This window comes from Convolutriloba macropyga, chromosome 14 (genome assembly GCF_964194025.1).
Source record: "Convolutriloba macropyga chromosome 14, txConMacr16.3, whole genome shotgun sequence".
Classification (NCBI taxonomy): domain Eukaryota; kingdom Metazoa; phylum Xenacoelomorpha; order Acoela; family Convolutidae; genus Convolutriloba; species Convolutriloba macropyga.
The window spans coordinates 46,126,714-46,198,802 of NC_134481.1; the positions used below are offsets into that span (position 1 = coordinate 46,126,714).

The 72,089-nt window shown below is 35.5% G+C and overlaps 2 protein-coding genes across 2 annotated transcripts in view; both read left to right on the top strand.

Moving 5' to 3' along the window:
* The window catches only part of LOC142353530 (uncharacterized), a 26,128-nt gene extending 17,846 nt beyond the window's left edge, over window positions 1-8,282 (top strand). The window contains exons 4-6 of the mRNA XM_075405789.1: window positions 178-440; window positions 6,714-6,921; window positions 7,110-8,282. Of these exons, the coding sequence (XP_075261904.1) occupies window positions 178-440; window positions 6,714-6,921; window positions 7,110-7,917 (1,279 nt within the window). The 3' untranslated portion in view covers window positions 7,918-8,282. The remainder of the gene's footprint in view (window positions 1-177; window positions 441-6,713; window positions 6,922-7,109) is intronic.
* A 6,310-nt stretch (window positions 8,283-14,592) lies between these two features.
* On the top strand, window positions 14,593-59,589 carry LOC142352952 (transcription initiation factor TFIID subunit 2-like). Its single transcript, XM_075405112.1, has 13 exons — window positions 14,593-14,989; window positions 20,881-21,591; window positions 21,670-21,676; window positions 21,978-22,149; window positions 31,744-31,947; window positions 32,394-32,627; window positions 33,120-33,436; window positions 43,975-44,477; window positions 55,219-55,494; window positions 56,030-56,170; window positions 57,755-58,070; window positions 58,718-58,915; window positions 59,352-59,589. The coding sequence occupies exons 1-13, from the start codon at window positions 14,671-14,673 to the stop codon at window positions 59,557-59,559; spliced, it is 3,606 nt and encodes a 1,201-aa protein (XP_075261227.1). The 5' UTR covers window positions 14,593-14,670; the 3' UTR covers window positions 59,560-59,589.
* Window positions 59,590-72,089: the final 12,500 nt, after the last annotated feature.

Sequence of the window (72,089 nt, forward strand, 5' to 3'; positions counted from 1 at the left end):
ATCGATGTATGATTTTAAAGCACCCTTATTTCTCGGTGTTAATTGATATTTTTGAAGAAGCGGAGATTTTCATCTTCCGTTTTCCACTTGGAGCATGAAAATGCTATTTACACCCACGAATGGTAAATGTCATTTCTTTAAGAATGGATGAACTAATTTCTGTTTCTTATGATTTAGGTCTGCCGGTGGCAACTCAATGCAGGGAGGCCAGGGAACTTCAAATGGAAATGCGAGCGGAGGAGAAGGAGCGATGGGAAACAACGGAAGCATAGGAGGGATGGGAGGAGGAGGGGGAGTGGGTGGACCTGGGTCTACCTCTGGATTGTCTTATCACCACCATCCACAGAGTAGCCACCATCACCACCACAACCAACACCACCACAATCCTTACTATCACAGACAGCAACCCTCGCAGCCACATCATCAAATGCTCGATATTGGTCAGTGTTCAAATTTAGGCAATTGAAACATCTTGTAACCAGATTTAAAGGATGAAGCTGGCCAATATTCTTGTTAATAGCCGCAAAGCGATAGCCGACGTTATTTTTGGCCTTCTCTTGGCCTTTTTGGCCTTTTTTACGACTCGAAAAGGAGTATTGGTTTTCTTAAGGTTTTTTTTACCGGAAGTACTATTCGTTCAGACGGCGTTTTGACGTAAATGCGAAAGCGTAAAATTACCGCGTGAGAAAAAACGGCAAAAATGGTTATGTAAAAGCGGCATTCTGTCAAAAAAAACACAATTCAAAGTCGAAAAGTCATTCACTGATCGAAGCGCATGATCAAAAACTTCTGTCTTTGCGTATTTTTTCGGAGCGAGAGAAGCTTTTTGATCATGCGCTTCGATCATTGAATGACAATTCGACTTTGATTTGTGTTTTTTTTTGACAGAATGCCGCTTTTAGATAAACATTTTAGCCGTTTTTTCGTCCCTTTGGCGCACTGTTTTTTGCTTATAATTTAGTTTTTTGTAGAGATAAATTTTAATAGAAGCTATATTAATATGTGAAACTCTGAAATTGATAGCACAGTGTTTTTGAGATTCTAATAGTGCGTTTTATATTCTAAAGAAGCACATGTTTCCCATTTTTAAATTTTTTTGGCTTTTTAAAATCAATTTCTTTATTTTTTTTTTTCAAAGATCACTGCATATGGCAATTTACTTTAGATATTTCATTCATTTAATGCATCTTTATAACATGAGGTATTTTTGTTTTACAGAATTGTACACATGCTTGCCCGATTTGAGCAGTTTTGTTGTCGTATTTTTCTAAGTATCTTTGGATTTAAATACTAGAAAGTCTTTTTGTGCACTGTTAGGGATGCTTATTTTCTTTTTTTTCTAATAATTGAATGATTTTATGACTTTCAGTATTTGAATTCGGCAAATTTTTTCATATGTGCAATTTTGAAAAAAAAACTTATTTGCAAATTTTTTTCTTTGAACTTGATTTCATTTGATATAGTGCATTTTTGAAAATATTATTGCAAGTTTTATTGCAATTTATTTTATTGTTTCCAATCTTTGAACTATGTTTTGTGTTTCACGTGTTTTTGTTTCTGTCCTTATTCTCCGCATTTTAGCATGTATCAATCTATCTTTTTACAGAGAACTAAAAATCTAGTCAGATCTGCTTTTATCAGATGTTAAAAATGTTGATTATTTGTTATTTTGTTTTTTTTTTCATTCTATTTGCAATTGATTTCATTTGATATGGTGCAATTTTGCAAATTTTATTGCAACAGTTTTATTATAGCTGCGAAGCTGTAAGCTGAGCGTAGCTATATTGCGGTGCTCTTGGTTTTTTTTTGTTTCGTCGTCTGACGCTCTTTTTTCGTTTTACATTTGTTCACACAGCAAAGCTGAAAAAGTCAAATTTTCTTCCTCTCACTAGCGGCATTTGCGCGCGTGACGTCATTTCTCACTCTCTTTAGCAAAAGTTTTTTGCGTGATTAGATTTTGATCACAAGTGACTTACCTCACTCAATAAAATGACTTTTGCACTTTAAAACTTAAGTTTAATTTGAATTTGTTTAAGGTCAAAGGAACTCATATGTGTAATAACGGGCCCTAATAAGAGGCTTCTGCGGACTGAATTTTAACAAACTTTATTAATTTATCGCTGAATGTTTTTTTACCTAGTTTTTTGAGCGCCGTCGATTTTTTTTTTCAATTTAGATCTGTATCTGTTTCTATCTCTATTATATGGCACGCAGGTCTATTCTTTCGCAGCTATTCCGGCAATCTGCCGGCTATGTTTCCAATTTATTTTATCGTTTCCAATCTTTGAACTATGTTTTGTGTTTCACGTGTTTTTGTTTCCTTATTCTCCGCTTTTTAGCATGTATCAGTCTATCTTCTCACAGAGAACTAAAAACTAGTCAGCTCTGCTTTTATCAGTTGTTAAAAATATTGATTGTATGTTATATGTTATTTTTATCTTATTTGCAATTGATTTCATTTGATATAGTGCGCACTGAGAATTTGCTTGAAATGCCGTTTAAACCTTTTGACTGATAATTTTTGGTTACGAATATTGTCGGGGTCTCGATTTTGGTTTTAAACGACTTTTTATCCCTTTGAATTATATTCTGTTTCTATTGTCTTTTTGTTGATTAATTTGAAGGTTTTTCAATTGTTGCTGATTTTTTGTCATTTTGCAATCTTTGACCCTTTGTATCGTTTTTTTGTATTAATTGATATATTAACTAAAGCCTCTTACCAGTAGGCTCTGTTTACTAGATGCAGGTTTCTTTTGCTACCATGTTGTTTCTTTCTATGCAATTTCACAGAAAGTTTGACGAAATTTTACATTTCTCATTTTTTCTCCTTTTTTCGCAAACATAGATGTTTGTTAGTTCATTAAGGCTTGGCTTATATATGTTAGATAGCTAGTTCTCTTTGCATGAAAAATCGATTTTCGTTTGTTTGTGTACTTGTACTACATGAAAAATTAATTGATTTTCCCTAATTTTCCATGTTATTTTGTATGGCTTATATTCTTTTGCTCCTCGACTTCATTTTTTGTTTACTCTGCCTTGATGCGGTCTGCAAAGAGATGTTAGCTATACGAAAAGCCGCATCTTTCGGTGGCTACGACTTCGAGTCGCTTACGGAGTTTTTTCCGGCTACTTTTATTTCGTCGAAGTTTTTTGTTACGATTATATAACGTCACAATAACTTCAAATCTGCTTTTTTGTATATTCGTTCATGCATTTTAACTGAAAAGTGTGCGTGACCTCAATTTTCATTTCACGTGATTAAATGTTTGGTCACACGTGACTTACCTCACTAACAAAAATGACTTTCTCACGCTGAAATTGCCTTTTCTTTACTTTAATTGAACCCGATCAGATCAAGTGAGCGTCTGTCACCCAAGAGATTGTTCTAATTGAAGGTTATTTGAGAGCAGCTAATAGAAGCAGCAAAAAGTTCCTCATCGAGATTCCTCATCGATGTAAAAAATCTCCTCTAATGAAAATGATAATTTTTTGGGCTGTCTTTTTTGCTGTTTTGTTTTTGAGGCTGCAGATCTTCGAAGCCATCGCGGCTATTATTCTGAAATCTGCCAGCGATGTTTGAAAATTGTCACGCCATAATTTGAGGCAATTAATGATCAAATCATACTTTTTTGCAATCCAAACAATTTGGATTGATATTCGCTTTTTTTTCTGCGAGAACTATATAGGAGTATCATTTTTGCTTCGGAAACTTCGTCGGAGCGTATTTGATACACGAAAAAGTGTACGTGAAAGGAAAACCCTTTGGGCAATCTGCTCAACAAAGGCGAGGAAGCAATAATTTTTCTATTCCTCTTTCTCAGCGAGAAGAGAATGGTTTTCTAAGCGATCGTATTTTTTTGTTCGCGTGCGGCTTTTTGTTTTTAAATGTCCTAGTTCATTTTGTCTTAATTCAGGTATACAATTGACCCCACGCTTTTTGTATGCTATCTAAATAAAAATAATTCGATCTTAGCTCTTTCTATATGTAGTTATAGATAACATTTGAAAATTGAGCCCAACAATTTACGTAGCAAAATTTTTTTTTCTTAGGAAAAATTAATTCTATTGGTGAGAATAGCTGATTGCGTTCTTATGCGTACACAATCAGAATGTTGCCTATGAAATATCAAATGTGAAATTTAATGGACTTCATTGAAAAGGCTTTCAATATTTTGTGAAAATAAATTTTTTAGTAGTTACATGCTTTCAGTTGCATTTGTTGTAATAAATAAATAATATATCCGAGATTAAAGGGAGCTGTTGGATTTCTATTAATTAAAAGTTCCTTGCTTTTATCTTTTCTTTTTCCTTGACCCCATTTTTTGCTCTAACAGAAATATGTGTAATAAATTTACAATAAGAAAAGAGATCCCGCTGTCTTTTTTAATACTTTTATTGCAGGAAAGGAATTGAGATTAGTTGAGCAGCTTAATGTTACTTAAGGCTACGTTTTTTGATCTAATTGTTTGGGGCTAGTCTAATTGTTTGAGGCTAGCTTTACGGTACATAGGTATAAATCAATTGAAAGAACAGATAGAGATTTTTCTTTAGTTATTTTAGGTCTCATTCTTTTCTTTGGAATTTTGAGGTCAGAGTTGCAGAAAGCTATAGGAGATTTGGTTTCACAGTCTGTGAGATATGTTGTTTGCCAGCTTTATTCAGTGTGTCTGTTTTTTTTTGTAAATAAAGTCATCCAATGCTTTTTGCTCTAAATCTTTTTTTTTTGCGAAGATCTCATTACTACAATTTTACTAAAGTAAAATAGTTTTTGATCTTACAGTATTTAAGATTATTGATATCAGAAAGATAATTAATTGCTCTCAAACAAAATTTCTAGCATTTATAATAGTCCAGTAGTGTTTTCTATGCGTTTTGTCGCCTGACCGATTTTTCGTTTGACGCTTTTGACTTTTCGTCCTCAAAAGCGGAATTAACAGGTAAAGCCCAGAGTGTATCAAATGGCTGATCAGCTCTCTTAGAAACTTAGTTCTCACTAGTCTCTAAGTTTGCGATTCATGGAAACAGTTTTGAGGAAACAATTTCATGGTGTGTTGGCAGTTCTTTATCTGAGAAGTTTGACCCCCGCACTCTTTCTCTTATCACCCCGTCTCCTAACGTTAGCGTCCCTGAGTCCAAGCTGGCTACTACATAAGCCAACCGCTCGCCGGCTGTTTGAGAGCAATCGAGGCTGACGTTAGTTATTTATGTTCTTATTTTCGTTCCTGTGTCAATTCCAATAGAATATGATGTGATCATCGGTAATGTAATCATTTGAATGAACTGGTGGCGTGTCAGATACCAAAACCTAGATTATAAATTGTTCAGTTGCAATTGATTCATATCAAGTCCAACAGGCCGCTGAGACATAGATGTCATGCCACCATGCTTGGCTAATAGAACTTATAATTAGTAAGAAAAACATTTGAAGGACATTTAAATTCAATGCAGTTTGGTTGGGCCTTTATTATTTCAAGCGGCAATCATTCGTTATCTTACTAGCGGCCATCTGTTGATACTTCATAGTTAATCTATGACCCGCTAATCCAGTACCCGGTTGAAACAGGTGGCAATAATAATCGATTGCCGGTCGGTTATGTTTAATAGTGGCCGTTAGCCTCTCGACGGCTATTATTTAGACTTTTTATTCGCTTTACCTTGTTTCGTTTTTCATAGCGTTTGGATTTTGTTTCACATCACTCGCTGTTTCAACTGAATGGCATTTAGAATTTGAGCTTCAAGTTTCCGCAAATACGGTCAAGATCAGAAAGAAAATCAAAAGAAACGTGGTGAACCAATACAGCCGGGCACTAAAAATTAATTTTAAATGCCAGAGTTAGATACCATCAAGATTCTATCAAAGTTCATAAGAGTGTTTTCCTCATTTGTTTTAATATTATGCTTATTTTTCTCAATTATAGAGGCTGACTTCGCCATCTTTATGGATTTAATGATATGGCGGACCAATTAGAACCCTTTTGGCACTTAGAAATGACAATCGTCAGTTTTTCGTTGTTCTCTGTTTCATTCCAAACGTCCATCAGTGGGGTCAACCGCGGCTATGTTCCGGCAATCTGCCGGCAATGTTTTCTTTATTGGGAGCAAAAGCGAACTGCTAGAGCTGTTTTAACATAAGAAAGAAATAAAGAATTAATTTCTCCGCTTCAAACAATATCATCAAATTAATTATAATTACAATTACTACATTTAGGGAGAGGGTAGACTAACGGGACCGTATAGACTCACCTAGTATCTGCCCCGTGTTAAGAGATGACAATTTTTGTTAATTTTATTCTGAAATAAAGAAATAATAATTAAAGAAAATAAAAATCCCCTTTCTCCCCTTTTTTCATTCCGATGTTACGAATGAATGTCAAAATGTTTCGTTTAGAAGGCTGTTAATCTAAGTTTGGTTCCTCTTTGTTCCACCCCGGTGATGAGAAAAAAATTTCACACTTAAACTAGAAGAGCTAGAGGGGTCAGTTTTTCTGACTGGAATCAGGGCTTAGAATTGGGTTACATTAGCATGTAAGAAAGGATCAGAAGAAAAGGAAAATCTACAGATCAAATATGTTTTACCAATTCCTCATTTTGTATCAAAAAGGCTTCCTTAAAGTTGTGAGAAAACATGAAATTAATGATTACTGATAACTGTTAATGGTTATGCATTTGAACTTTCGAGTTTTCCCCCGAAAACAAATCAAGTATTTGAACAGGTACGTGGCAATATGGGGACGAAATCAACTCTTCCAATAAGACCCTGACTCGCTCGGGCAAAATAGTGCCTACTCCGGGTGAGAAGGAGAACGAAGTACTGCGCAAGCTCAAGCAGCAGAACGACTACAATCCCAACGAGTTCGACTGCAACCCCAAAGAGGCCAAGTTCTTCGTCATCAAGAGCTACAGCGAAGATGATATCCACAGGTACTTAATAATTTAATAATTGTTACAAAATGTTACTGACTTATCTTGGGGGGGGGGGGGTGCATAAAGTAGTGGGGGGAGTCAGTGACGATAGGGAAATATCCATAAGAATACATTCATTATTCTGCAGTTGATTTCCTCCTTATCAGTTAGTTTGTTGTCTGAAGTTATTTTTTATGTTTGTTCAGGTCCATAAAATACAACATCTGGTGCTCCACAGAAAGAGGGAACCGCAAGTTGAACGAGGCCTACAATCGGATACAGGGTAAAGGTCCTCTGTATCTCATGTTCAGTGTCAATGGATCTGGACATTTTTGCGGAGTGGCAGAGATGAAGTCTTACGTTGATCTAGAGACACATCAGAAGGTCTGGGCTCAGAGCAAGTGGAAAGGGTCCTTCGATGTCAAGTGGATTTTTGTGAAAGATATCCCTAACTCGAGTTTAAGACACATAAGGTTAGAGAACAATGAAAACAAGCCAGTTACAAATTCTCGAGACGCACAAGAGATCCCGTTTGAAAAAGGGAAACTAATATTGAAAGTGTTCCTCAAATATGAGCATGCAACTAGCCTGTTCGATGACTTCTCTCATTATGAAAGCCGCGAACAAGAGGCTGAAGTTCATGGATCTCTTCCCGATTCCACAAATGAAATGCTTGGAAGGGGTTCGAATAGTGGGTACTACCACCACCATCACCAGTACAACCACCACAACCCTTACAGTTCTGGTACAACTCGACAGTTCACCTCCGCCGCCATGAGCAGTCAAAGCTCCACTGCCCCGACAGTATTGCGTGACGATTCGTCGGCTAACCGGACGTCAGCCAAGAGTGGCAGGGCGGGTCCAGCGGCAGGGATCAACGCCGGCTATATGAATACAGCGCCATCTTCCACAACGTCCACTTCACACAGTAACGGGGTTTCACAACTGAGTGACTCCTCGACTGTGGCGGAGGCGACACCGTCTCTGGTCAATGCTGATCAAGAGAGCTCTTGAGAGTGTAACGTGAACCCTTGCTTGTACTCGAGACAACCCGGTTCTCGAATTTCCCTGATTTGATTTTAGCCCAATGTCGCTTATGGATCTAAGGATTTTTTGTTGTTCTATTAGTCGTTAATATATTGTCAAGAAGCCATTTTGGCAAGGATTGTCCTTTGTAGCTATGAGTTTACAATGGCACTTAAACTGAGGCGCTTTGTCATTGGTAGCTCGTTGCCTTCAAAATAAAACAGGACCCGGAATTTGGATAACCTCCTGGATCTCACTGCAGTCCCTCTACAGCTCTAAATTGGCTTTAATTTATTCCGATTAAAAATCTAAATCGTTTTTGCTGGACTTATTGATGGGACAGGGTATCTGTTTTAACAGCCAAGTTTGACCTGGAGAAAGTCTATGATGGTTATCTAGGCTCCATACAGTGCTATTCTTGACGCTCCCTTTTTCCACCCACCATGAAATTTAGAACCAAAGCCAGGCACTTGACCTAAAAATAATGTTTGAGATTTGTCTAAAAATGTAATCAATTTCACATTTTCTCAAACGAATAATCATGGGGGGGCAGTTGTGCTGAAATTTCGTTTGTTGGTTTTTTTGAAAGGAAGTTTGAAGGCACCTTATTCATATAATTTCTTTGTTGGATTTGATTTAATGTTGGTGCGAAGAATTGGATTCATACAAATATATGCACTATAAACAAACATGAAAATATTTACACTCCAATGGCTTCCTTGACTTGATATTGCCAGAAAAATTATTGCGTGTAAGATGGAAAATTACGTCGTACTTTTGTAGACATACATCACTCATTGTTGTAATCAACTCAGTAACAAACTAACAAAACAATTGTGCATTTAGTTATTTACTAAAATTGATTATTTTTGCCTTTCCTAAACAAATAGTTGCAGATTGTTGCAAAAAAGGAACCAGAACAATTCTGAGCTGTTTTTATTTTTGATGCTTACTTACGGTAGATTTTTTGTTCATTTCAATATTGTCTAATTTTGTTCGGTAGTAATGAGTACATCAAAACATATCGAAGTTGTACTTTTTTTACTGTTTTTTAAAACATTGATGGTAGATAAACTGCGTTTGACCATGTATCAAACACATCAGACTGAGTATCGTTGAAATCTTTTACAAAGGCTGTTTTTTTGCGTAAATATTTTGAATAAACGATTACCCAAACGTTTATTATGAATTTACCTACTAATTTTGATGTGCTCATTATTAAAACGAATTGATGCGCTCATTATCAAAATGTTGCTATGTACTTTTCGTACATATGCGGTAAATCAAAATTGTACTTTCGCTTAAACAAAAACAGCCTATAGTAGCTTTTGCAGTAGACTTAATACTAATTATTGCGTGGTTCGTTTTAATCATCCTTTCGGATGATATTGATAACTGATAATTACGCGATCTACAGTATATCTTCGTGCTCACCCCAAATACTCGCCTTCGCTTTCTCTCATTTCTCTCCGCTCCATTTTAATTGTTCAGTTGCTCCAAACTGGATAATCATACCTCGGATTATGATACAAATTTCAAGAGTAGGTTACGGGACTGATGCTCGGAACACGAACTTTGCACGTTTTAAAATCTGGCGCTGCAGAGATCTGGCATTTTAAAACTTACACAAGAATAGTTCAAACAAATGTTTTAACAGCGTCAACTTCAGCTATGCCATTTATTTCCCTTGATTTTGATCAGTCAGATTGTGAAAACATACAACCTCACTGCAAAAATTCTTGATCTGCTAAACAGAAATTTCAAGGAAATTGCTCATACGGAACTTTCAAGCTCGAAGTAATCGACGGTTGTGGATAGCAAGATGCAAAGTTGGAGCAACTTTCGCCATATTTGTTGAATATACCTTAAAAAACAAGCCGATAAGTGGGTAAAAATCTCGACATCTCATAACTCTGCTATCTTAGTCGTATAATCTCGCCAATAACGAGCTCCTCTTTGTATTGTCGGCATTTTCAGTTCGTTTTTAGCAACCTCGAACCTTGGAACCTCAAGCCCCATAACCTACAGACTTTGTTGCCTTACCCTTTCTTGGCCAGAACTATTTCAGAATCGAAAACAATTTTAGTCAAAATATTTGCAATGATCCATGGATCGATTGAATGGATTCACAATTTTTTTTAGTGAACTTGACTGTTATGAAGATTTGACCTTAGAGTTGATATGCAACAATATTGCTAGTATTTATATTTTCCTGATTATGATAACTTATGGAAATACAATTTCAATGTTCTGGACCAGAATTTGAGCCCTCTTTTGTCGTGTTAAAGCATCACTCATTTATTGATTAGCTGGTTTATTGGCGCTGTTGTAGTGTTGGTTTGTTTGTTGCTTTTCTTGACTTCTCAACGATCAAATCGAACCAAATCAGTGATATAGTTCTTTTCTTATCTCAACATCTATTTTCCTATGTTAAGATTACAAACAGCAGCGGACATAAATATATTACATTTACTTTGTTTATAGAAACACACTTGAGCTGCTTTTGTTGGTTTCTCAAATTATTTTTCAAAATTATTACTACCAAACACTGTATGTTGATATTGATTATTAATTAATAAATGATTAATTCTAAAGCAAGAATTCATTCTTGTTAACCACACTTTTTTTACTTCTAGATCGATTAGACTGCAGCCGGATAATATATTGAAAAGTAAAAGTTTGACAGGTCATCGAAAATTAAATGATATTTCCATGCTTGCATGAGATTAGCGCACCTGGCCTTGCCTCGAGAGGTATGCCCACGCCTCAGGGACCCGTGGGACTTAATATGAAACTACCACAACCAAAAATGGGACCAAGTCAACCCTTAAGTATGACAAAAACATGCTTGAAATAAAACTAGCCTCACTAAGCTAGCCTCTCTAAGCTGTAAGGTGGTACTGACGAATGCAACCAATCACCAGTCGTTTTAGAATGGTTCGCTGGATGTTCGTCGTTTGTTTATAAGGGTTGATCATATCCGCAAGAGCATTTGCGTATGTTATTTGGAAAATCATAAATGATCTGAGAGTTTCTTCCGATCGCAGTTTTTTTCTGAGCACTTGAGTCAAAGTAGTTCAAATGTAATCTTCAACAGATGTAATGTTTAGTCAAAGTTCTTAAAATAAATTGTATTAGTCCCTGAAAGCTCAGCGAACTGTCAACGCGTGCCAAGTCTTAAGTAAATCATGTAATGCGGCTGTAACCTGAGTGCTATTGGATAATAACTCCGATAATTGGTCCAAGAGGTTGCGAGTCAAATTTATTGTTTGAAACAAGATAAACCGGTATTGCACTTGCGAAATAAGTCGCTAGGAATCTTGCAATACCTAAAAGGAACCTCATTTCACCGAAACTGCTGAGGAGACTTAAATTTATTGTATGAAGGGTGTTTTTTAACCCCCCGACAACCCATATTGAGTTCGTTTTATAGTGGCGTGCATCAGTTCTCTTTAAACAATTTGTTTTCAACAATTTTTAGTGTTATTTTATGTTTCGGTGCGATTTTTTTTGGTTTTTACTTACTTGGTACTTTGAAAGTTTGTTGCGTACTTTCAAGAATATATTGCGTACTTTCAAGGATTGATTTGATTGTTAGAGCATATAGCAATTTTATCCTCAACATTCTTTACTCTCAACTGTCCGTAATTTTTGTGTCTTGCTTGCTGTTCTGAAAATTTTAAAGCCATTTTAACGGCGTGATTAACTGAATGCGTTCGAACTCCAATTTATGGCGAAACTTTATGCCAGGGCAATGATTTTGTTAAGCCATTTTGTCTGTAGCTTATTTTTCGCTTGAAGAATTGGAGGTGCTATTATTCAAAAGTTTTTTTTTAGAAAACTGAATTGATTTGGTGATTTTCGTTTGCATGATTTTTGAATTTTATTGCTACAGAGATGTCAAGTTTGAGTGGTGAATTGTGATCCGCCAAACAAGCAAAGTAGAGGGGAGGAGGTTGTCGTTCTGAGGTGTGATTTTTTTTAGCTACTAAAGGTCAAGCCGAAGAATATAAAACAAAGAAGCCGTATCTGATCAAATTTAGTTTTTCGAAATCAGAAAAAGAAACGGGATAAACCCATAAAGCCCATTTTTGGATGCCCGTTACTAGAATTTTGTTCTTAATTACCGTTACCTTCTCTAATGCTTATTGGTATTGGTACTAGACTCTTTGTCGTCTCACTACGAAACAGGAGTATGTTCAACTCCAAAATGACATCAAAATAGTTCGTACTTCAAAATTGTTTGTACAAAAATCATTTTTTCATTAGTTTTTCTCTTCCAATCCCAATCTTGTTTACGGGAATCAACGGCGGCTATTTTCCGGCAATCTACCGGGCATGTTTTTAATGGTCATTTTTGATTTCAACAATAACTAGAAAACAATTATAATAGTTTGCGAAATTAATTATTTTATTTTGTCTATTCTTCTGGTGTTTATGAATCCTAATTATATTTTGCTAACGCGCTGACTATGATCTGTAATAGTTTATAACAAAAGAGAAGTTAATTTACCTTTTCCTCAAGTTTATTAGACGACCTGTCTCATTTGCTTTTTGTAGGCCATTTAAATAGCTAGCAATGGTTCTCGAGGTTTTTTTTCTGTTTTCATGCATAATTCGATCAAGTTTTTAATTTCAAAGCACGGACCAAAATTTATCCACAAATTTTGATCTTTATTTTATATACCTCGATATAAGTAATAATATTTTTAAAAGGGAATTTTTTTCTCTTCTTTAGACAGACCTTGATGTAAAAAAATTCTTTCGATTGCATTTCAGGAGCTGTTTTGCTGTATTTTGCATAACTAATCTATTAGCAGCCTGCGTCATCTGTTTAAGGAAAATATTTGTGGTCTTTTAATTGTAATAAAGTTTGGTTCGCGTTTTTCATATTACTCATTGCACAATTTCGACGTTCGATTTCGGTTTGCTGCGTTAAGTGTTCTACCTACTTATATTTCAAGAACTAGAAGCAACCGTGAATTCAGCTATGGTTAACAAAATTCAACCATAAGACATGTGATAACATTGCACCAAGATTAGGTGCTTGAACTTATCAATTAAAAACAAATTGTTATTTGAAAAATTGTTTTAGCATTTACTTTTTCCTATAATTTATGCACGCCTTTGAATTGCTTTTAAGCGTGTCGATCATTTCCTTTGTTTTGAAATTGTGTCCCGCAAATATATTGTTGGTCAGGGATGATGTTCCTTCGATATCAAAATGACCTTTGGCTGCGTTATCGTTTACTCTGGATAGTTCCTTTTAACGAAAAAAAGTATTTCAGAGTAGATTTTGGTAACGGTTCGTTTTTAAATCTTATGTTCCTTGTATCATTATGCATTGTTTGTCTCGTAGGTTTTTGAAACTTCACGTCTACAAAGTAACCTCAACTTTTATATGGTAATCTTCGTTTATTTTGAATTTTGGCTCCTTTTGACACTTGGCCGATCTTTGTTGTCGCAACCTGTGGAACAGCGATTTGAACAGGTTTTTTTCAAAGTACGTCGAAGCTTTACTGAAAGAACACCTTTCTTTCAAACGGTTTTTAAATTCTCCATTTTTTGAATGAGATCAATGAGAGATAGTCCTACTTTTCATGCACACTGAATTTTTTACACAATTTTTGGTGTTAAGGTAGTTTGTTTGGCACCGATGTATGTGCGTTTTTTGGGGTTGACGCTCTTTTTATGATAACCCTTCTTGTAAAATTACATCCAATGGAAGACACGGGTTGTTATGTACCTATTGATTTATTTAATGTGTTGTGTACTTTTTTAATCCCCACTTATATTCGAAAGTTTTATTTGGATTTTTCTTTTCCGGTTGGCTGTATTTTTGTCATTTCATGGTAATTGTAGTTTTTTTGGTTTTTTTTTTAATTATAAGTTTTGACATCTTTTGCTTTGATAAATAGAGATTATCTTTTAAAATCTTTTTGAAATTCTGGTGACCGTATTTATTTTTGTTTTTTGGTGTCGTTGTCTCCTAACACTGGCTGGTCAATAAATGTTATTACTTATTGATGTTAATACTTAGTGCGTCGTTTTTCATGATGATTGGGTTGCTCGAAAATTTCCGAAGTTGACGATGAAAATGAATTAAAAGGAATTGTATAACCATCGCTGCGCTCGTATTTAACTTGTTTTCAAGAAATTTTCCCGATTGTCCCGGGTTTTTTTTAATAATAGATGTTGTTTTTTAATAGTTGTTTGTGCAAGCTAGATCGACTTTTGAAATATTTTTGAGCATTGCCTCGATTCTTTCAATTTATTCGGTTCCGTTGAAGGAGACGTGAGATTCCAACTCAGGGGATTTTTTTGTTGGCCTCCTCTTGACACTTTGTATTACTTAACTGAATGACTTTTTCTTCAACTGAAGAACTCAATCTTGAAGGTTTTTCCTTGAAGGGATATGATTGTGCTCATCAGTAATCTCTGGATGCTACAGGTATACAAAGCTCTCTTAGCCTTTTTTCGTGATCTGAGTTTTCTTAATTTTGTCCAACTTTTATTTTCGGTTTGATATCAAATATTTATTGATTTTTTCAGGCAGGAAAGTTCCGATCACAGTCAGCAGTAATTTAAAATTAGTTTGATCTTTCTGATAGGCACTAAAGATGAGAAAGCGAAGCCAAAAGTGTCTTTATTATATGCATGTTTCAAAGTTCGAAGTTTGTTTTCAGAGATTGTAAATTTCTACTTGAGCAAGATGATTGATTAGAAGTGTGCGTACTCAGAATGTCCGTGGATGCCAACGAGCCCCCCTATAGGTTGGTACATCAAACTCTCTGCATCCGGGAGGTCAACTTCGACAAGCATTCGCTTTTCGGCTTTGTTGACATCAATCTTAAGGTCACTCGGCAACCACTTGAGAAAGTGACCTTGAACTGCAGACATTCAAGGCTATACCGAGTGAGTTTGAATGGATCTAGACAAGTTACTTTCGACTACAGAGATCCGACACTGCTTGTATGTCCTGATGACATTAAGCAGCGCAATTTGGACTACTTTTGTGGAGCTTATATGCAAGCTATCGAGGCTACCAATTTTGACATTGGTGAGTTTTTGCTTTTTCGTTCACTTGTTTTTCGGTTTTTAATAGCCGCCCTCATCTTCTCAGCCGGCTATTTTTGCGCTCGTATTTTTACAATTCAAAGAATTTGAATTGTATTGGGGCGCTGTCTTTTTTACGACTCGAAGAGGAGTATTGGAGAAGTCCTTTTTTTTAATCAATTTTATTGGAGTGATTTTTGAGGCGGGAAATGAAACGCGTGAAAAAATTTGGAGTGATTTTGGCGCTGAACAAAAGTGAAGAGCGGAGCGAAAAGAGAGTGGTTTTTGTTCATACCGCTGTTTTTGAGAGAGCGAGAAATTGAGGTGTGAAAAAATTTTCTCTAAGCGAGCGAAATTTTTTTGTTCACGTGCGGCATTTTAAAGCAGTTTTTTTTCGTTTGTTTTGATTAAGAGGTTTGGTTATGATTTTGTTTTAATTTTAGGCTGGTTTTGGTAGTGGTTTGAACGTTTCTGGAAATTAATATGAATTTTATGATAATTCGGAGGTTTTTAATGTATTTTGCTTATTTTCGGGCTAATTTTTGCGTTTTTTTTTTTTTACGATTATTTTGTTTTACGGGCTCAAATGGGTATTGAGGAAACCCCCTCTACTTGAGCAATTTTATGATAACAATTGGTTACAGTTTTTGTGGGTAAGAATCACTTTTTTGTTGAGAAATATGACCAAAAAAGGCGAAAATTGGAACTGTTTTTCTTAATTTTTTGCAGCTTTTCGTTTTTTTTCCTGTTTGTAGCTAAGTTTCTTTGCCTATAATGACTTGCCTATTGTTTTGCGAGCATCTGGATACCCTATTGGCTGAGGGGATGTTTTCTTTGGATTTATATGTTTTTTAAATATTAAAAAATTTAGTAACTTTTTCCAGTTTTTCAGTGAAAGTTGTTTTTAAGAGCTTTTTTTCATAATGTTAGCCTAAAGTATTGTTTCAAATTTCACATAAGTGGTTTTAAAAAGTACTAGTTGTTTTGATGAAGTTATTTTGGCAAAGATAGTTTTTTGGGATCTCAAGTTATAACAAAATTTGATCAGATTTTTTATCATATTTTAACAGATTATTGTTTTTAATTTTTTGTTTCATGACTTTGTTTCAAGATAATCATAAGTTAAGGAAGGCAGGTTTTGTTTGTTGAGTAGTTGGATGGCGTTTAAATGGATTTTCACTTCGAGTCGTTTCCGGAATTCTTCCGGCTATGTTTTTTTTTTTAAGATCTGTTCACACATTTTCATGATTTTTGAAGTCAATTTGGAGTAGTGATTTTGGTCACGCCGAAACAGGAAATGGAGCGAAAAAGCGTGTGGTTTTGCGGCGTGAATTTTTTTCGCTCTAATTTTAAAGTAGAGTGAGAAAATGGTGTTTGAACAAAAGTTCGGTTTATCGGTAGTGGTTTTTTGTTCACATGCGGCAATTTCACTCTGATTTTTACTGTTTTTTCGATTTTTTGGATCGGATTTTTTTCTAAATGGTTTTCCCAATCCATTCACAGCTCATTCTAGGCCTAGTTTTTTGTTTGAATTGAATTTTCATTTCTCGCTAGTGGTTTTTTTTATCACATGCGGCATTTTGACATTGATTTTCAGTTTTTTTTCTTATTTTTTGATCTGATTTTTTTTAAAATTCTTGGTCTTGTCGCTTTTTCGACATTTTGCGTGAAATCTTTTTGACTTCTCTAGGCTAGTTTCTCTCTTCTCTCATTCTGCTAAAAGTGAATTTGAACATCAGTTGCTAAGCAAAGCATTTCAAAATGAACAGAGTTGGTATAAAAGTTGAAGTCAGAAATAGAAACTCGATAAACCCATAAAGCCCAATTTTAGATGCCCGCTATTAGAACGTCGTTCCTATAAGTATTAGTTACCTCTATCTAATGCTTATTGGTATTGATAGTAGCCCCTGTAGCCTCTCTCTCTAAGAAACAGAAGTTTGTTCAACTACGAAATGCCATCAAAATAAATCGGACTTAAAAAATATTTTTGTACAAAAATCTTTTTTTCAATATATTCTATTCGTTCAATCCCAATCATGCTTATCGGAATCAACGGCGGCTATTTTCCGGCAATCTGCCGGGTATGTTTATAGTAGCGAAGGTGTAAGCTGAGCGGAGCTATAATTCGGTTATCTTGGTTTTTTACGACTCGAAGAGGAGTATTGGTTTTCTCTCGGTCTTTTTCAGGAAGTAGTTTTGTTCACGCGGCATTTTGACCTAAAAGCGAAAGTGACAAAGCTGTCATGGTGAACAGATTTTCGCTGAGCGAGAGAAGTTTTTTGATCATGCGCTGCGTTCAGTGAATGACTTTTTGACTTTGACAAATGTTCTTGAGAGAACGCCGCATATAGATAACCGTTTTTAGCCGGTTTTTCGTCCATTTATTTAACTTGTAATGTGTTTTTTGTAGAAAATGTTTTTGATCGATGCTGCATATATATAACTATATGAAACTGATACCACAAATTTTTGCTGTGCCTATTAATGTTTTCAGTTGTAAAGTTGGCTCATATTTCTCAATTTTAAAGTTAATTTTTTGGATTTTTTCCATTAATTTCTTCCTGTTTCGATCTGTGAGCGGACTTTTTCTGAAAAAAAATTTGTATGGCACCGTTCGATTGGCAGTTCGTGCATCGAATAACTCTTTTAAACGTGACTTCTTTTTTTTATCAAATTGTACACATACTAATCCGTTTCTTGCCTTTTTTAATTTTTTGTTTTGTTTTACTTAGAAGAAAAAGTTTTTCTGTGCACAGCCAGTGGTTTAATTTCGTGTTATTGATAACTGATGTGTTTTGTGACGTCTAGTCTTTGAGATGACGTCTAGTCTATGAAATCAAGGGAATGTTTCTTAATTACATTTTAAATTTATTTTTGAAATCTAATATTTCGATTTTTTGCGAAGTATTTGTTTAGCGAATCTTTGTAACCTTTTCTCATTTTTTGGTTCAACAGAAGCATGGCTGTGTGATTTTTTTTGAGACATTGTTGCTGAATAAATATCTGTACCTAATTTTGGATCAATAGTTTTTTTGGAGTGTATTAAAAAAATAATTTAAAGGTGAATAGAGCATGTGAAAACTGGGTTTTGATCAAATGGCTGGAGTAAGCGAACAGCAGAGAAGAGAGAGTGGTTATCTGATCGTATCGTTGAAAACGATTGTATATATTGAAATCGAGAAAAGTAGTTTGAAAAAATTTAGCAAATTTTTAGCTATTTTTCTATTTTTTTGGTTTTTAACTTTTTTCTGACCTTACGTTTCTGCTCTAATTTATCTCTCAGTCAGTTCTAAGTTGAAAAATGTTTCCAGCAAAATTTTAGCGATTTTTGTATGTTTTTTTGGTTCTTAACTTTTCTGACCTTACGTTTCTGCTCTAATTTTTCTCTCTCAGTCGGTTCTAAGTTGAAAGTTGTTTTTAAAGTGTTGCTACTATGAACTGACACTTCATCTAGTCATGGCAATTTTCTCAAACATAAGTTACTTACCTTTATTTTTTTCCCAGTTTTTTGTTCTTATCAGTTTCCAACAGTCAATTGATTTTTCTCTCCCTCGTTTTGGATGAGTGACTGATCTCGCAGAAAAGGTTGTAAAAATTTTGCCGAATAATGGTTGGGAAGAATTGAAAAATAAACACGGCAGATATCAGTTTATTAAATTAAACAAATTTTCTAATTGTTTTTTTGTTTTTTGTTTGCTCTCATTTTAATTGTCGTGTGTTACTTCTCAGTTAAATTTTGGTTGGGTGACTTTAAGAGAGAAAAATATTAAGTTTTGCAAAATAATGGTTTGGAAATTGCTTTTAGCGTTTGCAGAGTTTTTAGAGAATTCTACTTTATTGTTTTGTCCGTCATCTCCTTTCCCTTTCGAGTTTCTTTTTATGAACCCGTTTTATTGGTTTGTCTGTGAACTGTGAATGTTTTGTAGCAAACTATCTGTATAACAGGTTTCGTTAACTTAAATTTTTTCTGGAGTTGCCACTTTAGTTTAATTTTATCAGGTTTTTATCAGGTTTTCTCGATAGTGTTTCATTCGCTTTCTCGATAGTGGTTTTTTGTTCCCATGCGGCAATTTCACTTTAATTTTTTTTTCAATTTTTAGACCGGATTAATTTGTAAATGTTTTTTCCAATCCATTCATAGTTCATTCTAAGCCTAATTTTTTGTTCAAAAGAAGTTTCTTTCTCGCTGGTGGTTTTTTCTTCGCATGCGGCATTTTGACATTGATTTTCAGTTTTAAAAAAAATTATGATCTGATTGTTCTGGAAATGGTTTTCCCAATTCGCTCATAGTCCGTTCTAGTCTGGTTTTTGTTTAATTAATGGAAATTCTTTGAATTGTACGTCAGGATTTGTCCTGTTATGGTTTTCGTTCCGTCGTCTGAAGCTCTTTTCTCGTTGTACATTTGTTGAGACAAAGCTTAGTCAATTTTTTTTTTGAATGACTTCTTCCTCTCACTAACAGCATTTTCACGCGTGAGGTCATTTCTCACTCTCTCTAGCAAAAGTTTTTAGCTGGTTTGCGTGATTTGTTTGGAAGCCCTTTTCACCGTCTGAAGCAAATATTACACGTTTACATTCAATCTTTTTTTACCATATTGCCTATTTTAAGCTTTTCCAGCATTCAGTTTTTTTATAACCTCTACGGAGTTGTGTGGTTGAAACTAGTTTTTGCAGCAGTTTTGTCGGCCGTTTGTTTTCATTGATAGTTTTTTTAAATTTAGAAGAAAATTGGCTAAATTCGAGCATATTTTAAGCGATTTTTGCGTTTTTTGGTTTTTAACTTTTTTCTGACCTTATTTGAAAGCAATTTTTCCAAATTTTTTCTGAAAAACTATGCAAGAGTTTTGGTAATCTAAATACTCCAAAATTTTGGCATAATTAATATCCGCCCTCATCTTCTCAGCCGGCTAGTATAGCGCTCCTATTTTTTTTACTATTCAAAGAAATTGAATTGTTTTGGGGCGATGTATTTTTTAAGATCTCACATTTTTATGATTTTTGAAGTCAAATTGGAGTAGTGATTTTGGTCACGCCGAAAAAAACGGTGTCTGAACCAAATTCGCTTTCTCGATAGTGGTTTTTGTTCACATGCGGCAATTTCACTTTATTATTTACTGTTTTTTTTTCAATTTTTACATCGGATTTATTTATAAATGTTTTTCTCAATTCATAAGTAGTTCTTTCCAAGCCTAGTTTTTTGTTTGAAATAAATTTCTTTCTCGCTGATTTTTTCTTCGCATGCGGCATTTTGACATTGATTTTCAGTTTTGAAAAAATTTTATGATCTGATGATTTTGAAATGGTTTTCCCAATTCACTCATAGTCCGTTCTTGGTCTAGTTTTTGTTTAATCAATGATTTTTGAATTGTACGTCAGGACTTGTCCTGTTATGTTATTGTTCCGTCGTCTGACGCTCTTTTTTCGTTGTACATTTGTTGACAAAGCTGAAGTCAAATTTTTTTGAATGACTTCTTCCTCTCACTAACGACATTTTCACGCGTGACGTCATTTCTCTCTCTCTCTCTCTCTAGCAAAAGTTTTTAGCTGATTTGCGTGATTTGATATTTTATCATACGTGACTTGCCTCACTCAATAAAATGACTTTTACACTTTAATCTGAATTAGTTTAAGGTCAAAGGAAATCATATGTGTAATAAAGATCGCTAATGAAAAGGCGTCTGCGCTTGGAATTTAAGCAAGCTTTATTAATTTGTCGCTGAATGATTTTTACATGGATTTTTGAGCGGCGTCGATAACTTTTGCCAACCTATATCTGTATCTGTTTCTATCTTTATTATATGGCACGGAAGTCTATTCTTTCGCAGTAAATTCGCCGTAAATGGCTGCACCTCACGCAGGAAATTTTTGTTTGTAAATCTCTTAATTTTTGTTCAGGAAATGGCGAGTTGAGCTTCACAATTCCCCCCAACATTCAATCTGATATTGAGCAGCATGGTGAATTGACAGTCAGAATTGAGTTCTCCCTTGAATCGATGAACTCTGGTGTTCATTTCGTAAACTCTGGAACCGCGCTAACTTCTGGTAAAAATGAAACTGATGATAGCAGGCCTATTAGACATAAACATATGTTTACCTATTATTATGAGAATTGTAATAAATTGTGGTTCCCACACGTTGATTCGCCTCTTATGCCTTGTACGTGGAGAGTCGAAGTCACAATACCAAACGATTTATTGGCTGTTTGCTCCGGAGAGCTTCTGGACGTTGTAGAGTACGAATCTGGTAAATTATTGACTTATATTTACTCTCTGGATGTTCCGGTCTGTGCTAATAAAATTGGGGTTGTGGTTGGCGATTTTGAAATGTTGCCAGATCCTAAATCTCCAGAGATAACCCACTTTTGTTCGCCTGGTTTGGGTCCGGCGCTAAGGAATACCGTGGAAAATGTGGTTGATATTATCGAGTTTCTGGAGCAGAAGCTTAGTTCGTCTATGCCTTTTCCTCAGTTCAAAACGGTGTTCGTGGATGAGGCGTATGATGAGTGCATGCCTTTTGCGGGATTGTGTGTGGGTAGTTTGGGAATACTGCACACAGAAAAGATTATTGATCAAGTACCGCATACATTGAGGAAATTTACCCTTCGCTGTTTAATTCAATAATTTTTTGGGGTTGCCTTGATATACAGCTGAAGACTAAATGTCCTGATTTTTCCGAGTTTTTTAGACCACCGGTTATAAAAATTTGTTTTTCTCGGTTCTGTCGGTTCTTGTAGTTTTTTCACAATAATTTTCTGCAAACACGTGAAAAAACGTTTTTCGCAGTACTCACTTAATGGAAGAAAATTTTGATCGAATTTTGCTTTTTTTAGGTTAACTATGCTTAATCTATATAACACGCTGTTTGTGTATTGTAAAATTTAATTTTCTGTTTATTTCTATATTTTTCATAATTAGTCACAAATATTCCACATCTTGATTATGAAGGTAATCAAATATCGATGACTAAATGTGGTAAATTTCCTTCTATGTTAGATTGCTTGCGCACTCTATTGCATCTCAGTTTTTCGGCTGCTTCATTGCATCGGCCAGCTGGAGTGATTCGTGGACAGTGTTTGGAATCAGTAAATACTTATGTGCACTATTCGAAAAGGAGGTGTTTGGATGCAATGACTATCTCTTCATGGTCAGAGATGCTGTTAAAAAGGTTAGTTTAACCACATGTTTTATCAACAAATCAGATTTCAGTTAGATGCTGCTGGATTTGCAAAATTTTAGTCGATTGAAACGCGGTGCTTATAAATTTAAGCTGTTTAATAGGCGAGTGAACGAATGGCATAATCGTTTAGGAAAAAATAATTCTCAAGATTTCAGTTAAAACAACATTTATTGTTTAACAGTTTAGCAAAGTTAAGCTGCCTTTCTATTGTTTTCTGCAATTAATTCAAGGTAAATTTCCTACAATGTTAGATTACTCGCCCACTCCGATTCATCTCATCTCTGTTTTTTCATTCATCAAAATATCTCGATCTTGCCTACACCGAGTTTTAATGCCAAAGTTTCACTCCTGTCTGTTCAAAGTAATTTTGTTAAAATTGGCATTTGCTGTTAATACTGTTTTTTTTATATTTATTCCAAACATTTAGTCTATCAATTTTTGATCTAGCCGAGAGGTAAGGTGTGTGGTTCACACGCCAATGATTGAGAGTTCAATCCCCTGCCTCCGTGAAGCTGTTTGTGTGAGGATGAGCTCTTACTTAACCATAGCTTCAGGTTGACCATAGCCTGACCAATGTTGGCTGCAATGATGGTACCACGTGAAAGTTTCAGACGCAAAAAAAGTGGCTATAGTCACCAAAAAAGAGAGAGCAATGCTGCTCATAAAAAGAACAGTCTGAAATGTGGGGAATAGTAAGAAAAAAGGGCAGCTGACAACAGGCTACTGTAGGCCTAATACTGTTCCGCTGCGATTACGCAGAAACCACAATTATTAATTATTATCTCTGTATCTACTATATGAAAACTCATACTCAATATAAGATGCCTGGATCTCAGGTTAATGGGGCGTATAATGAAAAGTAGGGTCCCAAAGCTGACTGTTGAGGTACTGCGTTAATGCGATTAAGTGTTCCTGGCCCGATCAAATCGTTTCCTGTCTTTCAAATGGCAATCTAAAGCTTTGAATACTGGCCTCTCTGCTTGGGAATTTTTTTCTGACTATCCAGTGTTTAGAGTTTTTCATTAATCTAGAGAAGCGCCGATGTTTTGGTTTGCTTTGGACTGACCTGATATTTCATCGTGTCGCCTCCTATCAGACGGTTCATTTTCTCTACCGAATTGTTTTTCTATTGAAGTTTTGAGTTGATTATCACATTTTTGTCCGAAGTTGACAAGATCAAGATAGGGTAACAATTGTTGGGATGCGATGGCAGGTCTTTGTATAGTCTGGAAAGTTTCCTTCGCTGAAATAATCATTTAAGGGTACTGCAAGGTAGCGTTATTTGTCCAAAAATTCTCGAAATCTTTTCTCCATATGAGAAAATCAGCTAGACTCAACACAAAACGTGATAAATCAAACCAATGATTACAGTGCTGAACGATTTGCGATAACCAGGAGACTAAATTGAGACCATGTAAACGTGTCCAGAAAACTTAGTAGGCTTATAGTACTTTCCTTTGGTCCACCCTTATATCTATTTTAAGTCATCATAAGTTTCAATGGAAGAAATGGAACACAAATGCAAATGATCCCAAAGAAAAAAATACTGATAGTTAATTCTTGTCGTTTGACATTTTTATTTAGTCAATTTTTATCACATTTTCAATTGCTCTCGAACGAAGTTTGAGGCAATTATTGTAAACGTCTTGGTCTTTTTTATGCACAATTGTTTCTTGACAATTTGACTTTTCGAATGACTTTTGCGCCCTTCATTTTTCGTTTTGCGTGATCTTTATTTCTCTCTCATTCACAAGAGTCAGCAGCTGAACTCAATTTGTGGCAGTTTACTACACGTTAGATGAAAAGTACACCGAAATTAGTCTTTTTTTCATTTTAATTTTTATAAGCAGTTATAGTTGTATATAATATGTATAATATGTGCAATCTCTAATGACGTCATATGAAACCCCTGAGTAATTTTAGTTACTCCTCCACAACGACTGAAGCCGGCTGCAATAGATTTCAGCCGCCACTATTCGTTCGTGAGCAATTCTTACGACGTTATCTTTGCTTTTGATCAATGGCAACTTTTCCAAATCATCAACTTCGTGAAAAAAAGCCTGCTATTATACACTAGGCTGATATAAAGAACCAAGATATTTGAAGAGTTTTCCAATGCCATTTTTATCTCTATTACAGAAACAAACAATAGATGTGATTTCAATCGAAGTTCGTTCCGAGGCATCTGCACTGATTAGAGCCTTGCACCGAGGAAGATATTCCTTTAATAAGATATCGTCGAGCAGTCATTGATTTTTTAATAGCCGCACAGCGATAGCTCGGACTATTATTGGCCTTCTCTTGGTTTTTGCGACTCGAAAAGGCGTATTGGTTTTCTTACGGTTTTTTTTACCGGCAGTACTATTCGTTCAGACGGCGTTTTGACGTAAAGGCGAAAGTGTAAAATTACCGTGTGAGAAAAAAACGGCTAAAATGGTTATCTAAAAGCGGTCTTCTGTCAAAAAATACATCGAAGTCGAAAGTCGTTCACTGATCGAAGCGCATGATAAAAAAAAATTCTGTTTTTTGTATTTTTTCTGAGCGAGAGAAGCTTTTAGATCATGGGCTTTGATCATTGAATGACATATCGACTTTTATTTGTGTTTTTTTGACAGAATGCCGCTTTTAGATAAACGTTTTAGCCGTTTTGCTTATAATTTAGTTTTTTGTAGAAATAATTTTTAATAGAAGCTATATTAATTTGCGAATCTCTGAAATTGATAGCAGTGTTTTTGGGAGTCTAATAGTGCGTTTTAAATCCTAAATGAGCACATATTTCCCATTTTAATTTCATTCTTGGCTTTTATAAATCATTTTCTTCATTTTCCAATGCCATTTTTATCTCTATTACAGAAACAAACAATAAAGTGTGATTGCAATCGAAGTTCGTTCCGAGGCATCTGCACTGATTAGAGCCTTTCACCGAGGAAGATTTCCCTTTAATAAGATATTGTGGCCAGTCATTGATTTTTTAATAGCCCCACAGCGATAGCTGGGGCTATTATTGGCATTCTTTTGGTTTTGCGAATCGAAAAGGCGTATTGGTTTTCTTACGGTTTTTTTTAGCGGCAATAGTATTCGTTCAGACGGCGTTTCGACGTAAAGGCGAAAGCGTTAATTTACCGTCTGAGAAAAAAAAACGGCTAAAATGGTTATCTAAAAGCGGTCTTCTGTCAAAAAATACATCGAAGTCGAAAGTCGTTCACTGATCGAAGCGCATGATCAAAAAAAAATTGTTTTTTTTTTGTATTTTTTCTGAGCGAGAGAAGCTTTTAGATCATGCGCTTTGATCATTGAATGACATATCGACTTTTATTTGTGTTTTTTTGACAGCATGCCGCTTTTAGATAAACATTTTAGCCGTTTTGCTTATAATTTAGTTTTTTGTAGGAATATTTTTTAATAGAAGCTATATTAATTTGCGAATCTCTGAAACTGATAGCAGTGTTTTTGGGAGTCTAATAGTGCTTTTTAAATTCTAAATGAGCACATATTTCCCATTTTAATTTCATTCTTGGCTTTTATAAATCATTTTCTTCAATTTCCAATGCCATTTTTATCTCTATTACAGAAACAAACAATAAAGTGTGATTTCAATCGTAGTTCGTTCCGAGGCATCTGCACTGTTTAGAGCCTTTCAACGAGGAAGATTTTCCTTTAATAAGATATTGTCGCCAGGCATTGATTTTTTAATAGCCGCACAGCGATAGCTGGGGCTATTATTGGCCTTCTTTTGGTTTTTGCGACTCGAAAAGGCGTATTGGTTTTCTTACGGTTTTTTAGCGGCAATAGTATTCGTTCAGACGGCGTTTCGACGTAAAGGCGAAAGCGTAAAATTACCGTGTGAGAAAAACGGCTAAAATGGTTATCTAAAAGCGGTCTTCTGTCAAAAAATACATCGAAGTCGAAAGTCGTTCACTGATCGAAGCGCATGATCAAAAAAAATTCTGTTTTTTTGTATTTTTTCTGAGCGAGAGAAGCTTTTAGATCATGCGCTTCGATCATTGAATGACATATCGACTTTTATTTGTGTTTTTTTGACAGCATGCCGCTTTTAGATAAACATTTTAGCCGTTTTGCTTATAATTTAGTTTTTTGTAGAAATATTTTTTAATAGAAGCTATTTTAATTTGTGAATCTCTGAAATTGATAGCAGCGTTTTTGGGAGTCTAATAGTGCCTTTTAAATTCTAAATGAGCACATATTTCCCATTTTAATTTTATTCTTGGCTTTTATAAATCATTTTCTTCAATTTCCAATGCCATTTTTATCTCTATTACAGAAACAAACAATAAAGTGTGATTTCAATCGAAGTTCGTTCCGAGGCATCTGCACTGTTTAGAGCCTTTCAACGAGGAAGATTTTCCTTTAATAAGATTTTGTCGCCAGTCATTGATTTTTTAATAGCCGCACAGCGATAGCTGGGGCTATTATTGGCCTTCTTTTGGTTTTTGCGACTCGAAAAGGCGTATTGGTTTTCTTACGGTTTTTTTAGCGGCAATAGTATTCGTTCAGACGGCGTTTCGACGTAAAGGCGAAAGCGTAAAATTACCGTGTGAGAAAAAAACGGCTAAAATGGTTATCTAAAAGCGGTCTTCTGTCAAAAAATACATCGAAGTCGAAAGTCGTTCACTGATAGAAGCGCATGATCAAAAAAAATTCTGTTTTTTTGTATTTTTTCTGAGCGAGAGAAGCTTTTAGATCATGCGCTTCGATCATTGAATGACATATCGACTTTTATTTGTGTTTTTTTGACAGCATGCCGCTTTTAGATAAACATTTTAGCCGTTTTGCTTATAATTTAGTTTTTTGTAGAAATATTTTTTAATAGAAGCTATTTTAATTTGTGAATCTCTGAAATTGATAGCAGTGTTTTTGGGAGTCTAATAGTGCCTTTTAAATTCTAAATGAGCACATATTTCCCATTTTAATTTTATTCTTGGCTTTTATAAATCATTTTCTTCAATTTCCAATGACATTTTTATCTCTATTACAGAAACAAACAATAAAGTGTGATTTCAATCGAAGTTCGTTCCGAGGCATCTGCACTGTTTAGAGCCTTTCAACGAGGAAGATTTTCCTTTAATAAGATATTGTCGCCATTCATTGATTTTTTAATAGCCGCACAGCGATAGCTGGGGCTATTATTGGCCTTCTTTTGGTTTTTGCGACTCGAAAAGGCGTATTGGTTTTCTTACGGTTTTTTTAGCGGCAATAGTATTCGTTCAGACGGCGTTTCGACGCAAAGGCGAAAGCTTTAAATTACCGTGTGAGAAAAAATGGCTAAAATGGTTATCTAAAAGCGGTCTTCTGTCAAAAAATACATCGAAGTCGAAAGTCGTTCACTGATCGAAGCGCATGATCAAAAAAAATTCTGTTGTTTTGTATTTTTTCTGAGCGAGAGCAGCTTTTAGATCATGCGCTTCGATCATTGAATGACATATTGACTTTTATTTGTGTTTTTTTGACAGCATGCCGCTTTTAGATAAACATTTAGCCGTTTTGCTTATAATTTAGTTTTTTGTAGAAATATTTTTTAATAGAAGCTATTTTAATTTGTGAATCTCTGAAATTGATAGCAGTGTTTTTGGGAGTCTAATAGTGCCTTTTAACTTCTAAATGAGCACATATTTCCCATTTTAATTTCATTCTTGGCTTTTATAAATCATTTTCTTCAATTTCCAATGCCATTTTTATCTCTATTACAGAAACAAACAATAAAGTGTGATTTCAATCGAAGTTCGTTCCGAGGCATCTGCACTGTTTAGAGCCTTTCAACGAGGAAGATTTTCCTTTAATAAGATATTGTCGCCAGTCATTGATTTTTTAATAGCCGCACAGCGATAGCTGGGGCTATTATTGGCATTCTTTTGGTTTTTGCGACTCGAAAAGGCGTATTGGTTTTCTTACGGTTTTTTTAGCGGCAATAGTATTCGTTCAGACGGCGTTTCGACGTAAAGGCGAAAGCGTAAAATTACCGTTTGAGAAAAAAAACGGCTAAAATGGTTATCTAAAAGCGGTCTTCTGTCAAAAAATACATCGAAGTCGAAAGTCGTTCACTGATCGAAGCGCATGATCAAAAAAAAATTCTGTTTTTTTTGTATTTTTTCTGAGCGAGAGAAGCTTTTAGATCATGCGCTTCGATCATTGAATGACATATCGATTTTTATTTGTTTTTTTGACAGCATGCCGCTTTTAGATAAACGTTTTAGCCGTTTTGCTTATAATTTAGTTTTTTGTAGAAATAATTTTTAATAGAAGCTATATTAATTTGCGAATCTCTGAAATTGATAGCAGTGTTTTTGGGAGTCTAATAGTGCCTTTTAAATTCTAAATGAGCACATACTTCCCATTTTAATTTCATTCTTGGCTTTTATAAATCATTTTCTTCAATTTCCAATGCCATTTTTATCTCTATTACAGAAACAAACAATAAAGTGTGATTTCAATCGAAGTTCGTTCCGAGGCATCTGCACTGTTTAGAGCCTTTCAACGAGGAAGATTTTCCTTTAATAAGATATTGTCGCCAGTCATTGATTTTTTAATAGCCGCACAGCGATAGCTGGGGCTATTATTGGCCTTCTTTTGGTTTTTGCGACTCGAAAAGGCGTATTGGTTTTCTTACGGTTTTTTTAGCGGCAATAGTATTCGTTCAGACGGCGTTTCGACGTAAAGGCGAAAGCGTAAAATTACCGTGTGAGAAAAAAACGGCTAAAATGGTTATCTAAAAGCGGTCTTCTGTCAAAAAATACATCGAAGTCGAAAGTCGTTCACTGATCGAAGCGCATGATCAAAAATTCTGTTTTTTTTTGTATTTTTTCTGAGCGAGAGAAGCTTTTAGATCATGCGCTTCGATCATTGAATGACATATCGACTTTTATTTGTGTTTTTTGACAGAATGCCGCTTTTAGATAAACATTTTAGCCGTTTTGCTAATAATTTAGTTTTTTGTAGTAATTTTTAATAGAAGCTATATGAATTTGTGAATCTCTGAAATTGATAGCAGTGTTTTTGGGAGTCTAATAGTGCGTTTTAAATTCTAAATGAACACATATTTCCCATTTTAATTTCATTCTTGGCTTTTATAAATCATTTTCTTCAATTTCCAATGCCATTTTTATCTCTATTACAGAAACAAACAATAAAGTGTGATTTCAATCGAAGTTTGTTCCGAGGCATATGCACTGATTAGAGCCTTGCACCGAGGAAGATTTTCCTTTAATAAGATATCGTCGCCAGTCATTGATTTTTTAATAGCCGCACAGCGATAGCTGGGGCTATTATTGGCCTTCTTTTGGTTTTTGCGACTCGAAAAGGCGTATTGGTTTTCTTACGGTTTTTTAGCGGCAATAGTATTCGTTCAGACGGCGTTTCGACGTAAAGGCGAAAGCGTAAATTTACCGTCTGAGAAAAAAAAACGGCTAAAATGGTTATCTAAAAGCGGTCTTCTGTCAAAAAATACATGGAAGTCGAAAGTCGTTCACTGATCGAAGCGCATGATCAAAAATTCTGTTTTTTTTTGTATTTTATCTGATCGAAAGAAGCTTTTAGATCATGCGCTTCGATCATTGAATGACATATCGACTTTTAATTGTGTTTTTTTTGACAGAATGCCGCTTTTAGATAAACATTTTAGCCGTTTTGCTTATAATTTAGTTTTTTGTAGAAATAATTTTTAATAGAAAATATATTGATATGTGAATCTCTGAAATTGATAGCAGTGTTTTTGGGAGTCTAATAGTGCGTTTTAAATCCTAAATGAGCACATATTTCCCATTTTAAATTCATTTTTGGCTTTTATAAATCATTTTCTTCATTTTTGGATTTTTCTTTCAAAAATCGCTTCATATGGCAATTTACTTCTGATATTTGTTTCATTTAATGCATCTTTATAACGAGAGGTATTTTTGTTTTACAGAGTTGTACTCATGCTTGCCCGATTTGGTGAAAGGTTTTTGTGAAGTCTTTTTGTGTACTGTCAGGGATGCTTATTTTCTTTTTACTAATAATCGAAAGATTTTGTGGCGTTCAGTATTTGAAATTCGGCAGATTTTTTCTCAAGTGCAATTTTGAAAAAAAATATAGTGCGAATTTTTTGTTTGCCTTTGATTTCATTTGATATAGTGCAATTTTGAAAATTTTTTCTTCAATCATTTTCTTTGCAACGTATTTTATTGTTTCTAATCTTTGAACTATGATTTTTTCACGTGTTTTTGTTTCGGTCCCCATTCTTTGCATTCTAGCATATATTACTTTTTTACAGAGAACTAAAATTCTAGCTAGCTCTGCTTTTATCAGTTGTTAAAAATATTGATTTTAGCCTTTTGTTGTTATTTTTATTTTATTTGCAATTGCTTTCATTTGATATAGTGCGGCATTGAGAATTTGCTTGAAATGCCGTTTAAGCACCTTGACTGATAATTATTGGTTACGAGTTTTGTTGGGGTCTTAGTTTGGGTTTTAAAAGACCTTTTATCCCTTTGAATTATATTTTGTTTTTTTGTCTTTTTGTTGATTAATTTGATGGTTTTCAACTGTTGCTGATTTTTTGTCATTTTGCAATGCTTGATCCTTTATTTTTTTAATGATAATTGAACAAAAGCCAGTTGTCACTAAGCTCTGTTTACAAGATGGAAGTTTCTTCTGCTACCAAGTTTTCTCTTTCTATGCAATTTTATCTGCACTGATTAGAGCCTTGCACCGAGGAAGATATTCCTTTAATAAGATATCGTCGCCAGTCATTGATTTTTTAATAGCCGCACAGCGATAGCTGGGGCCATTATTGGCCTTCTCTTGGTTTTATTAATTTCGTCGTCACGATTTTTGTTACGACCATATGACGTCACAATCACTTCAAATCTGCTTTTTGTTCATTCGTTCATGCAATTTCAACTGAAGTGCATGTGTGACGTCATATTTTGCTCTTAGTGGAGCGAATTTTTTCGTTCATTCGCGTGATTAAATTTTTTGTCACACATGACTTACCTCACTCAAAAATGACTTCCTCACTTTGAAATTGACTTTTTTTTACTTTAATTCGAAGAGATAAAGTCAAATGGGTGTGTGTGTGTGTCACTCTAAATGAAGTTTATTTGAGAGCAGCTAATAGAGGCAGCAAAAACTTATACAGATTTTAAACCGAAATATATATAACATATCAGCCTTCAATGAAAAGACAAACTTTTTGGTCTGTCTTTTACGGTTTTTTTGAGACTGCAGATCTACGAAGCTATTGCGGCTATTTTCTGGCAATCTGCCAGCTATGTTTTTTAATTTCGTATCCAGCATGTTTTTTTTCAAATTTTATAGTTAAAACATGAATTTGCAGATGACAGTTGGCATGTTCTGCTTTAATTGACATAAAAAATATGACAGGGCTTGGAGCCAGTGCGTTCATGGTATGCTCCACAAAAATTGTTTGATAAATTTGACAGTTTCAAGATCAAAATTATAAGAATCCAGTCTTTTGAAATTTTCGAGAAAATTAGTTAAGTTTACTACACTATTAAGTTTACTTATCAAATGGTTATTATTTTTCCAACAATCTATATATTCCGCAGGCCCTGATGACTATTATTCTAGGTGTGTGAATACGAAGAGAAACATGGCGAAGTCATCCTTGACAACAGTCTTGCTCTTTCTAATGGCCACAAGAGTGATAATGTGAATGCATGCAAGCTCTATGCCAACTTGATGTCTCCCAGCTATGTACAAATTATGAAACTGAAAGCGTTCCTTGTTATTCGACTGGTCGGAGAGAATATTGGCCCAGAAATACTCAATCAGGTTTGAGACTGAGCTGAGCTTTTTCATTTTTTTGATAAGGGGCAAGGGTCGCATAAAATATGCCATCATTTGAGGTCAAGTGGAAAAGTTTGGGCGATATTGTTGTTTTGTTAGGATTGTTTTTAGTTTGAAAATTATGGGAGATTTGTGTGGAATCGAGATTCAGGTTTGTAACCTTGATAGTTGCATAAAGGGGCAGCACATTATAATTGCCGATTAAGAAAAGGAGGTATGAATTAGCTTATTAATCAAGGGCTCTGAGGAAAATTTGGTTTCTTAATTAGATTTTAACTAATTAGTTAAGAAACTTTGAAACTTCAGAATAAGGAGCTTAAATTTTAGGCTAAGTGAAGATGTTGTCCACAATGGCCGACAAATGTGTACGTTTTGCGGCTTAGTGTGAACAATCCGGACATTTTAATCATTTGGTTTATCGATCAATTCAGGTGATAAACAAGATGATTTCACTAGCTGTTACCATATCGAAGCAAGACTCAATCTCGTGGAGCAACATGCAGATATCAACTAGTTCTCTCTTGAACAGCGTGAGCTCGCTTTGTGGTAAAGATCTGAATGAACTCATGAATTACTGGGTATTCAAAGGAGGCCATCCTCAGTTTTCAGTGTCCTTCGATTTCAACAGGAAGAGAAATTGTGTCGAGTTGGAAGTTAAGCAACAGGCATACATCTGTTTCCTGCATCACGAGTTCTAAAAACCTCACCAAATTGTGTTAAAATGGTGTAACAATTGGAATCTGGTTCGTTACTGGCACCCCCCCCCCCCCCCTAGTGCGTTATGCACGACCCAGTTACATAGTGGGTGCAATTATGTAGATCACTTTGTATAAGATTGGAACGTGTACCTGAGGGTTGCAAGTAATGCGCACCCAAAACTGAAAAGAGCCAACAGTTGAGAGTTGTTAATTACTGTTATTATTCAGAATCTGCGGATTGGTAATTTTTTTAAAAAAAGGTCAATTTAATTGACGGAAGGTGGAAAATCAACCAAATTGCCAATCAATCGTCAGAAATTTTTTTTTGGGGAACGATTTTTTCACAATTTTTCACAAATGTCTGAACTAAGTTCAACCAGCAAGAGCAAATGCCCGCAAAGAGAGGTTGTGATTGTTTTTCGTTGAAAATATAATTGCAGGAAGCAGACGTGTAATTAGGACCTAACATTGGCCAAACGTGGGCTTGTTAGGTATGTTGGACCCGTCACCATATCCATTCAAGAATTGGACGGACCTTTCTCTCACTCCTTAGTGTGTGAAGAAATCGTCTCCAAACACGACATCTCATGTCACTCTAAAAACAGACGAATCAAAAAGCGAAAGATTCCCATGTCGTATGGTGAGGAAATCGACGTTGATTTCCGTAATTTGGACCAGGATATGCCAGTTCTGTGGCTGCGGTTCGATCCCCAGTTGGAGCTGATTTGCCAGGTGAAAATGAATATGCAAGATGTTTTATGGCAGCTCATGCTGAGGTAAGGTTGACGTCTGCTGGTTTTTAATAGCTGCCCTAATTTTCTCATCTTAGCCGGCTATTATAGCGTGCCTGTTTTTACGATTCGAAGAGGAGTATTGGAGCAGTGTCATTTTAAATCTATTTTATTGGAATGACTTTTGAAGCAGGAAATGAAACGCGAGAAAAAAATTGTTGTTGAGCAAATTTGAAGAGTGGAGCAAGAAAAATTATACCGAGCGAGCTGTTTTCGAGAGAGCGGGAAATTGGGTGTGAAAAAGTTTTCTCTAAGCAAGCAATTTTTTGTTCACGGGTGGCTTTTTTGAGTGGTCTGTTTTTGTTATAACTAAGGTCTTCTGCTTAAAACCTTTTAATAGGCTATGGTTAAAACATTTAGCCTTTTTTGAAAGCTTATAGAAAAGTTTGATAAATTTAGTGAGTTTGGAGGGCTTTAAAATTTTCAAAGCTTTTTGTGGAGTTTTGCGCGGTTTTTGGCAAGTTTTTTGTTTTTCCTTTATTGAGAATTAACTAGACGTCTGTTGCTCATGGGCATTTTAAATGACCGAATGATTGAAAAACTGAAGGTGGGTAAAGAAGCTTTTTGTTAAAAATGTCACGAAATTTGTCACGAGAAAAATCCCATTGTTTTTTTAATCCAGTCTCGTTTGAGATCAATCCAGTCTGTAGTACTGTTGTTTTCAATGCGAGTTTATGCCACTCCCACACGTGAATAACTTTTTGGTCACGCGTTACTTACCTCACCCTTAAAAGTGACTTCCTGACTCAGACACTGATTTTTCTTTAATCTAAATCCAGATAAGGTTCAGTGAGTGCGTGTCACTCTAATTGAAGGTTATTTGAGAGCACCTAATAGAAGCAGTAATAACTCAAACAGATTCTTAATCCTAATATAACCTCTCAGCAATCAAAGAAAAACCTTACTGTTTCTGTTTCTTTTACTATTTTTTTGAGACTGCAGATCTAACAAACTATTGCGGTTATTTTCTGGCAATCTGCCAGGTATGTTTTAAAATTGGTTATGTCCCTCGACGCTTCTTGCGACCATTTGCCTTTACTTTGCGAAAATAGCCTTTGACTTTACCTTTCGGAAATTGAGTTTTGTTCGTGGTGTCTTTTTTTAATGGCCGTCGTCAGCTTCTCAACGGTTTTTATTTAAGCGCTCTTTTTTTTACAATTCGAAAAATTTGAATTGTATTGGTGCGCTGTCTTTTTAATCTGTTCTCGGCTTTCGGCTTTTTCACGTCAGTGAGAATTCGAATTAGAGTGGTGGTTTTGGACCACTGAATTAGTAAAGGGAGCGAAAAATCGAGAAGGTTTGAGGCGTGACTTTTTTCAAAATACCTTTAATATGGAGTGAGAAATAGGTGTTTGAACAATTTTGCAGTTTTTGAGATCATTTTTTTCGGTTGCGTCAATTTGACTTTGACTTCTGTTTTCCGAGTTTTCTCTCCTTCAGTGCTTTTGAGACGGTACATATGTGTTCTAATGCTGGCTATTTGCCTTTGCTTGAATTCATTAAGGGGCAACTAAAACTTTTTATGACTTTGCCGCTTTTTATCATAAATTTTCAGGGAATTTTTGATTTTGCCTCCTTTTTTAAAAAAATATTTGTTGTAACTTAGTATCATTAATGAGAGGCCTGAGTGGTTGAAAATAAGCGTTTTTTGTTCTTTCGTGATTAGCTGTTTGGTCACAAGTGACTTACCTAACTCTCAAAATGACTTCTCTTTCTGTAATTGACTTTTCTTTAATTCAATTCAAAGATATAAAGTCAAGTGAATGTGTGGCACTCTAAATGAACGTTATTCGAGAGCAGCTATTAGAGGCAGCAGTAATATAAACAGATTCTTAATCATATTATAACATCAGCATTCATTAACAATTCTTTTTCTAGTCTCTTTTACTATATTGCGACTTCAGATCTGGGAAGATATTGGCGCTACTTTCTCTCAATTCGCTAGCTTTGTTATATCGATCCGATCGTGTGTTTTGTTGTTGTATGCTTCGACTGATCCCCAATATCATATCCATAAGAGTTGTTTGCAGTGTGCGTTTTAAAATTGGATGTGTCTATCGACGCTTCTTGCGACCATTTGATTGCGCTTCAGAATTTGTTGAAAATTGCCTTTGACTTTACCTTTCGCAAATTGAGTTTTGTTCGTGGTGTCTTTTTCAATAGCCAACGTCAGCCTCTAAACGGCTTTTATTTAGGCGCTCTGCTTTTTTACAATTCAAAGAATTTGAATTGTATTGGTGCGCTGCCTTATTTTCAATATCTGTTCACGCTTTTTTCGGCTTTATTGGCAGTGAGAAGTCAAAGAAGAGTGGTGACTTTGGTCCAATGAAATACTAAAGGAAGCGAAGAATCGAGAAGTTTTGAGGTGTGACTTTTTTTTCAAAATACTTTTAAAAAGAAGTGAGAAATAAAAGTTTGAACAATTTGATGGTTTTTGATCATTTTTTTTTCAGGTGCGTCAATTTGGCTTCTGTTTTATGAGTTTTCTCTCCTTCAGTGCTTTTGAGACGGTACATATTCGTTCTATATCTAGCTATTTGCCTTTCCTCGAATTAAATGACTTAAAAAAGCGTGGCAGCTAAAATTTTATGACTTAGCCACTATTTATCTCAGTGAATTTTAGATTTTACCTCTTTTTAACAATATCTGTTGTCTTATCACCTTACCACTTATTATGATCAATGAGAGGACAGATTGGTTTCTAATAAGACATAAAGGAACGTAATTAATGGTTGAGTTAAGGGTTAAGGTTTTTCTTGTCTTGGACAGTACTTTTTCTCAAAAGTTTTTAGTGAATTGTTGAAATCTGCAAGTTTTTATTGTACTTTTTGATTTTTGATGTGTTGTCATTTCATCTCATTGAGGACAGGTCTCTGGTGATAAAAGGGTTTATGTTTATTGATTTAATCGTTTTTGTTTAAACCTAGTGCTTTCTATGACTTCGACACTATTTGTTTTCAATAAAAATTTTCGAGTTTTGCGAGTTCTTCCTAACTTTGTCGTCTTAACTCCTAGGCTCATTATTGAAAGGTCTCATTGGTTACTTAAAGGCTTCAATTTAATCAAGTCATTTCAGTTTATAGCTATTGCTCTTCATGACTTATAGGCTTGTTCGTTGTTTATTTAAAAATCTTATTGAATTTTAGTTTTGCGAGTATTTGTTGTACTTATTGCTGTCTTATCACTTATTATCATTGTTGAAAGGTCTCAACGCTGGTAACTGAAGACTCAAATAATTGATTTAATTATTTCCTTCATTAGCTGTTGCGTTCTGTGACGTTTATACTAACTGTTAAAAAGTTTAGCGTTTTTTGTTCTTTGTCGTGATTAGCTGTTTGGTCACAAGTGACTTACCTCACTCTCAAAATGACTTCTCTTTCTGTAATTGACTTTTCTTTAATTCAATTCAAAGATATAAAGTCAAGTGAATGTGTGGCACTCTAAATGAACGTTATTCGAGAGCAGCTATTAGAGGCAGCAGTAATGTAAACAGATTCCTAATCATATTATAACATCAACATTAATTAACAATTCTTTTTCTAGTCTCTTTTACTATATTGCGACTTCAGATCTGGGAAGATATTGGCGCTACTTTCTCTCAATTCGCTAGCTTTGTTATATCGATCTGATCATAAACTTAGTTGTTGTATGCTTCGACTGATCCCCAATATCATATCCATAGGAGTTGTTTGCAGTGTGCGTAATGTTTTCGGCAATTACATGATGAATGGTTTCATGGTTCTCACCTAGCATTTGTAACAGATTTTGCAAATAGGTAAATTTGTTCGTTGCTGTATTTTCCAAGCAATAGCTTTGGTTAGTTCTAATCCTTCACACAGATAAAATTTCGCTAGGTCTGACAACTGGTCCTCTCTTCAGATGATAGCTTGTATTATTGACGCGTCCGTAATCGTTCATGTTTCGTTCAACTTTGTTGCAAATAGGCCTATGAGCGAAATAGACTTTTCGGAGATTTGCCAACGGGAGTTCCCACTCCCACACTACGAAATACAGTTTTGTCAACTTTCAACTCTTTGGTTTTTTAAAATTTTGTTTGCCTTTGTCTGATCACTGGAAGCAGCACAACACCGATTTCTTTAATTTCAAAATTTCAAGGGGAATAGAATTAGTATTCTTTTGTGTCGCTTTTTGTGGTTTTTTTAATTTTTTGATTTTTTTCTTGCACCTGGTTGGTTTCTGGAATGAATAATAGAGTAAATGCAAACGCTATTTGGTCCTGACGAGGGCTCTACCTCAGTCGCACAGCACAAGCTGGAAATATTATTGGCTTTCTCTTTTTTCATTGTTCCTCGTCACAATTTGTGTACGACCATGTGACTCAAAATTACTAAAAATCTGCTTTTTGTTATTCGTTTATGCAATTTCAACTGAATTGCGTTCCACTGAATTAGTAAAGGGAGCGGAAATTCGAGAAGGTTTGAGGCGTGAGTTTTTTCAAAATACCTTTAATATGGAGTGAGAAATAGGTGTTTGAACAATTTTGCAGTTTTTGAGATCATTTTTTTCGGTTGCGTCAATTTGACTTTGACTTCTGTTTTCCGAGTTTTCTCTCCTTCAGTGCTTTTGAGACGGTACATATGTGTTCTAATGCTGGCTATTTGCCTTTGCTTGAATTCATTAAGGGGCAACTAAAACTTTTTATGACTTTGCCGCTTTTTATCATAAATTTTCAGGGAATTTTTGATTTTGCCTCCTTTTTTAAAAAAATATTTGTTGTAACTTAGTATCATTAATGAGAGGCCTGAGTGGTTGAAAATAAGCGTTTTTTGTTCTTTCGTGATTAGCTGTTTGGTCACAAGTGACTTTCCTCACTCTCAAAATGACTTCCTCTTTCTCTAATTGACTTTTCTTTAATTCAATTCAAAGATATAAAGTCAAGTGAATGTGTGGCACTCTAAATGAACGTTATTCGAGAGCAGCTATTAGAGGCAGCAGTAATATAAACAGATTCCTAATCATATTATAACATCAGCATTCATTAACAATTCTTTTTCTGGTCTCTTTTACTATATTGCGACTTCAGATCTGGGAAGCTATTGGCGCTACTTTCTCTCAATTCGCTAGCTTTCTTATATCGATCCGATCGTGTGTTTTGTTGTTGTATGCTTCGACTGATCCCCAATATCATATCCATAAGAGTTGTTTGCAGTGTGCGTTTTAAAATTGGTTGTGTCCATCAAGGCCTCTTGCGACCATTTGATCGGGCTTCAGAATTTGAAAATAGACTTTGACTTTACCTTTCGGAAATTGAGTTTAGTTTGTGGTGTCATTTTTTTCTGTCGTCGTCAACCTCTCAACGGTAATTTCTGGCAATCATTCTGGTTTGCCTCAAAATTGGATGTGTCTATCGACGCTTCTTGCGACCATTTGATTGCGCTTCAGAATTTGTTGAAAATTGCCTTTGACTTTACCTTTCGCAAATTGAGTTTTGTTCGTGGTGTCTTTTTCAATAGCCAACGTCAGCCTCTAAACGGCTTTTATTTAGGCGCTCTGCTTTTTTACAATTCAAAGAATTTGAATTGTATTGGTGCGCTGCCTTATTTTCAATATCTGTTCACGCTTTTTTCGGCTTTATTGGCAGTGAGAAGTCAAAGAAGAGTGGTGACTTTGGTCCAATGAAATACTAAAGGAAGCGAAGAATCGAGAAGTTTTGAGGCGTGACTTTTTTTCAAAAAACCTTTAAAAAGAAGTGAGAAATAAAAGTTTGAACAATTTGATGGTTTTTGATCATTTTTTTTTCAGGTGCGTCAATTTGGCTTGTTTTATGAGTTTTCTCTCCTTCAGTGCTTTTGAGACGGTACATATTCGTTCTATATCTGGCTATTTGCCTTTCCTCGAATTAAATGACTTAAAAAAGCGTGGCAGCTAAAATTTTATGACTTAGCCACTATTTATCTCAGTGAATTTTAGATTTTACCTCTTTTTAACAATATCTGTTGTCTTATCACCTTACCACTTATTATCATCAATGAGAGGACAGATTGGTTTCTAATAAGACAAAAAGGAACGTATTTAATGGCTCGAGTTAATGGTTAAGGTTTTTCTTGTCTTGGACAGTACTTTTTCTCAAAAGTTTTTAGTGAATTGTTGAAATCTGCAAGTTTTTATTGTACTTTTTGATTTTTGATGTGTTGTCATTTCATCTCATTGAGGACAGGTCTCTGGTGATAAAAGGGTTTATGTTTATTGATTTAATCGTTTTTGTTTAAACCTAGTGCTTTCTATGACTTCGACACTATTTGTTTTCAATAAAAATTTTCGAGTTTTGCGAGTTCTTCCTAACTTTGTCGTCTTAACTCCTAGGCTCATTATTGAAAGGTCTCATTGGTTACTTAAAGGCTTCAATTTAATCAAGTCATTTCAGTTTATAGCTATTGCTCTTCATGACTTATAGGCTTGTTCGTTGTTTATTTAAAAATCTTATTGATTTTTAGTTTTGCGAGTATTTGTTGTACTTATTGCTGTCTTATCACTTATTATCATTGTTGAAAGGTCTCAACGCTGGTAACTGAAGACTCAAATAATTGATTTAATTATTTCTTTCATTAGCTGTTGCGTTCTGTGACGTTTATACTAACTGTTAAAAAGTTTAGCGTTTTTTGTTCTTTGTCGTGATTAGCTGTTTGGTCACAAGTGACTTACCTCACTCTCAAAATGACTTCTCTTTCTGTAATTGACTTTTCTTTAATTCAATTCAAAGATATAAAGTCAAGTGAATGTGTGGCACTCTAAATGAACGTTATTCGAGAGCAGCTATTAGAGGCAGCAGTAATGTAAACAGATTCCTAATCATATTATAACATCAACATTAATTAACAATTCTTTTTCTAGTCTCTTTTACTATATTGCGACTTCAGATCTGGGAAGATATTGGCGCTACTTTCTCTCAATTCGCTAGCTTTGTTATATCGATCCGATCGTGTGTTTTGTTGTTGTATGCTTCGACTGATCCCCAATATCATATCCATAAGAGTTGTTTGCAGTGTGCGTTTTAAAATTGGTTGTGTCCATCAAGGCCTCTTGCGAGCATTTGATCGGGCTTCAGAATTTGAAAATAGACTTTGACTTTACCTTTCGGAAATTGAGTTTAGTTTGTGGTGTCATTTTTTTCTGTCGTCGTCAACCACACAACGGTAATTTCTGGCAATCATTCAGGTTTGTTTCAAAATTGGATGTGTCTATCGACGCTTCTTGCGACCATTTGATTGCGCTTCAGAATTTGTTGAAAATTGCCTTTGACTTTACCTTTCGGAAATTGAGTTTTGTTCGTGGTGTCTTTTTCAATAGCCAACGTCAGCCTCTAAACAGCTTTTATTTAGGCGCTCTCCTTTTTTACAATTCAAAGAATTTGAATTGTATTGGTGCGCTGTCTTACTTTCAATATCTGTTCACGCTTTTTTCGGCTTTCTTGGCAGTGAGAAGTCAAATAAGAGTGGTGACTTTTGTCCAATGAAATACTAAAGGAAGCGAAGAATCGAGAAGTTTTGAGGCGTGACTTTTTTTCAAAATACCTTTAAAAAGAAGTGAGAAATAAAAGTTTGAACAATTTGATGGTTTTTGATCATTTTTTTCAGGTGCGTCAATTTGGCTTCTGTTTTCTGAGTTTTCTCTCCTTCAATGCTTTTGAGACGGTACATATGCGTTATATTTCTGGCTGTTTGCCTTTGCTCGAATTAAATGACTTAAAAAAGCGTGGCAGCTAAAATTATAAGACTTAACCACTATTTATCTTAGTGAATTTTAGTGAATTTTAGCTTTTACCCCTTTTTTAACACTATCTGTTGTCTTATCACCTTACCACTTATTATCATCAATGAGAGGACAGATTGGTTTCTAATAAGACATAGAGGAACCTAATTAATGGCTCGAGTTAATGGCTATGGTTTTTCTTGACTTGGACAGTACTTTTTCTCAAAAGTTTTTAGTGAATTGTTGAGTTCTGAAAGTATTTATTGTACTTTCTGATTTTTGATGTGTTGTCATTTCATCTCATTGAGGACAGGTCTCCGGTGATAAAAGGGTTTAAGTTTATTGATTTAATCGTTTTTGTTTAAACCTAGTGCTTCCTATGACTTCGGCACTATTTGTTTTCAATAAAAATTTTCGAGTTTTGCGAGTTTTTCCTAACTTTGTCGTCTTAACTCCTAGGCTTATTATTGAAAGGTCTCATTGGTTACTTAAAGGCTTCAATTTAATCAAGTCTTTTCAGTTTATAGCTATTGCTCTTCATGACTTATAGGCTTGTTCGTTGTTTATTTAAAAATCTTATTGATTTTTAGTTTTGTGAGTATTTGTTGTACTTATTGCTGTCTTATCACTTATTATCATTGTTGAAAGGTCTCAACGGTGGTAACTGGAGACTCAAATAATTGATTTAATTATTTCCTTCATTAGCTGTTGCGTTCTGTGACGTTTATACTAAGTGTTAAAAAGTTTAGCGAGTTCTATTGCGATTTTTGGTTTTGTCGTTTCATTTATTATTATTAGTGAGAGGGCTCATCGATACTTAATGACAGGATGCTAATCAGATATAGAGGAAAGTAGTTGGAAGTTTGAATCCAAAGCTGTTTTTCTTTTTGATCCTGTCTTTTCAAAAAATAAAAGTTGAGTTTTTAGTCTTGCTTGTTTTTGTTGCTCTTGTCTTGTTTTATTGCTTATTCTCATTATTTACAGCTATCATTTGCCTTTTGAAGCGGAGTAAATGATTAACTGGTCCGAAATCAGTTTGAATTGTTTTTCAGGACTTGTTCTGCTATGTATTTTTAATTCGCTTTACCTTTTGATCACGTTTTCGTTTTACATAAATCACGATTTTCACGTTGACTTACTTCTGACTTACTTCACTCACTGTTTCAACTGAATGGATATTAAATTCTTTCAATCATTGAATTGCGCAATGTGGTGAATGCGGTCAATGTCAAAAGAGCAAAATCAAAAGAGTGGGATAAAACGATAAAGCCTGGTCATTTAGTCGTGGTGCATTAGGTTATCAAAATGCATTAGAGTGTTTGCTAGCTGACATTGGTATTAAGCTTATTAGCTATCAGTTTAGAAGTTGAATTATGTATAGTTTTAGAATGTAACTGAAACTGCACGCCAAATTAAAACACTTTTTGACACTGAAGAAAAAAGATTCGATCAATTTGTCTATTTTTCTTTTTCTGTTTCAATCATGATGTGCATTAAGTGCGTCAACGACGGCTATTTTCCGGCAATCTGCCGGCTATGTTTACTTTTTGGGTCAACTTGAAGTGATTAGCTTTCCACCTAGTTCACTCGAAGATGACTTCTGGTTTCACCAAATGTAATTTATTTTTGTAATGCATTATTCAATACAAATCTCTCTCAATAGAGGGAACCTGAACCGAGCCCAATGGTTAGTGCTCTAAAAACAGTATATGATTTAAAGTTTTATCTGTGTTTTATTAATAGCCGCCTCATCTTCTCAGCCGGCTATTATAGCGCTCCTATTTTTTTTTTACTTCGTCGAATAAAAAAATGTTTCGCTTTACCTCATTTTGCCGCTTTTTCAACATTTTGCGTGAAATCTTTTTGACTTCTCTAGGCTAGTTTCTTTCTTCTCTCATTCTGCTAAAAGTGATTTTGAGCATCAGTTGCTCAGCAAAGCAATTCAAAATGAACAAAGTCAGTATAAAAAATTTAAGTCAGAAATAGAAACGGGATAAACCCATAAAGCCCAATTTTAGATGCCCGCTATTTGAACATCGTTCCTATAAGTCTTAGTTACCATCTCTAATGCTTATTGGTATTGATAGTAGCCCCTGTAGCCTCTCTCTAAGAAACAGAAGTACGTTATGTTCAACTACGAAATGCCATCAAATTAAATCGGACTTAAAAAATGTTTTTCTACAAAAATCTTTTTTTTTTCAAAATCTTCTATTCTGTCAATCCGAATCATGCTTATTGGAATCAACGGCGGCTATTTTCCGGCAATCTGCCGGGTATGTTTTAAATTTCAACTTTTTTCTTTTCATTTGTCATATGAAAATTAAGCTGGGAAATAGAACTTAATTAAGTTTTGGAGATAACAGGTTGTCAACTCATCTCTGTTCGTTTTTGCTTGTTTCCATTGAATTCCCACGAAGGTCGAGAAATTTTATTGTGATAATTTTCCCGTAATCTCTTACCTATTTGTAACCCCCTTTTGATAGAAGACCGAAGAGTTATTTGTATGTCTTCATATAGTTTTTATAATTAAACTTTGCATTTAACCCAGAATGTAGTGCTGACGAAGTTGATTATTCTATTTCAACTGTGAATGATTGCTATTTCAGGTAAAAGTTAACTCTATTCTCAAAAGCATTGTTGATCTGATATCTTTCCGTAATTAATTCTAAGATAAGCATCTGTTTTGAAAAAATTTCGTTAATTTATCGGGGTATTATTGTTTGAGTTTAGAGACTACATATTTCAATATAATTATTTCATTTTGATCCGTCGTACATTTGAAATTATTTCGACACCTGCACTTTTTTGTTTAGATATGAAAGGGTTGCCTTAGCTCAATTAGAAGCAGTCGAAAATTTGAAAAGATATGAAAGCCCGGAATGCCGGCAAGCACTCATATTTGCCCTTGAGCATCCACAATTCTTCTACCGAGTCCGAATAGCTGCATTTGATTCTCTGGTTGCCATGGCAACCAAATCAGCCAGGAACTGGCAAGCCACACAGTCTCTTTTGGACATTGGAAGAAACATGTTCTCGTCCGGAGCAAGTCCTGATATAGTGCGAAGCAATGATTTCTCAAATTTAGAAGAATATTTTTTACAAAAGGAATTTATTCGATCTGTTGGGAAGTACAAAAATGTTCAGAACTTTTGTCCAGATGAAATTGTAACTTTCATTTTGAGTTGGCTCAAGTACAACGATAACAGAAGGAATGCGTATTCAGACGCCATCTACAAGGCGAACCTTATTGATGCATTGTCCGAGACCATAGCACCTTCGGCTACAATTGTTTCCACGCCAGATATGCTGACAATTGGTTAGTGCTTAGTGGAGTTTTTTGAATTTCAGTATTTCCTCATTCTGAATAAGACAAGAATTTCTTAAAAAAAGAAATGAGCGTTCATATTGTTATTTTTCGGCGGAAAAACTATCATTAAATCTGTGCGACAGAAATGTTTCACCCCGATGCTGTTAGTATGTTTCTCTACTTCTAAACTTTATTTCAGAAAACTGGGTTATTTTCTACTGAATGGATGGCAATGGGGGTGGGACATTAGGGTGAACACATTTTTTGTAGCCATTAGGTGAAAATTTTGAACTAAATTTTTGTGGACATTAGGCGATTACCAATTAAAACACTTAAGGATGGTACTTCAAAGTCTACTTGACGCTATAAAGTACTCAATTGTTCCTAACAAATGTCCTTACATGAAAATGAGTAAATAAAGCACAATTAAAATGTATCTTTTTAGCGAATCATTTTTTGCACCTCGGTAACATTCCGGCAAAAGTGTTTGTTAAGAAAAACGGACGATAGAGTCGAAAACATGATACAAATATTCATTTATTTTAAATTGCTAAAAGTTATGGGACGTTAAAAAATTCGAGAAAAATGTTACTATAACTGCTGGACGAGCATAAAATGAGGTGCTAGAAATGATCAATATTAAAAGACTGTTACCGTTTTGGCAGGCGGTTATCATGTAGAGACATTTGTCAGGGACACTTGAGTACTTTACAGCACCAAGTGGATTTTTAATTAACTCTGATAAGTGTTTTAATTTGTATTCGCCTAATGTCCACAAAATTGTAGTTCAAAGTTTTCGCCTAATGGCTACAGAAAACGTGTTTGGCGAATGGAGTTTTTGCCTAATATCTAATACCCCGTGGCAATGAATGCAACAGAACTTTTATGATCAACTTAACTGAAGACTGTTATCAGAAAGACTTGCAATTATAGCCATTAGTTAATTTGAGATTTTATGGCCATGTCGGTTTTTGCCTGACGTTTTTGAATTGGAATTTCCGTATTTCCGCATTCTAATTAAGACAAGAATTTCTGAGAAAAAAAACAATTGATAGTTCATATTGCTTTTTTTTGGCGGAATAACACTATCATTAAATCTGTATTACAGAAGTTAATCTCGATGCTGTTAGTATGTATCTCTACTTTAATCACTATTTCAGAAAACGGGGTTATCTTCTACTGAATGGGTGGCAATGATGACAACCGAACTTTTAAGGGAAGCTGAGCGGAGCCATTTTGCCGTGCTCTTGGTTTTTACGACTCGAAGAGGAGTATTGAGATTCTACAGGTTTTTTAAGGAAAAAGCAAGTTTGTTCATGACTTGAATTTCGACTTCTTTCTGTTCGAGCATTTACCTCCGTTTTTGATTGTTGACTTCTGTTTTCGAACATTGGACTTTGTAGCTTCGTTTGTAATGTATAGTAATTAGGAATTGCTGGTAATGTTCAAGGTGAAGGTCATTTTGAGATTTTTTTGTTCCTATATAAGTCACCCCTAATTATCTAAACTACACCGCACAAACCCCGCACCACCTATCTATCCCCCCCACCTATCTACCCCCCCCCCCACCACCACCTATTTACCCTATTTATCCCCCCCCCCCCACCAACATCTACCTACCCCCCCCCCCCCCCCCCGTATCCCCCACCACATCCTTACCCTCCACATACCCCTTCCCTTCACCTAGCTACCCCCGCTTTACCTCCCACCCCCCCCCCCCCAACTACCCCAGCACTACCCATCTCCCCAACCTATCTACCCACCCATCCACCTAACTACCCCCCCTCCACCTAGCTCCCCCCGCACCTAAAAAATTGTGGGCATTTTTAAAACACTTTAATGTGGTTTGTTGGGCTACTTCTGTTTTTTTATCTATATTCATGTTCTGATTTCGGTAAGGAGGTTAGGCTAGAGATTATAATGCACGACGATTCGAGTTGTTTCTGGTATTCTACCGGCTATGTTTTTTGTTTCGTCGTTTGACGCTCTTTTACGTTTTACATTTGTTCACTCATCAAAGCTGAAAAAGTAAATTTTTCTGAATGACTTCTTCCTCTCATTAACGGCGTTTGCGCGCGTGACGTAATTTCTCACTCTCTTTAGCCAAAGTTTTTGCGTGATTAGATTATTTTGATCACAAGTGACTTACCTCACTCAATAAAATGACTTTTGCACTTTAAAACTTAAGTTTAATTTGAATCTGTTTAAGGTCAACGGAACTCATATGTGCAGTAAAGGTCCCTTATACCCTTATAAGAGGCTTCTGTGGCATGAATTTTAACAATCTTTATTAATTTATCGCTGAATAATTTTTACCTAGCTTTTTTAGCGGAGTCGATTTTTTTTCAATTTAGATCTGTCTCTGCTTCTATCTCTATTTTATGGCACTCAGTTCTATTCTTTCGCAGCTATTCCGGCAATCTGCCAGCTATGTTAATCAATTTATTTGAAGAAAAGAAAGACTTGTGTTTCAGAAATACTTGTAGTTATCGCCATTAGTTAATTTGAGATTTGTTAGGGGGTTTATGCAGGTGCTACTACTATGAAAATGAACAATTACTGGATTTGAACCAGCATCTCTTACTTGCAAGCTTAGTGTGCTACCCATTTACACCAACTGGTCTTAAGTTCTCGAACTTCATTCCTCTAGCCAAGTATACGTTGAACAAGATGAGTTTCTTGTCAAGCTAATCTTATGCACAATTTACATTAGGTTGTTCTCTCTCAAGCTTCTAACAAGGTTTTATGGCCATGTCGGTTATCGCGTACGGTGTACGTTTTTCGAATCACAGTGCGCACTGTATCAAAAATACCCATAATATACCGATATTATCCATATTATACCCATAACATTCTAACCTACCAATACGGTTATCAGAAAAACTTTTAATTATAGCCATTAGGTAATTTGTCATCTAATGGCCGTGTTGATTAAGGCTTAGGGGGTCCGTGGAACTTGATTGTAAACTATTGCTATATAGCTGCAGATCAGATCAGATTAGACGGATAGTTTTGATTGAACATTCTTGCAATGCGAACTGCTCATTTGTATCTGACCGTTGATTGTAAGGAAGAAAGGAACTAATTACCGCTTTATTGGGTTTTTTGTCATAGAGTGAAGTGTTACGTAACCGTTACATAGCACTTTACCATGTTTAAAAAATGTACGATTATGTAAAACTATATGCCCTTTAAAATGGATGGATCAGATAGTACATATCCGATGCTTATATCTTGAAGCTGATACTGATAGTTTACTCAGTTCGTTTGATCAAAAACTAGATTTTTCTCCTTATTGGTAAAATTTTACAAATATTAGATGATGCAGCAATAATAAGTTTAAGATCTATTCTGCTACACCCCTCCCCCTCAGATCCTTCGTTACCGGGAGTGGGGGGGGGGACAGAGCGAGGGGTGCAGAATTTGTCCGTTGTTTGTTTTAGCCCCAGTGAAAAGCGTTAGGTCGCTTACGAAATGGGTTTGGCTCCCTTAGTGGTGCTGCTTTGTCCGAGTAGGACGGATATCTTTTCCATCCATAAATGATATCACTCTTATCCATAATTTGTGAAGTGTGGTCTTTACGGTGAGCCTCTTCTGAAGCAGAATTGAGATTCCTCAGCTTGTGTGAAATCTGCCCTCCGTTGAAATCTTGTCTCGTGAAAAATGAATATTGGAGAATATTTGAATCTGCAATAGAAGCTAATGTTGCAGCTATTAATAGATGTAATACTTTCGTCATTGTAATCGAAATAATTTGAGGTTTAAATATAGTCTGAAAGGGTTGAAATCGCGTTTTGAAACTCGATCTTCTTTCGATTTTCACCTAGGGTGCCTTTTGGCATTTTTCCTAATTAAAAGAACGGTTGCGCGTTTTCCTTTTTAAAAATTCTATCAATTTTTCTTAGCTACTAAACCAATTTATTAATTTTCCTTTGAATCGACACCTCTTGATTTATATCATGAAGCTGATGCATTTTAATTGTTTTTCTTTTGTTAATTTTTTTTTGGATTAAAGCTCTTCCAGCGAAAATGTAACCGATTATGTTATGTTTGCGGTAATAGGGGTGAGTGGGTTTCAACCCCGCCAATGGAAAAGATGCGCTGATTTTTGCCATTTGGTTACCGGAATCTTTATTTATTAAAGGTTTAGGCAGGAATCAAGAAAAAGTGGACTTCAACCCTTTTATCCGTTAGCATCAATAGTCTTTAAACGACTTTGAGGTGATCAGGATTTCCGTAAGAGACCACTGAATTGATTTATTTCCTCAAAATAATGAAAGCTTTGGAGTTCTGAATGAGGCTTGGTGAATGAGATCAATCAATCGATTTTTGAATTTTTGAGGTGCTTCTTAAAGACCAGACAATGTGATTGTAGTTACTCTAAGCAGATGTCGTACACCTGAAAAGCAGCCTCCTTAATTTTGTAAAAGATATTCGACACCTGTTCAAACTCTATAATCAATTAAAAAAAGACTTTAATATCAGCGCTGCAGCTGTAAGAATTTGTGTATTGTCCAGGTTTGGACGTCGCTTAAGTTGTACAATTTCAGGATTTTTATTGCTAGGATAGATAAATTGGGGTTATGAAATATAATTAAAAATGTTTTTTCCGCATCAAGGAGATCTTCCGCATAACGGAGATCCGGCAAAGGACTTTGTAGAACGCTTATGCTCCTTTTTCCTTTTGTTCATCTGAACCGTAAGGTTTTTGTTCTCAGTGCTTTTTGCATTGAAGCTTTTTTGTTTAACTTTATACCAAGCGGTGTCTAGAACACGCAGCAGTTGTATCTATTAATAGCTATTCACAGGTACTCAATAGCTACTTCAGTTAACCTTGAATTTCAAGTTAAGTGAAAAATTCTAACTTTTGATCCTGATTTGAGCAACTGTCTGTTTTTGCAGTTATAGATAAACTAGATTGAGTGACTGTGACCATTGATCGGGTTTTCAAGGACACGAACTTAGAAGCAATTTTTATTCCAAATTTCTTAAAAACTATGATTTGGTAATCTAAATGCTCCAAAATTTTGGCATAATTAATGTTGGGAGTGCGAAGGGTCACTTTAGTAGTTATCTAGCAGAAAGAACCTTTTGATGCTCTGGATTTATTTCTTTTTTTATTCTTTTCAAAGAATTTCGAAATGTTGGCTAAGTGCAATTGTGGTGGATTAAAAATGTTAACATTTAAACGTCGATCAGATGCCCAGCTTGAAATATTGAACACGTCGATCATTCTTGGTACTTTAATAGGTTTTGGCTTTAATCCTTTATTGCTGCGAAGCTGTGAGCTGAGTCCAGATGTATTGGGATTGCCTTGTTAATAGCCGCCCTCATCTTCTCAGCCGGCTATTATAGCGCTCCTATTTTTTACAATTCAAAGAATTTGAATTGTATTGGTGCGCTGTGTTTTTTTTAAGATCTGTTCACACATTTTTCAATGACTTTGATCTTTCAAAACGGGATAAACAGGTAAAGCCCAGCGGGCATTAAGTTTCATTAGAGGCCCAAAGTGGGCTTTAGTAGTCCTTCAAGTGCTTATAGTGGTGCAGCTTCGGGGATGGCCTTAATTTAAGGGTAAAAGGTCATTTTTAGGAGTTTTTGGGCTCAAAATGGTACAATTTTTTGATGTTTTTTTGTGATTTTTTTGAGTTTTTTGTTTGATTAGTCTTAGGTTGAAGTTTTTAAAAGTTGATGATGGCCTTTTGTGGAACAAAATTGATTGTTATGACCATTTTGTGAGCAATACGTTTTATTACTGCAAACACAAACACACAAAACGATGATAATTTTTGCATTTTTTTTCAGGTTTTTTGAAAATTTTTGTCATTAGCCCAAGGTGTCAAAAAAACCCTCTAGGGTTTGAGAAAGGGTTTGATGATAGATTACTGCTTAGTTTCGAGTGATAATGGAATGACGTTCAACTTTCTGCCATCATGAATTTTAGCATTTTTTGCCCAAACTTGCAATTTTTCTTTTTTTTTTGACATTGTCATTATTCAGGTTGTTTGAGTCCCAGGGGCCAGAAAACTTCATTAGAGGTTGGATAATAATTTAATGAAAAATTTTTAGTTGCCATGGAATAGGTTTCAACTTTTGAATATCCCAAATTTTATCAATATTTTTGAAAAATTCGCATTTTTTCGTTTTTGAAAATTTTCATCATTTTTTGGTTTTTCCAGCTTCAGGGACCAGGTAATCTCGTTTGAGGTTTGTTAATAGGCGACTGCATAGTTTCTAGTAACAATGAAATGGTTTTTTTAAAACATCTTAATGTCTCGAATTTTTGCATTTTTTGGATAAAATCTGGAATTTTTTGAAGTTTCCTAAAGTTTTTGTCAGTTTTTGATATTCGTCCATTCTCAAGTGCAATAAAACCTATTCCACGTTCTGATATAAAGTTACTACATGTTTTCAATGGATTTGTTTTCAAAAATTTTGCCTTTCGAAGTTTTTTGATAGAATTTGCAATTCTTTTCATGTTTTTTTAAAACATTTTTTATTTTTTTCTGCCTAAGTAGCTGGATAACCTCATCCAGGGTTTGATAGTATGTTATTAAGTAGTTGCTAGGGGGCTATTGAATGGCTTTCAGCATTTTAATAGATCCAATTTCTATTTTTTGAAGTTTGAAATTTCTAAAAAAAATATTTCCTATCAATCTATGAGCCAATGAGTTTTTTAAGCTTGGAATTGGGTTACTGGATAGCCTTTAGAGACACAGAAATGATTCTGAAGATATTTATATCACGACTTTCAGCAACATTTCCTTATATATTGAAATTTTTTGGTCAATTTCGAGTTAATCGGTCTTCAAGGGCCAATGAATAATTTTGAGGTCTTGCAGATATAATACTGGACCAATTTCAGAAACAAAATTTGATTTTAAACATTTTTTTTGAAATAGGTACTTCTAAAGGGAGAAAATTTTGCCTTAGGTTTAAAAGCTTCAAGAGTTTTAGCAATGAGTATGTTTTTGTTTAGTTTTGATTCTTTTAGTTTCTCAATTTTTTGAGATGATTTTTGTGTTCTGGCTGGCATTGTTCAATTGATCGGCTGGTCAGGTAGAGTACCTCTGTTCCATTCAATTCTTTTAATTGTTTTTCAGGACTTGTCTTGCTATGTTTTTTTTTCGTCGAATTAAAAAAATGTTTCGCTTGACCTCATTTTGCCGCTTTTTCAACATTTTGCGTGATATCTCTTTGACTTCTCTAGGCTAGTTTCTCTCTTCTCTCATTCTGCTAAAAGTGATTTTGAACATCAGCTGATCAGCAAAGTAATTCAAATTGAACAGAGTCAGTATGAAAAATTGAAGTCAGAAGTAGAAACGGGATAAACCCATAAAGCCCAATTTTAGATGCCCGCTATTTGAACGTCGTTCCTATAAGTCTTAGTTACCATCTCTAATGCTTATTGATATTGATAGTAGCCCCTGTAGCCTCTCTCTAAGAAACAGAAGTACCTTATGTTTAACTACGAAATGCCATCAAAATAAATCGGACTTAAAAATGTTTTTGTACAATTTTTTTTTTTTTTCAATATCTATTCCTTCAATCCCAATCATGCGTATTGGAATCAACGGCGGCTATTTTCCGGCAATCTGCCGGGTATGTTTTTAAATTAAAATTCAAACGATTTGAATTAGATTGCCGAGCTGGTTTTCTCCAACCTAAAAGAGCGAGGATAATATTTTTTTTACCACTTGACGAGGCTCATTATGGGAGTGAATAATTGCTCTCAAACGAATTTTCTGGCAATTACATTAGTCCTGTTGTCGTTTTTAATGCGTTTTTTTGCTTGACCAGCTTTTGTTACCCTTTTGACTTTTCGTCCTAAAACGAGATAAACAGGTAGCGCCCGGGGGATATTAAGTTTTGTGAGAGCCTTACGGCTCACTAAATGTAATGTCTCTATGTATGCGATTCGCCGAACCTGTTAAGGAGACATGAATTTATGGTGTGAAGGGTAGTTCTTATGAGTTTGACCCCATCAGTTCACCCTTCCTTCTTCACCCCTTTAACTCCCCGCGGCCCCGCCTTCTTTCATCCCCCACCCCTCCTCCTCATTCCACCCGTAAAAATGCATACCGTCTCCTCTAATCTCCGCCCCTGCTGTTCTCATCAATTAAGCTAAAACTAGCCTCTCTACTGCAGACACTGACGAAGCCAATTGCTTGGAGTCGTTTGAGATCATTCGCCTGATGTTTGTAGGTTATGCTTTTCAGATTGAAAGTTTAGGGTGAATTTGAAACACGAATTAAGTTTTGTGAAAGTATGCTCGGTGGGTTAATTGATAAAGAAATTTGATGAGGCAAGCAAAAACTTCTCTGAACGATTCTGAACTCTCGAAGCATGTTTCTTAGATTCATTTTGTTTGTGAATAAACGCCGTCAGCCTCTCGGAGGCCATTATTTAGGCTTTATGTTTTGATCTCGCTTTTCCTATTAAATGAGTCACGATTTTCACGTTTGTCTCTTGACTTACCTTACTCTTTGTTCCAACTGAATGAACTAATTTATTTCACGCGTTCAATTACGCAATGTAGTAAATATGGTCAATGTCAAAAGAACAAAATTAAAACAAAAGGGAAAACCCGTCAGATAAAGCCCGTCATTAAATTATACTGAATTAGGTCATCATAAGTTCATAATGGGGATTGCGATCTGACATTAGTATTAAGCTTAATGAACACTTTTTTGCATTTTATAAACAGTTCTGTCAATTTATCTCTTGTTTTTCTCTTTCAATCCCGATGGGCGTAAAGTGCGTCAATGGCGTTTTTTATTTGGATCTTGCTACATCGACCTCTTGTTGATTTTGTTTCAATTAAATATGTTAGTTTGAAATGTTTGTTTCAAAAATAGGCATTTTTGAGTAATGGACTTCTTTTTCTACGTTGTTTCTGATTTTTGTGTGATTAATATCAATATCAATACTAATAATGGAAATTTCACTGGTTTCTCTTTTTCTTATTTGCGTCTTTTTTATGGATATGGCGGTCTGTTCTTCGGTGCGGGGCTGACAGCAGATATTTCTTAAATCATCAGTAAAGGTCTATCTTTCGTTCACATTTTGAGTTTCAACCATAGACAAACTCAGTTTTGTTCACAATTTTTTCTTTTACAATGTTGCATAAGAGGGTTTATTTAATATGTATAAATATGAACAGGATATAATTGAGCACTACTTAAGTTTTCTTAACACTCATTTAGTACTTTATTAACTTAAAAGCAGGATAAATATGATAGGTCAGTCTACTTACATTTTTTGACTTTGTCCGGTTGAGTGATATCCTTAAGGCTTTTTATACGGAATTTCATTGAAAGATTTTCTTACATGGATATATTCTATTCTCAAAATGTTATTTACCGTGAGGCTTTTAAGTTGATAAAATAAAATAAGATTGTAGAGAAAACTTAAGCAGTGCTCATAATTACATCCTGTCGAAAATTTATACAAACAAATATCCCCTTTTATGAAAGATTGTTTAGAAGATACGAAAATTGTGAACAAAAAAAAGTGACGTCTGATTGAAACTTATATTGTGAACCAAAGAGACATCAACTCTTGACTTAAGAAACTAACCGCATCACAAATAGCTGGCAACCCCGCACCAAAGAACAGACCGTTATAGCACTCAATAGACTCAAACGAAAAAAGATATATTTTTTTAATTTTTACGTTCATATTAGTTACGAACTGTTTCTCATGTTTATTGTGTAACTAATATAAACGTAAAAATTTAAAAATATTATTTTAATCTTTTTTCGTTTGAGTCTATTGACTACTATAACGATCTGTTCTTTGGTGCGGGGTTGCCAGCTATTTGTGAAGCGGTTAGTTTCTTAAGTAACGAGTTAATGTCTCTTTTGCTCTTTTGTTCACAATTTAATTTTCAATCAGACGTCACTTTTTTGTTCACAATTTTTGTATCTTCTAAACAATCTTTCATAAAATGGGATATTCGTTTGTATAAATATTCGACAGGATGTAATTATGAGCACTGCTGAAGTTTTCTCTACAATCTTATTTTATCAACTTAAAAGCCTCACGGTAAATAAAATTTTGAAAATAGGATATATCCATGTAAGAAAACTATCGTTTTCTTCGTCAAAACTTAATCAAAACTATCGGCAAAATCTATATCGCTTATATGTCATAGGTTTTAATTGTCAGGTTGGCCGTCTTTTTAAAACAGTTTTTAGGGTAGAGTGAAGTAATCTAAAATCTATTTATTAATTGATCTGTAAAAGTTGCCTCAATTGAGCAATCGAACTAACAATCGAACTAATTTGGGCAATATGTCTACGCTAGCAATTATTTTTGATCGCAATTATGTCAAAAGATGCATCATTTCATTTTTTTTTTCATTAAAAAAGACGGGCGACCTGACAATTAAAAACTACGACATAAAGCTACATAGATTTTGCGGAAGCTTTTGACAAACTAAATTTATTGGCTTACTTGATTGTGACGGTTATTAATAGCCATCGAGCTTAAAGATTCAAAAAGAAACTTCCATGAATAAAAATGATAGACCAAGAAATTGTTTCTCTGTACCTCAATATCCCCTCTTTTGACATATTGCGTGAAATACTGGAGGCTTCTTTTTGTAAACACTTAGAAAAATATCGAAGTTATAACCTTGCTTAAAACTTAAACTATACTTTATAAGACACTACTGCTGCTCAAAAAGAGCTTTCACAATCGTACTATTAAAGCTACTTGTTCGATCACGTAGCTAATTTTGTTGCAGACATGAAACTAGTTGTGGAGGAGGTTGTCAAGTGTTTAAACATGGACAAGCTAGTCCCATCATACCAGCTGTGTGTATCTGTGAGTTGTCTGAGAGCCATGAGGAACCTACAGCGGAACGGTCACATTCCCAATGACCCGACTTTGTTCAAGAGTTATTGCAGTGAACAGCAGATTGTGAGTGTGAGAATGGCGGCTATTGAAGCACTTATTGACTTCACACGCGATGATGCTAATAGCTACATTCTTTCTTTTCTCTTGGATATCATCGAAAGCGGTGAGCTCAACTTTTACCTTATCGTTCCTAAAAATAGTGACTGGACATTTTACCCCCAAGCTAAAGTACCCAATGTGCACAGATGCCCAAACTATTCGAACCCGATAATAAGTAAACTTTCACAGGCACAATGAGTTTTGTTCAAGTTAAACAGAAAACTTTGAAAAAGAAAAATTGACTCAAATTATAGTCTGAAATCTTTTTGAAATTGGATGTAATATTGCGATGTATACAGAATTCACATGCACTTACTGACAATTTACACACAAAAAAAACATTGTCAACTTCCTCTAATACGCTTAAGAGTACTGCTTAGCTAATGGTATAGAGTTTATGATAATAATAAATTGTTTTGAAGATGATTAGAGGCATTACTACTAGCCCAGCTGAAACAGAAACAAACAAACAAACCTAACACTCGTTAGTTCATCCAAAGTTCATTAACGTTCTAGTCGAGTGATGCCCGGAAGCAGTACTAAGACTTAAATGGGAGGAAAGCTAAGAGAAGAAAATCAGTTCCAAATCTTTTGATTAGATCGCAATGTGTATGTGAGACACAAGACACTGCAGCTGTTGTGTGAAAGTCCACCATTCATGCGGACAGATGCCAACCCCCTCAACACTGAAGCGACCGTGGACAGACTCTGGTCACTTATGAACAAAGTGGCAGTCGGGGGTGAGATAGATTACAAAACGATTGCGTAATTTTGAAAGGCCACATAGCGTACAGTTGATTGTTATTTAGGCAATATTTTTTTGCATTGTAGTTTTTTGATAGGCAAAATAGCTTTCCTTCCTTTTACTGCAAGTCGACAACATCTCGTATCATCCGGGATTGTTGCCTCTTCCGTAGGTAAATTTGTATTTTAAATCGGTATTCTAACACAGCAATTGTATGTAACGATAGTAATGTTTATTATAACCTCTTATAAGGTTATTAGAGGGACAAATTCTAAAGAAATTGACCCGATCTGACCCCAGACTCATCAGCCTTAGCTGCAAATTAACAACAGCGGCAGCAACAAACTGTTAAGAGCGGAAAAACACTCATTAGTTCGTTCTCACAGATTTTTTGCGAACAAAAATATTAATAGCCGCACAGCGATAGCTGGGGCTATCATTGGCCTTCTCTTGGTTTTTTACAATTCAAAGAATTTGCATTGTATTGGGGCGCTGTCTTTTTTTTTAAGATCTGTTCACACATTTTCATGATTTTTGAAGTCAAAGTGGAGTAGTGATTTTGGTCACGCCGAAACAGGAAGTGGAGCGAAAAAGCGAGTGGCTTTGCGGCGTGAATTTTTTTTCGCTCTAATTTTAAAGTGGAGTGAGAAAACGGTGTTTGAACAAAATTTCGGTTTCTCGGTAGTGGTTTTTTGTTCACATGCGGCAATTTCACTCTGATTTTTACTGTTTTTTCGATTTTTTGGATCGGATTTTTTTCTAAATGGTTTTCCCAAGCCATTCACAGCTCATTCTAGACCTAGTTTTTTGTTTGAATTAATTTTTCATTTCTCGCTAGTGGTTTTTTTGGTTCACATGCGGCATTTTGACATTGATTTCTATTTTTTCTTATTTTTTATCTGATTTTTTTTTTATTGGTTTTCTCAATCCACTCATAGTCCATTCTAGGTCTAGTTTTTCTGTTTAGTCAATGGAAATTCTTTGAATTGTACGTCAGGACTTGTCCTGCTATGTTTTTTTATTTCGTCGTCATGATTTTTGTTACGCCCATATGACGTCACAGCCACTTTTTTTTTCATTCGTTCATGCAATTTCAACTGAATTGCATGTGTGACGTCATTTTTCGCTCTTAGTGGAGCGAGTTTTTTGTTCATTCGCGTGATTAAATTTTTGGTCACGCTTGACTTACCTCACTCTCAAAAATGACTTCCTCACTATGAAATTGACTTTTATTCACTTTAATTCAAAGAGATAAGGTCAAATGGGTGTGTGTCACTCTAAATGAAGGTTATTTGAGAGCAGCTAATAGAGGCATATCAGCCTTCAATGAAAAGACGAATTTTTTTGGTCAGTCTTTTTTACTGTTTTTTTTAGACTGCCGATCTACGATTCTATTGCGGCTATTTTCTGGCAATCTGCCAGCTATGTTTTATATTTATTGTGAAAGCTTCATCAGGCAGAATCTTTAAGGTTCAGTGTAGTTGAAAACGTAGGAATTGACATGCTTAAGAAATTTAGCTTTGTAACATTTTCGACCAATTTCAAAAGACCAGACATAAAATTTCGCTTTGTTCTGCAGATTCACGTCTCAGATGCAGTGCAATCGAGTTCTACCACACTCTTTATGGTCGAGGCAGACCATACTGTCTTCCTAAACCCGAATTAGGCGTGGTTGTAAATCTGAAGGAGAAGAGGGCAGATGTCACTCGAGGAGAAATGCCTCAGCTCGTTGGGTTCATGGACAGTCAAGACCATGACATGGACCAACATATGGACACGTCTATTGAGTCTCTCAACATAACGATGAGTAGCAGTGATCACCAACATCCAACATCAAGTGCAAATGTTAATTTCAATGACAGTAACGTGTCGCGACAATCGTCTGAGCAGTCGAGGTTAGAGTGTTTGTTTATGTACCTCGCTAATTAAAAGGTTTTTCAAAAACCACAGACAATTTGATATTTTGGCGTCTTTTGCCAGTTTGATTGGACGGGATAAAAGTGCCCGAAATTTCAGTATGTAGACCACTTTTTTTGTGGTAGGGGGATATAATGGGATAGAGCACAGACACATTCTTGCGGGTTTTATTTGTGGCTATTTTAGCTTTTATAATAATTCTTCGATAACCCCGAAGCTCATCTTTGGGTCTTACCAATTTAAGTCCGTCTCTCGCCTTATTTTCATGGCACTTGAATGTAAAGTGCTCGAAATAACAGTTTGAAAGCCAGTTTATTTCTTCGTGGCTCAGCGTTGTGAGAGGAGGGCAATTTATTTTTGCCTTATTCTAATTTCTCAGTATTGAAAAGAAGTTGTGAATTTCTGAGATTTTTGAACTCCGATTTTTTGAACGTTTTTGAAATCCAATTTTGCGAATGTTTTGGAATTCGGTTTTTGAAATTCGATTTTTGGAATGTTTTTGAAATCGTAATGGAACTCATGGAAGTTAATTTTCATGTTTACAAAATTAATTGCTAACAAATAGATTAGTGTGCCTCCCTCCTTCCTCACTCCCTCGTTCGATAGCAGTCGGTTATGTTTTTAGACTGGAAACGGGAGTATTCTCAGCATCATCAGTGAAGCAATCTCCGGAGTATCATGAGGACAACCAGGTGCAGTCTCTGGATGTGCATGCCAATGACCAAGAGTACCGGCGTCATCTGGACCAAGATGAGGACAGTCAGTCCTTCGCATGCAATCCAGCCATTGAGAATGTAACTGACGAGGAATTCCACTCGAACAGGTTTGTTTTAATCCCCCACAGAGGAATTCCACTCTAACAGATTTGTTATACCCCCCCCCCCCCCCCGGAGAATTTGATATCAATGTTTGAGAAGTTCGTTGACAGATATTTGGGAACATCAAGAAACTGATATCAATTTTTTAAAGCTCTTTATCAGTGTTAATGTAATAATTTTTGTTGGAAACAGAATAAACATTAGTACAAAAATTTGATCGTAGGTCATTTTTCTGCAATAAATGTGAATTAGGTGATTATGCTTTAAGAATTTTTATTGCGTCAATATTTGTTCGTGTTATAACCGCGTACTTATCCGTAATCGAGACATAGTTCGTTTCGAAGCAAATCGTTTCGAACTATTGCTTCAGGTCTATTTGATTGACTGCAAACACTCAGCTTAGTTTGCTTTTTTCTATGTTAAAATACGAAGCTTATTTAGAGAGCCGATGTACCTACCCCCGTTTTCGTCAACTGCCCATCAGAATAAAGGAGGTGGAAAAAGAAGAAATGCCAAGAAAGAGAAAGACAGAAAGAGGACAAAAAAGAAACAGATAATTAGTGGAAATAGAGACGATGAAAGTGCTGGAGAGAGAAGAACCACCTCTAGTTTCAAATTGTCAAGCAGTGATGATTCTTCCGATGATTAATAGCCGCCTCAGCTTCTCAGCCGGCTATTATAGCGCTCCTATTTTTTACAACTCCAAGAATTTTTTTAATTCAAAGAATTTCAATTGTATTGGGGCGCTGCCTTTTTTTAAGATCTCTTCACACATTTTCACGATTTTGAAGTCAAATTGAAGTAGTGATTTTGGTAACGCCGTAACAGGAATTGGAGCGAAAAAGCGAGTGGTTTTGCAGCGTAAAATTTTTTCACTCTAATTTTGAAGTGGAGCGAGAAAGCGGTGTTTGAACAAAAATTCGCTTTCTCGCTGATGGTTTTTTGTTCACATGCGGCAATTTCACTTTGATTTTAACTGTTTTTTTTTTCGATTTTTGATTGGATTTTTCTTCGAAATAGTTTTGCAAATCCATTCATAGTCTGTTCTAGGTCTAGTTTTCTGTTTAATCAATAAAAATTATTAATAGCCACCCTCATCTTCTCAGCCGGCTATTATAGCGCTCCTATTTTTTTTTCTTCGTCGAACTTTTTTTTGCTTTACCCATTTTGCAGCTTTTTCGACATTTTGCGTGAAATCTTTTTGACTTCTCTAGGCTAGTTTCACTTTTCTGTCATTCTGCTCAAAGTCCTTTTAAACAGCAGCTGCTCAGCAATGCAATTCAAAATGAAGAGAGTCAGTACAAAAAATCAAAGTAAGAAATAGAAACGGGATAAACCCATAATGCCCATTTTTAGATGCCCGATAATTGAACTTCGCTCTCACAAGTTTTAGTTACTATCTAAAATGCTTATTGGTATTGTTACTAGACCCTTTAGCCTCCCACTGAGAGACAAGAGTATGTCCAATTACGAAATGATATCAAAATAAATCGCACTTTTAAATGTTTTTTAAAAAAAGTTAATTTTTTTGATTTTTTTTCTTTCAATCCCAATAGAGTTATGGGAATCAACGGCGGCTATTTTCCGGCAATCTGCTGGGTATGTTTGGAATTGTATGCCAGATCTTGTCGTGCTATGTTTTTTGCTTCGTCGTCTTTCGTTCTTTTTCGTTTTACATTTGTTCACACAGCAAAGCTGAAAGAGTCCATTTTTCTGAATGACTTTTTCCTCTCACTTACTGCTTTTGCGCACGTGACGTCATTTCTCAATCTCTCTTTCTCTAGCAAAAGTTTTTTTGTGATTAGATTTTGATTATACGTAACTTGCTTCACTCAATAAAATGGTCTTTTCACTTTAAATCTTAAGTTTCATTTGAATTAATTTCAGGTCAAAGGAACTCATGTGTAATAAAGGTCTCTAACGGAAGGGCTTCTGTGCAATGAATTTTAACAAGCTTTATTAATTTTTCGCTGAATGTTTTACAGCACTTTAAGCGGCGTCGATACCTTTTTCAACTTTTATCTGTATCTGTTTCTATTTATATTATATGGAACGCAAGTGTATTCTTTCGCAGCTATTCCGGTAATCTGCAGACTGTGATTTTTAAATTGTTAAGATCTGTTCACACATTTTCATGAGTTTTGAGGTCAATATGGAGTAGTAATTTTAGTCACGCCGAAACATGAAGTGGAGCGAAAAAGCGAGTGGTTATGCGGCGTGAATTTGTTTTGCTCTTATTTTAAAGTAGATTGAGAAAACGGCCTTTGAACAACAATTCGATTTCTCCCTAGTTGTGTTTTTGATCACATGCGGCATTTTGACGTTTATTTTCTGTTTTCTTTTTAAATTTTTTCATCTGATTTTTTTTTAAAAAATGATTTTTTTTTGTAATTCACGCATAGTCCTTTTTTAGGTCTAGTTTTTTGTTTACAAAATAAAAATTTTTTGAATTGTACGTCAGCACTTGTCCTGCTATATTTTTTAACTTCGTGGAAGAACAATTTTTCGCTTCACCTTAGTTCACACCTTGTTCAACATTTTTCGTGAAATCTTTTTGACTTCTCTAGGCTTAGCAAAGCAATTCAAATTGAACAGAGTAAGTCTCGCAAAACGAAATCGGAAATAGAAATGGGATAAAACCATAAAGCCCAATTTGAGACGCCGTTTATGCGAACTGTGTTCTTAGTTACCATGCCTAATGCGTATTGATAATAGCCCTTGTGTCGTCCTTTGAACGTGACAGCTCTCTGGCTCTTTAATAGGTGAGCCGTTTTCAGTGTCTTTACGCCAGATTGCTCTTCGATCTGTGGAAACGTTTCGATTTGAAACAGCAAATATTATACTATACTGAAGCAGTTTATTGAAATGATCAACTGATCTCGTATAATCGAGCATTCAAAGAAACCAAGAAGTTCCTTTAGAAAAGCTATTAGCTTATCAAAGATTTCCTTTATACGCTGCTTGGACAAATTTGCTCTAGCCTTGAACTCTCTGTTGACAGATATTTCGCACTCAGCGGATTTTTCCAACCGCTGAACAGCTATTTCCATCCTTTTGCAAAAAACATTTGCCATTGCTGGCCTTCTTCTGCACTTGAATCAAAATCGTCATTTTTTTGGAATTTTATACGAAGTTCAAAAGTTCTTTGCAATGGAAAAGTTTTATTTTGCCACTGTTGACACGATAGTGTTCTTGCGGTTTGTTGAAGATCGGCTCCACACCATGAGGATACATAAAACTTTTCGAATCGATTAAGAACTTTTTCAATTTCTTTCGAAGAGCGGGAATCCTACGCGCATAAGTGCGTTGACGAACGCCTTCTTGCCAATCAGCCATGTTCTCTGAAGCGCAGGGGTTGATCATTTTCAGAAGATCAATACCCAAATTGTTTGGTGTTAACCTCAAGGGCTCCTCAATCGATAGTTCTTCGGTTAAGAACTCTTTTGGCAGTTGATTAAGTCTGTGAATAGGCTTTGAAATCAAAATTATCATTCATATAAACGTTTCTTTTTCTTGCAATTAGAGTTGCTCTGGAAGTACAGAACTTTAGACATCATCTTTCGTTGCTTCCGATCACGTATTTTATGAATATAATCAAGTTGCTCAGAAATTACGTACTTATTGTTTAGAACCTTATAACACTAGGTACAGACTATTTTGTCCTTCACTGTCTTTTTTCATTTGCAATTTTTGCTTGATTTCATTTCTTTTTGGTCCGCACTTTGTATACCACAAATTTCACTAGAATTAGCAACTAGAATTCACTAGAATGAGTTTTGCTCGTTAAAATTGTTGGCCGGTTGAACTTCTGAGTTTTTGGGCAATCCCCTCACTTCAGGGTTTCCAGGTGGTTGCGTTGGAACTGTACAATCGATTAACCGTTTGCTGAGTCGGTCAAATTTCTTTGTTAAACCAAACCTTTTTCTTTTTCTGACTTCGTCTTCTCGCAGTTGACTCTGAAGGTTAATAATTGGGGTCTGAATTCTTTCTTGTGCCATTTTCAGCGTGAGGTTTTTTCTAAACTTACTTGGATTACCAGTGCTGCAGTTCGCGCTAGTTTTGCGTTTCAACTCTGTTCTGTAATCTAGGCATATTTTGTCTGTTAAATATGGGTCGATCATGTACTGTTCATTCTTACCCGACTTCTCCGAAACACATTTTAAGGAAACGGAGTTACCGTAAGCAGAAGAAACGTGTTCACCAACTTCATCAGGTTCATGGCCAAAAAAAAACTGTTGGACAACAACAACAAAGAAATTGAAATGATTGAGGATCGAGCACTTGTTTGTACATTCCTGCAAAAAAATATGGCGCTTAATCTTGTGATCACAAGTTTTTTCCCACAGAGCCAGCAATCTATAGGTGCATATGCATAGGACTCATCAACTAACTCTTCTTGCTCAAGTGCAGGTTGCGGGCTAATATTTCCGCTTTCTCCCAGATGTTGTTGAGATGGGCTATGATTAATTTCATTTACCTCCAAATGCTCTGCAACTGCGTTATCTGGAACTCCGCGGTTTGAGTTTTCAGTTCTGGAAGCCTGATTAGTTTTGTTTTGTTCTGTTTGCTGTTGAACAACGGTTTCAGGATCCCTGCAGTTTGAAATTTTCTCAGAAGCTTCATCCGAATTTCTCTCCTCTGCATACTCGTCATTTTCGTCAGAGTTGCTTTCCGAATCTTTGTTTTCTAGTGTGTAAACGTCGGAAGATTTTTCTACCGTTTGCTTGGTTTCATCTTTTGTTCTTTGAATTTCTGCCTGCAGGTCAGCGCTATGTAGAACGTTGCGAAGAATTGAATCACTGAGATTGTCACAAACAACGGACTGAAAGAGGAAACTTATTTCCCTGACGGTTTCACCAATTTTACGGCTCAAACTGATCGTAGTTTTATCGCCAATTTCCACATTGCCTTTGTTTTTGGAAGCGGCATTTTCAATTTCAGTTTCTTCCGTTTCCACTCTACTGTTTCTTTGAGCAAATCCGCACTTTCTGTGGTATTCATGTCTCTGTGGTATTCTCAATCGCTCGTTTTTCAAAATTGTCAATTTATCCACAATCGAAACCTCACTTTGATGATTTTTCAAAACAGATTCAACTGTCAATTCAGATTTTTCGCTGAACATTTCCTGTGGAAAAGATATTTTTAGCCAAGGTCTGTGAATTTGTTTTGTCCGTCCATACCTGTCCCGCAGTTCTTCTCCTGCCTCAATTTCTTAAGGTCTCAAGCATAACATGTGAAAGTTTCTTTGCAACGGGGTCATCCAGTTTGGACCTTTCAATCCCTTGCATTCATATACCTTGCGTACCCGGATTTGGTATCAGACGCATCAATGAAGAGTTCCGTGTCGTGCAAAAAAAGTCTTATCGCTAACTTCTTCATAATATTCGGTTGTTAATCTCCATCCGCGATAGAATAAAAAGTCGTTTTTGAAAAATTGTTTGTGAGCAAACAATCCATACCCAACTTACTTACTAAATTTATTGACAATGAAAGAATCGGTTGGATCAGCATGGAGATAGTCACTGACTTTCAATTTTCGGCGTTTTCTCAGAGACATCTGAAAATGCACAAACTACGTTGGCACAGGTATTAAGGAGTACAGGTAACAAATTGCTACGACCAAACATTTTTGGTAATGAGAGTGAGATATGAAATAGTCAGATAAAAGATACCCTCAACTGTCCAGTCTTAATTTAGAAAGGCTTAATTTAGAAATACCCCTCAACTTTCGAGTTGGTGAGCACCTCTACAATACATCAGACTTTCAACTATCGAATAGCCCGATTCATAAATTTTATCTGAATTATATTTGAAAATTAGAGCAGGGAGCAGTCATATAAACGGATACTCTCAGATATCGTGTTGTAATCCAGAATGAGCCCCCTAAACTTTTCGAGTGGGTCAGCATCTACTATACTGCATCAGGTTTTCGACTCCAGAATAGCCTGAATGATAAATTTTATCTGAATTACGTTTTAAAATTAGAACAGGGAACAGTAATATAAAAGGACTACCTCAAGTGCCGATTGGTAAACCAGATTGAGACCCTTTACCTTTTCGGGTGGGTCAGTACCTACTCTACTGCACCAGGTTTTCAGCTATCGAATGGCTGGAATGATACATTTTATCTCAATTATGTTTTAAAAATAGAACAGGGAACAGTCATATAAAAGAATTCCCTCAACTGTCGAGTGGTAATCCAGTATGAGACCCCTTAGTTACTCAGTGGGTCAAGACCTGGTAAACCTCAACATGCTTTCAAGAAAGGAACAGCGCAGATGATAAAACTTATCTGAATGAAGTGTTTTGAATAGCGCAAATCAAAAAGAATTTAACTCAAAAAATTAATTTCAAAAGCTTTAAAAAAATTTTTTCAAGACAACCGGATAAGATTTAGCTCAGAAATCAAGTCGAAATTGACTTCAACACTTAAATGCGTCCCAATTTCGGTAAAAAAAATTCCCTTGGAAGTCAATTGGTAATCCAGAATGAGACCCCTTGTCTTTCGGTCGGGTCAAGACTTGATAAATTTCATCCGGCTGTCAACTATCGAATAGCCCAAATAATAGCAAATCTGAATTAGGTTTTGAAAATGAGAACTTAAATTTGCCAGATAAAAGATACCCTCAACTGTTGAGTTGTAATTCAGAAAGAGACCTCTCAACTTTGAAAGGAGTCAGCACTTACTGTACTGCTGTAGGCTTTCAACTATCGAATAGCCCGATTGATGAATTCTATCTTATGTTTTCAAAATTAGAAAGGAACAGTCACATAATTGAATGCCCTCAACTGTCGAACGGTAATCCAGAATGAGACCCCTTAACTTTCGAGTGGGTCAGTACCTACTATGCTGTATCAGGCTTTCAACTATCGAATAACCCGAATAATAAATTTTGTCTGAATTATGTTTTTAAACCAGAAAGGGGTACATTCATATAAAAGGTTACCCTCAACTGTCGAGTGCTAATTGAGAATGAGGCCTCTCAATCGCCAAATGTGTCAGCACCTATGCTGCCTCAGGCTTTCCACTATAGCTTTTCTATCAGTTTCCACTATATTTTACTATCAGTTTTCACTTGTACACTTCTCTAGCTGGCAAAAAATTTCCAAGCTCTAATGAAAAGGTTTCAAAAAATACATCAGACAAATGAATTCAAAAGCTCGTGACTGAACTAATCCAAAGACTAAAGGTATAAAATCAAAACAGTAAGCTTGAGAACAAAATAGCTTGATTTTTCAAACAAAGCAATCAATCCATGAAAATTTTGTAAAGTGACATCGGCCAGATGTGGGCGTGCTACTGGTGCTGTCTCCACCATTTCCAATAGTTTCTGCCCTAACTTGTACATGTTGTTGGTCATATGTACCCCATCTTCAATGAACTCTTCAGGCATTTCAAACTTCCTATAATGAGGCTTCAACGTGTTTTCACTCAAACGATTGTTGAACGTTCTTATGACATCAGAAGACGATTCCACCGAAGTTCGACAATTTAGCACCTCGCGAATGATAAGCCTGACATTGTGAAAGTTGCAAAAATTTTGAAGTGTAACTAGTTGCTCCAAATATCTTATTATGTTACATACTCAAGTGTGCCTCGCCTCTTGCAGTAATTGTGAAGTTTTTCGGGAATTCAAAGACTCCAATCATTCTCTCAAGATCGGAGTCACACAAAACTACAACACTTGACATCTGAAAAATTAATTTTTGAAGCTGCAGCAATGGAAAAAAATTTCTGGAAACAATGGGGTTGGGAGCATAATCTTAACCTTAGCCTACGAATTAAGAGCTCTGCTGGTCTCCAACCAGTCTTTTTGAGCGCTGCCTCCACCCGTGCAGCTGGAAGTAACACTTACTCTTGGGGGGGGGGTCCTATGCAAACCCAAAATTGACCACCTGACATTCTGAAAACCCTACAAAAACTAAATGGAGTGCTTCACCATTACAAATAGGGTTCAACGCACTTTTTCCGGCAACTAAGATCAACAATTTTTGCTTCACAAATAGAAACGTGAAAATTACTGGTAGCTAAAAAGTCGAAACGACCATATTTGTTGCTGCCAACTTCTCGAAAACAGCTCAAAGAAAAATACGCCATTTACTGGGATTAATGTAAGGCTCAAACTGAGTTCATATCAAACAGATCCAGAATCGGTCATGTGTTGGGTCCCGTTTCTGGATAGTATAGCAAAACTACCTGGAACAAACAGTGGCACATACTGGGTGTATGGGACACCTAACAGAGCCCCAATTCTTTCGTTACTCCAGTTTCACTACCAGAAACGTGCAACACACCAGTCACTTAGAAGTCGAAACGACCGTATGTTAATGAGCCAATATCTCAGAAATGGCCTAAAGAAAAGAAAGGCCATTTACAGGAAAGAGCTGTTCACGATGAGTTCACCCTAATAATCAGATCCAAACTCGGCCAAGTTTACGACAAGTTATTAGCAAAATTACGGACGGTTCAAAAGTCCAAAATTTATCCTATAACGACTAAAAAGCATGCTAATTTCTCATTAACCGCCGATTGGAACTACACAAAATTAACATAAATTAAAGTACGGCTCAATCCGAGTTCAAATTAACCAACAGATCCAAACTTGGTTAACTCTACATTGTCCAAAACTAAATACATTGTCCAAATAACCCAATATTGTGTTTTGGACCATTTTTGTGGTCAACCTGTTACGGATCACTATAGGGAAATTAGCCATAATGACCAGGGACACATATTGGATGTGGGAACCAAGATCAATGCCCCCATTAAACCCAAAATTGACGTTAAATATCGTAATCATGATGGTCTTCCTCTCGCCAGGAGGCCAAACTGCGAAACATTTACTGATCAATTTCTTAAACGGCGGAACAAAACAAGGCGCTTTGTACAGTTTCTAGCACTGCTCGAGATACGCATCATATTAAAAAATGAGCCCAATCGGTTTACTCTACAAAGAGTTATGTCGAAAAAAATGTACCGTATCAAATGCGTAGAAAGGAGATACACCACCACCGTAGCTTCTGAAAACGTGTTTCTGAAAGTTAATTGTACTTTTTGTTAGGCGAAGCAGACACCAAGGACTTCAATTTAAGTTGGATGATTATTTTTTAGATCGACCAAAATGTCATACCCTTTGCAAACCAATGAAAACATATTAAAAACGAATTAGAAATTCCAAAATGAATCATTGAAAAGGTTGATCAGAAAGCTCCTTGGGTAATGAAACAAAGACTGAAAATTCAGCAAGCTTTAAAACTAACTCAATAGAACATTTTTTACTTGCCGGAGTTTCACGTGGAACAGCTTCTGAAAAACTTTCACTCGTGTTTCTGAACGTTAATTGCATGCATTTATAAGCGAAGTAGACGCCAATGCCCTTAAATTCAAATGGGTGAACTTTTTTTACATCAACAGAATTGCCAGACCATTTACAACCCAATAAAAAAATGAAAAGAAATAAGAAATTCCGTAGTTCATCATGGAAAAAATATGATCAAAGACGCACTTATGTAGGAAGACACAAAAAATAAATTCGGCAATTAGCCCATTGATTGTTTACCTAAAATAGACGCTAACGCACAGTCGCTAACGCACAGCTTAAATTTATAAACTGCGTACGAAAAATTGTTTTCCACAAAACAGTTTTTCTTTTGGGCCTAAATAGAAAGATTCATATGTACTTCACCGGTGATGAATTATATACAACACTGATTTCCAGAAAATTAATTCAATAAACGTTTTCCATCTGGCCCTGCATACATCCTGTGTGTCTATTCTAATCGGCCCAAAAAATGTGATATTAATGTCTCCAGAGACCTCCAGCTTGGTGTTTAATATGGTTTGTACAATTTTTCTATTACTTCAGTCACGTTGAATTAAAAATAGGGTTCATATAACATAAAAAATTAACTTTAAATAGCTATTTGAGTTAGACTTAACACATAATAGACGCTGAAATTCAAATATTACGTTTTGCTTAACGAGAAATTGACGTTTTTCGGACTAAACGTTTTCATAACACTGATGAAAACACACTATTGGTTTTTAAAACACACTATCCGCTCATCAAGTTTTTTGAAATGCTCTTTGTTTGTAGATGTGCAATGCAAAAGAAATTGCCTGTTTTTGACCGTTTAGGCACGTTACGGGCCTCTTGTAGCATCTACTGCAAAAACAAAAACTTTCAAATTTGACAATAATAATTGTTTGATCAGTCCGATTTAAAAAAACAACCAAATACTGCAGTCAAGAAGTGTTTAGTATAAAAAAATTGCCACATTGCCCGTTCGAGTTGATAAACTAGTTTTGGGGAAATTATCAAACACATTGTTCTCTGATTTTTAGGCAATTAGGATAACCAAATTTTGAAATATTGCGAAAAACGACCAATAACGGCGACTCGGACGCAATTTTGGACACAAATTAAGGCCACTCGGAAGTTACTGAACACCAACAACACTTACCACGATGTGGGCAGGTTTCCCACATCGCGATAAAGGCCAGGTCGTTTTGAGTTTTCATTTGAAAAACAACACAAGAAACTAAATTGACCAAAATTGTCCAATTACTTTAAGCTGTGTTTAAAATAGCTTCGATGGATCAACTGAAGGCTAATTAGTACCATTTGCTTGCATCAGTAACGACCTAAATGATTAAAACATTCACTTATTCAGATTTTGCGCGATGATGTTTTTTGTAGGCTGAGAGTCGGATTAAAACTACTAAATACACAAGCTGGTCCAGCTAAATAGTGTCAAAATCCGACCATGATTAACCAATTAGCTTGCATAGTTGAGAACTCATCAGAAATTGAACAAGAATTCTAAAGGTTGTTATTGGTTGTAACCATTTCTCCAGCAAATTAATGTAAAATAGCTTCTGAAAACGTGTTTCTGAATGTTAATTGTACTTATTGTTATGCGAAGCAGACAACAAGGACTTTGATTTAAGTTGGGTGATTATTTTTTAGATCGACCAAAATGTCATACCGTTTGCAAACCATAAAAACATTAAAAACAGATTAGAAATTCCAAAATGAATCATTGAAAAGGTTGATCAGAAAGCTCCTCGAGTAATGAAACAAAGACTGAAAATTTGGCAAGCTTTAAAACTAGCTCCATAAGACACTATTTACCTGCGGGAATTTCCTGTGGAACAGCTTCTGAAAAAGCTTTCACACGTGTTTTTGAACGTTTATTGCATGCGTTGTTGGGCGAAGTAGACGCCAATGCCCTTAAATTAAAATGGGTGAATTTTTTTTACATCGTCAAAAGTGCCAGACGACTTACAACCCAATGAAAAAAAAACGAAAACAAATGAGAAACTCCGAACTTCATCATGGAAAAATATTATCAAAAACCAACATATGTAGTAAGACACACTAAATATATTCGGCAAATTGCCCCATTGATGATTGTTTACTTACAGAGGACGCTTACGCACAGTTGCTAACACACAGCTTAATTTTAAAAAATGAGGTAAAAAAACTTTTTGCCACAAAATAATTCTTTTGGGCCTAAATAGAAAGTTTAGTTTTCTTACCGGTGATGAAGTATATAGGAAACTGATTTCCAGAAAATTAATTCAATAAACGTGTTCCATTTGATCCTGCATACATCCTGTGTGCAGGATCAAATGGACAAGTTAATTGGCCCGAAAAATCGTGATATTTAGGTGTTCAGAGACCTCCAGCTTGGTGTTTAATATGGTTTCAACAATTTTTCTATTTTGAAATAAGCTTTTTCACTGTCTCCAGTAACGTTGAATGAAAAATAGGGTTCATATAACACAAAATTATATAGCAATTTGAGTTTAACTTAACACATAAAAGACGCAAAAACTGAAATCCTATTTTTTGTCGGACTAAACGTTTTTTTTTACACTGATGAAAACAGTAGCCCTTTCGAATTCGTTTTTTAAAACACGCTATCTGCTCATCAGTTTTTGTTGAAATCTTCGTTTTATGCAGATATGCAAAGCATAAGAAATTGCCAGTGTTTGACCGTTTAGGCACGTTCGCGGCCTCTTGCAGCATCTACTGCAAAAACTTTTTTTAAATTTGACGAAAATAGTTTTTTGACCAGGCAGATTCAAGAAGACAACCAAATACTGCAGGCAAGAGGGGTTCAGTTTAAAAAACAGCAAACGCCACATTGCCCATTCAATTTGATACACTAGTTTTGGAGAAATTATCAAACGCACTGTACCCTGATTTTTAGTCAAATAGGAGAGCCAAATTTCGAAATATTGCGAAAAACGACCGATAACGGCAATTCGGACGCAATTCTGGACACAAATTAAGGCCACTGGGCAGTTACTGAACACCAAAAACACTTACCATGATGTGGGCAGGTTTCCCACATCGCGATAAAGGCCAAGTCGTTTTGAGTTTTCATTTGAAAAACAACACAAGAAATTCCTAAATTGACCAAAATTGTCCAATTGCTAAAAACTGATGGTTGAAATAGCTTCGAGGGATCAACGGAAGGCTAAATAGCACCATTTGATTGCATCACTAACAACCTAATTTAGTAAAAACATTCACATCTTCAAAGTTTGCGAGATGATTGTTTTGCAAGCTGAGAGTCGAATTAAGACTACTAAATACACAAGCGGGTCCAGCTAAACGGTGGTGAAACCCGACCATGAGTAACCGATTTGATTGCCTAGTTGAGAAGAACGCATCAGAAACTGAACAAGAACTCCTAAATGTTGGTATTGGTTGGAACCTCTTCAACAAATTAAAAATGGGTGAACATCGACGAAAATAAATAAATTCCGAAGTTTATCATGGAAAAAAACGTGATCAAAAACCCACTTCTGTAGGAAGACACAGTAAATAAAAATTGGCAATTAGCCCCATTGATGATTGTTTACTTAAAGAAGACCTTTAAGCATAGTCGCTAAAGCACAGCTTAATTTTAAAAAATGAAAAATGCGGTACAAAGAATTTGGCCACAAAACAGTTTTTCTTTTGGGCCTAAATCGAAAGTTTCATATGTACTTTAACGGTGATGAAGTGTATGAAACACTGATTTTGAGAAAGGAATTCAATAAACGTTTTCTATTTGTTCCTACATAGGTCACGTGTGACTAGTTTAATCGGCACGAAAAACTGTGATATTAAGGTCTCCAGAGACCTCCAGCTTGGCGTGTAATATTGTTTCAACAATTTTTCT

Coding starts and splice junctions, on each gene's coding strand:
- LOC142352952 (XM_075405112.1), top strand. CDS start 14,671: ATGTCCGTGGATGCCAACGAGCCCCCCTATAGGTTGGTACATCAAACT. Junction 33,437..43,974: donor TTATGGCAGCTCATGCTGAG/GTAAGGTTGACG, acceptor TTTTTTGTTTAG/ATATGAAAGGGTTGCCTTAG. Junction 55,495..56,029: donor CTTGGATATCATCGAAAGCG/GTGAGCTCAACT, acceptor TCTTTTGATTAG/ATCGCAATGTGTATGTGAGA.